Raw genomic sequence first — 72,089 nt, forward strand, 5'->3', positions numbered from 1 at the left:
TATACATCTTCATTTAGGGGGAGGACAGGAAGTCTTGACTCGCGCATTAGGTGGCACACCAAGACTTTGTTAATGATGACGGTGCACAATGAACCATACATTAAACACATGTATGGAAAGCAGCATTAGCACACCATATCAATCTCATTAATCAAATTCAGAGAAGGATACAAGCCTCACGTGGCACTCCGCATTAGTGTCTCCTTCCATACGTGCAGGAAAAGTTGGCTAAATCCCTGTCTTAGTTCTGCATTCTCAGCTTCTTGGATTTATGCAACTCATTTTGTGGATGATTTACATTAATTCTTTACTCCTCTAAAAGCTGTGTGTGTGTAATGGACTGCGAGAGGCAGAAGGGAGGAAACAATAATGCTAGAGAGGATCTGCTGCATGCCTCAGACTGCAGAAGGCTGCATTAAGTTGCTCTCAGGGCAAGGACTCTGCAGTGATGTAGCTGGACCAGGCTGTAGCAGGCAAACTGACAAACGACTCCCCGAATGTTCAGTCCAGATCTCTTAGCTCTGACAGCCTGAAGTTCTCCTATCGCGGCTCTGGTACCACTGGAAGCTTTCCCAGGCTACGCTGCCACACTGATGTCCTGGATCGGGGCATTTTGCAGCGAGCGTGGCTCCAGAGTGCAAGCCCTTTCTTGTCACATTGTTAAGGCTGATATATTTTCTAGCAAACGGGAAGGTTCACAGAGGGCACAGGCTGACAGCACTAATTGGTGGATAGTCCATTTGTTTGTTCTGGAAGCGTCTGTGATAATAGAAGTGAATTCAAAAGGGGAGGTTATGGAAAGAGAGGCAGAGTGGTAGGAGTGGTGGACGTGGGTTGAGACAAAAGCATGTGTCACAGTCTTTTCTGTCTGTTGACGGCGATAAGCATGTTTAGGTGGAAGACCTCAGAGCCAGCTGAAAAGAGGCCAGACATAAAGGATGCAGCGGATCTGCTCCCTGTGTTTCCTTCACCACCATAGGCTAATGTTGTCATGTCAAGTCTTGTTTCTTATAGTTGTGGAGAAAAAGAAAAGATAATGTGTGTGTTTGTAGGCTATGCACATGGTGTAGTTTTCTATGTGTGCACCTCTTTTTACACTGTGTACCATGTACCACGTATCCATAATGAGCCATAAACTCAAAAGCTTGCAACTCAATTGAAGTAGCTGTGTGGTTATTCTTGATGAAAGGCGTAATTTGGGGAATTCACTTTTTGGCTTTTTTTTGCAGAGAGTTGGACTCTGCTTATACTTTGTCCCTTCATGTGTCTTGGATGGATCTGCTAGCTTTCCAGTCTCAAAGAGGTAAAACAAAATATGCTTACCACAAAATGATGCAACATGTTAACTAGTGAGCTTTATCTTTGGTCAAAACCAGGCGAGGCTTTTCCCCCGTTTCCAGTCTGTATGCTAAGCCAAGCTAACTGTCTGGCTCTCATCTTACAATTAAAGTACAAACATTTGAGTGTTACTGATCACTCTCTGCAAAAAACAGAAGAGGCAAACTATTCCTTTAACTGCCAGTTATCTGTAAAGTGACAACATACTGTATGTAGTTGGATTTCCATCCAGAATTTTGAGTAAATGGGCAAAAGAAAATGCAAATGAATACTTGTTTCCATCCACTACCATTGCAATTGCTAGGACTTGTTTCATCAAGTATCTACATTGATGGAAACACAGCTTATGACAGCCTTTAACTGTTGGTATATAAGCAGAGAGAATTGCCTATAATTATAAAGAATTAGACATTAAAGACGTCCACAATGGTCTCAAGGTAAGGAAAATGTGCTTTAACCTGTTTGTGTATTCATCTTTGTCCATGCCTGCAGTGCTATGCCATCTCAGTCACATCTAGTTTTAGACTTTCTATTTGCTTTAGTGCTGGCCAGTGCCCCGGGGTTGAGGGAGAGGAAATAACTCAGCGTGCTCAGGCAGAGTTCAGCAGAACAAAAAACATTTGGGTTAAAGAGACACAGTGAAATTCTGTTGGCTCTGCAGCATTATACCACCACCGAACTACCAAGCTTGCAGCTCGTAGGTTGAGGCCAGCTCTTTTTCTCTGAAAAGAAGCGAAAAGAGGAAGAGAAAGGGAGAGAGGAATTTCCTTAAAAGCTCTGAATCCATTTGTTTATCCTTTGGCCATGTTCATAGATGGTTCATTTCCAGAAAATCTGAATAATGGTTTTGGACTGCATCTATTGAGAGTGCACTGGAGGCCATGAGTCCACCAAACTCAATTACCAACTGTTCAGAAAATGTTCTATGTCAGTAATAGTGATAGTAGGGAACAGGATGGAGATGGTGACAAATCTTTTTTGCTGGCTTTCTTTCCAGTGATTATATGTGTGGAACATATGGGACTGGCACTGTGTTACTGTATGTGTGCTGTTAAAAATACACAAGATCCTGCCAGAGACTGGACGCGAAATCAAATTCTCATCACTCACTGTAATAAATAGAATATTCCATTTGCATGGGCGCTATAGAGAGATGTTTTGCTACAATGCTGTTCTCCTGCCAGCTGTTTGATTTATTTTCCAAGTGCAAGTCATCATCATGGACCACACAACTGGCTCCTCTACTGAGGGGAACTCATCTGATGAGATATTGGATCCAGACACATAACATATTTTGCTGATGTGTGTGTTTTTGTGTGTTTGTGCATGTGTCGGTGTCTTTATGTCCATGTAGTTTGTGTATTATCAACCTGTGTGTCTTGCTGTTGCAAACATTTATTCCCCATTGTGCTTCGGTGTCATTAGCGAACAGCGGTGGCAGATTGTTCTGATGAGCCTGAGGAAACTGTGTTGCAGCTTCAAATGCAAATGAGGTTCCCGTGCAAGAAGCTGTATGTCCATTTTGAGAAATTCTCTATTAAGGTTCATCATTAGATGCTTCTGCGATGTGAAGGACCCCCTTTGACGGGGCTTTAAAATTCAATCCACTGGGGGTTCAGGATAAAGATAATGATGAAAATCCACTGTATGACCTTGTGTCACACTTTGGCTGTGACACTCATAAAAGTACAGTCCAGCTATGTTCCGCTGTAAAGTATAAAGATGCATGACAAACAGGTGCTGGGAAGCTGACAAATATTTAAGAGATCTCCACATAAATCCAGTTTAACAATAATTACTCTCAAGAAACTGTAAATATATTTGTTGACCTTTTCAGGTAATGTATTTGGATCACTATAGGGAGGCTAGATTCACTTTCCAGTTTTGTGTTCCTACCTTGGAAAGAAGAGGCTTAGATAATCTGTAAAGATATATACAAAAGATATATTGTACTACACTGAAATTTGCATAGCTACATAAATCATAGCTGGAATCTCGCCATCTTCCCATAAATTTGCTCTTGTGAATGAAAAATAATGCACCCGCTTAATTCCTGTGAACTGAAGAGTTTTTCGGTTCTGCACACCTGCACCTAATGCAGGACAATGTTTGTGATGCACTTTATTTCCCAGCAGAAAGGTCTACATTTTGTTTCAAGGTGAAAGTAGCCAAATTTAGGTAAACCTATTCTATGATACGCTAACTGAAGGCCGACTGTGACTTGCTAACACTACCTCAGCTGCTGGGTCAACCTGTTCTCACCCCCAACTCATCACATATGCGCACGTTTGTGACCCCTTGCCGTCACTTTTAAGGCACGGGGTACCCATGCAGCGTCATTTTTCAATGTGCAAAGTAATCCGATCATTTCATCTGCTTATCTGGCTAATTTCTTATTCTAGATTTGTCGTAATTTAACACTGGCTGCTGTGGGGATATCGCTTTGTACTTTGAGCTGTTTCATAAAACAAGATGTCACTTCTTTCAGATAATGGTTATGTGGGAAATCCAATGATGCGCACTTCAGTGACTGTTTTATAAAGTTAACCATGACGTATTTTAAAGCTGGAACACTGCAGTAAAGACTGTTCCAAAAAGCTTAGATAAGCTACATCTCTAAGCTAAAAAAAAAAAAAGAAAATAAAAAATTTAATGGTCAAATAAATCCCATATTGAATCATTTCATGCTTTCACTATTCACAATATTTACCTCTCCTGGTTTGGGGAATTCTGTTGGAAGAAAAGAGCAATATGTTTTCAAAAAACAAACTTTTGCCTTAAGGTATTCTGAAGAATCTTTGAGGTTATTAAGTTGAACATTTGAAGTTACTTCTGACCCACTTTGAAGTTTCTTTACCTAGATGTCGGTGTGGCTGTTTGTGGATTTTACCTCGATCTCACGGTGAATCACAGCGGTTGCAGTAATTGAGACTGACGCTGCTCAGAACCGTTGTTCTGAATATAATTATGTTGATGGTTTGTGTCTCAGCAAAACCCACACACGTGAACACGCGTGCAAACACACATACGTACACATGATACAATACCTGAGGGAGATGTGGGAAGGCACAAAGAATCACTTTGTGACAATTTATCCATGAATCAAGTTACAGTCTGGCTCCACCTGTCACAGCACAGAAACAGCGCGGCATTACCTCCCACTGGGCTCTGGGGAGAAGGACTTACAGCAGATGGATGGGCTGATACAGGAGGGATCTGGTTCATAGGATGGGTTTCTATATGCGGGCTGAGAATATAGGTCAGTAACACATTTACGCTCTTTTATAATATTGAGCTTTTATGCCAAGCGCTCCAAATTACGACTCCCACTCTCCCATCACGATCACTTTGTTGCTGAGGTGATGAATCAGAGAAAGATTTAAAAAAAAAAAAAAAAAAAAAAAGCAGGGAAAACAAGAACAGCTAAATATTTTCAGCTCTGCAGAAAAAAAAACTTTTGATTGCCTTTGTGTTGAAGTTTTCCAAGAAACAAGCAAGTATGGAATAGATGCGTCATGTATCTTATTGATTAGAAAACAAACCAAAAAAACCAATTGTTTCATTTCTGCATCTCCCTTATCTGTAACTGCTTTAGGAAAGGAGAAAAGACAGTTTTGAATTTTTAATTTTCTTGTCAACATCTCCAAACAGTGTTACAATAAATCCCCCCCCCCCCCGGTGCACTGCAGGAGGAGGTTGTTCTGCCGGGTGCTCGCTGTGGCACTGGACTTGTTTATGCTGTTCTGTGCTCACACCAGAGAGGAGGAGGATAAGAGGGAAAAGGGATGGAGAGAAAGGCACAGAAACGAGAGGGGGGGTTGAGAGAGGGAGCAGAGTGGGGAGATGGAAAGAGGAGAAGAGAGGGACAGCAAGAGGGATGGAGGCAGAGGAGGCCATGCTGCAGTGTTCTGGCTGCTTTCCAAGGGCAGTGTTGCTTCTAGTGAACAAACAAAATACTGGTCTCAGCTAAATATAACATTTCCCTTTGTACGCAAGCCTTCAGAGAGGTGCTGGAGGCAAGGGAGGTGAGGAGAGGAGAGTGTGTGGAGGTGATGTTCTGTCGCTGCGCCCCCTGACCTGCAAGAGGCCACCTGAAGCAGAGTGTGGCGTTAATAACGCGGAGGTCAGGGTCTGCTCCCCTGTTTGGGTACCGCTCTCTTCTCCCTTTGTCTGCCACTCTGTCACCTCTCCTGCTGCTGTCTCTGTATTACGCTGAAGTGAGCAGAAGTTCCCCTCCTGTCCCCCGTGTTAGTTTATCATGCATGACAAACAGCACAGATGACTCCCGTTTTCCCTTCATCTCAAACCCCTCATTTTCTCTCAAGACTCCCTTCGCATTGCCTCGCCCCCCTCTCGCTGTCTCTTTATGCTTTCTTATCTCAGTTTGTTTCTTTTTTCAATCGACACAAATACAGAGCTTCAAAAATGAACTACCGCTGCCGCCAATGGACATTAATAATTAATTTGCAGGGCAGCCAGTGCTGCAGGAGAGTGGAAATTAAACATAGGTAGCCCATGCATGAGAAGCCAACCGTGCATGGCCTGAATGGTGTGTGTTAGTGTGTGCAGAGGGTTGGTGGTAAAATTAATAGCCATGCACGCACGCACGCACGCAGTCTATAATGTTTTATCATTACAGCAAAAGATATTGCAATTTAAGTCCCCGCAGGCATTTGTTAGGGACCAGGAGCAACGCTCGCAGTACCTTCTTTCTCAATTGGTGATTACCTTCAGTGAGGTTACTGTGATCTGTCGGAAAATGCACACAGAAAATGTTCATTTCAGCTTTGCCTGGAAAGCAAACCGCTGCCAATTTACTCAGCTTGGGCACATCTATGTGTGTATGCACATGTTGTGAAGTGTATGAGCGCATCTGTACAGTCTTGCCCACGCATGTTTGTATGTTCCTCAGAGCGTTTTTTTTTTTTTTTTTTTCTGTGAAGCAAAGACTCCTCTTTCTTCAAAGAACACGACATGAGAAGGGAGGAAGGCTGAACTTGGTGGCTAGAAGGCTTGAAGGCTGGTGCTGCTTGACAAAGGCAGAGGCCGACGTAACAGCACACTAGAGGCTGCGCCTGGCTAAAACTCAGCACCACTGCTCGTCGCAAAACTCCAATCCAGCCTGACTTGCGCGGTGGGGAAACCTTCAGGTGAGGAGCCACAAAGCCGACGAAGTTTCAGCACCATCGGCAACACAAATCAAGCACAAATCCCTCCAGAAGAGGGGAACTGGGAGCGACAAACTTGTTTAGCGTTGCTGCTGATCCGGTTTCACTTCACCATCAGCTCAGCGGCAAGTCGCGTCAATATTTTCCCCCCACTTACACAATGAAAAACCGCCAAAGGAAAACAAACACGCTGCTTTCGAGGCGTCATCAAGCACAACACGGGGGTAATTTGTCAGAATCGAATCACCAGATGGCATTCACTGTGAACGTGTTGATCAGAGTTAAATTGAGCCCAGGAAACGTTCATGGCAGGCTGCCGCCACAGGAAGGGCTGGATTAATCACGGGTAGGAAATTCACACCTCCTGAGTATGTCAACCACTTTCTGTCTTTAGACAAATACACAGGGAGACAGACGCTCCGCCGCCCTCCGGCTGGCCATGACACTCTATGCAAATTGACATTTCTGTGTATATAATAGACTTAATGATGAAATGCTAATGGTATTTTGAGCTGCCGTCTCTCCTTTTGATGTGCTCTGAGTAGACAGTGCGGAGCCTATGACCTCCAGGTGTGAACGATGGTATTTAGAGGGACAGTGCTTAGAGCCTGACATCCTTGTACCATCGACGGAACAAATTACTCTGTAAAACAAAATTCTCCTGAAAACTTGGGACATACCTCAGGCGCTATCAGACATGTCTGTCATAAAGTGACAAAGCATGTAGACAGTGCATTTTAAAGATAAAATCCCACGATGTATTTCAGTTTCACTAAGGCAGCTGTCATGTGTTGATCGTTTATGACTCCTGACACGTACACCCAGTCACTGGATCATCATTCATTCCACTCAAGATTATCTGCTCTAACTTGACCCCAAGGTTACTCAGTAAGAGCTTTACATGTGGAACTGTGTGGAACCACACACTGCATCCATAGGCATCCACCCACAGACACTCTCCTGATGGTCCAGCTAAACATCCTCGCCGTGTAGCCCTTTCTACACAGCAGTCGGCACGATTGCAAAGAGAAATCACTTCATACTCACATCCTCAGGGATCCATTTGTGATTGTATCCACTTGGACTGCTTGAAGCACATTTTGATGACAAGCCACACAGCAAAAATATACATCTTAAATTGTGTAATGTTTTTGTTGTATTCAAGAAAATTAACAGTTCGTTAAATGCCTCCCCTGATCTATGATTGACCAATCTTATCTTAGCAAATGTAACTCGGCATGGGTCTAAGGGGCAATACTGGGTATCTCAAGAGTTTGAGTTGTGGTCTCTCTTCTTTTAGCCTTTCTAAACCCAAAAGCACAAGAGAAAATTCGTAAGGAATGGATTTCACTGTGTTTCTCTGCTCTACTGTTAGATACAAACATGAGCATGCCATGTTAATTAGCTTACGACCCATAGGAGTAATCCACTGATACCTCCAAAGCCAAGGAGTAAGCTCAGCAGTGCTGAGCAGTAGCAGGGCCAAAAGTAGCAGTGTAACATTTCTCAGTAGCATGGTGGCGAATCAAATAGCTTTTCAGTAGCTTAGCTCTTTTATTGATCAAGCAGTGCTGTAGTGTCCACACAAGCTACATTTTCCCGAGCATTTCTGAAGCTCAAATGCGGCAAAGCTTGCTGCTGCAGTCTGAAATAAAGCTGCTGAGGATCAGCGAGTGACGCTGCAGGCAGACATGGACATATATGTGTAAGTGACAGAAGCACTTCCATATGATAGTGACATCATGTACCAATCCGTGGGCTCATGGCTACAACGCCTCTACTGCAGGCGGATACAGATACCTGAGCCGGAGTTTGCTTGATGGGAATATTGCAGAGGGTGAGGACGAAGAGGAATCGATCCTGAGGGAGTTAGATTTTTTATTCCTTTTCTACAGTGGTTTGAGCTGGGTTATTAAATTTTGAGTTAACAGTTTGTGCTGCAGTTGAGTCTAAGCAAGCACAGTTGCACACAAACACACCCACAGATGAACATACACACACTTTCAGCGCCTGCTTTTTGTAATTCTGTGAAGCACATTTGTTTGTTTGTTTGTTTGTTTTTGTTGCCATATTGGTTTGGAGCAGTGAGTGCAGAGAGCACAGCTTATTGTTCAATTAGCAACTGAACTTTTTCGCCTGCCTTTCTGTTTGACTGACAGTTTTATTGATCACTGAGATACCACTGGCTTAGAATGAAGTTGGTTCAGTGTAAAACAAAACAAACAAACAAAAAGCTTTGATGTGGTAAACTACTTGCCACGTTGCTGTAGCTTTGCTTGCTTAATTTCCCTGGTGGTAGCTTCAATGTAGTCAAGCTTCATTTAATGTACAGTGACTAGTAGATTAGCTCGCTGTCCAACACTGACGCTAATTACTTTATTTTTTCCGGTTACAGGAGGAAAACCCAAATTGGAAATTGTAGGAGAGCTGCAATGTTACTAGATTACTACCAGAAGCAGAGCTAGATTTGCCAAAAGTAGCAGTAGTAGCAGCAGTAATTAAAGGGGGCGGTGCTTAGAGAAGGGTCTGTTGTCTCTCCGGAGGATTTATATGTGATGTCTATATGGGCTGTGTGTGCTGATACCTGCTCAACTCCAGGTATCTGACAGAGTTTTAACATGTGGGGAGCATGCAATCATGTAAAACAGCTCAGAGTCATCACTTGGTCATAAGTGGAACTGTCTCTGCACATTTCCAGAGCATTTTACAGATGCTAAGGAAACCATAATGACCAAAAATCAGAGTAAGCGACTGAATGCCCTGTGCAACACAGAAGGCCTGCCATTTGCTAGCTTATCAAAGTGGCATCTTGGAGACTGACACAACGTTTGGGTGGTGTGTGCGACATAGACGGGCACAGGTTTGTGCACGGGTGCAGTCGACAGCTGCCCACACACTGCAGTAAAAGCCAAATGTTCTCTCTCTCTCTCTCTCTCTCTCTCTCTCTCTCTCTCTCTCTCTCTCCTGTTCATTTCAGGAGCTGTGGCTCAATTTTGCATAAGTCATTGCAGCCTGACAAGGTGAGGCAACTGTACAAATACAGTTAGGAAATCAGACCGCAACAGGAAGATGAACAGCAGGGTGCAGGTACGAAAAGATAATGCCAAATAAATGTATTTGCTTCTTGCATGAACAAAGAAAAAGATGAGTTGTCAGTCTCACAGAGCCAATTTGCAGTTGTTGTGATGCTATTTTTCCACCAGACGCAAATTTGTTTGGAAAATCCTCTGATGCTGATTCATTGATTGTGTTGTGCTGGAGGTGCGTGTGTATTCATGTTGAGGGTGGTTGTTGTGGAAAGGTTAGGGGGGTTAAAACAGCAAGCGTGGAACAAAGCATATATGACTCATGATATATTACAACACCAGCTCCGTCATCAATATAATGTTTGCTTTGTGAGTTGTCTGAACAGAACTGCCTATAAACAATGAATATTTCATAAGATTTAAATGGCTCTCCAGCAATTTTAATTGAGTTGCATCAGCCAGAAAGCAAAGTACGCAATGCAAGAGTCTATTAGAATTCCATTCGCCATTATAAGAGAGTCTATTAAAGTAAACAAGGACTCATAACCTTCGTGCCTTCTTACTCTGGATGTCTTATTGTTCAGCACTCTCTGTAATGCCAGCCTCATTCTGTCTCTCTGCAGGTCTTTGGCCTTGGCCTCTGTTGTCAGTTGTGTGGAGAATAACACGCGCTTGGCTTCGTTCCATAATTCATTTTGGGAAAAACAGGTGTCTGGCCTCGTGTTCACCCCCCACAATGGGGTGGCTGCTGCCTCTAGGCGAAGCCACCGCGCTTCCATCATCTCTCTCTTTCTCTCTCTCTCTCTCTCTCACACACACCCACATACACACACACACACACACACACACACACACACACACACACACACATGCATGCACGCACGCACACACACACACACACACACACACACACACACACACACACACACACACACTCACGCTCCAACACATGCACACTTACACAAATTAGGAACAATGCCAGTATGCACACCCATATGCAAATATGTAAACATGCATGCATGCACACACCTCTACACAAGTACTCATAAACATATTTCTCCATCTGGCATGAGGCCATATTTTACTGGCAACAAAGGTTATTCCAACAGATAAACACATTTTAATTACCTGGGCTCCTGTTGCAGAGGAAATAAACATATGCGATTATATCAGAAGAAAAAGATATATTAGGCCATAATCAAGTTTTATAAATGTTAGGATGTGACTAGAAATATTCCTCTGGAACATATCAACTCAGTTTATGTATTTTATGGCTTCAGAAGAATCCATAACTGTATATCAAAGCGCACAATACCACATGTCATGTAGCAAATTCCACAAGCTATGATGGGAAGCATATTTCTATGAGACTGTAAATAACATCCCCTGTAGAGAGCCTGGACGAGTACATGCATTTCATCTCCATCCATAATTCATTACCAGATGTTGGTTTATATTGGTTTCCAGGTATCTGCAAGGACTCTGTGGAGATTGCAACATCCCTGTGGTTTTTGGAGTCATTTACTCTGCTCCTCAGTGACGGCACACAACCGCTTGCAGCACAATATGTATGAGCTGCCAGAATCACCACTGAGAGCATTCTTGTTTGGACAATTTCTGATTTTCAGCATTAGTAGCGTGACACTGGCGTCAGTTCTGCAATCCTCTTCATCTGTTTCTTTGTCCCTTTGTTAAAAAACAGAGATCAGAGTGAGAAGTACAGCAGTGTGCTTGTGCAACATTGCTGGGATTAAGGAGACACATCCTGACAATATCAAAATGTTCCTTAACCAGCCAGACAGAGAGACGTTGGCACAACGCTGTCTTGTTTTAAAGAGTTTTTGTCTTTGAAGGGGGGGATTGGGTCGGGTGGACTGAGGTGGGGGTGGGGGGCGCCGCTGACAGTGAACACGGAAGATCTGTGAAGACAAAGCTTGCGGTGACAAAGTGTGTTATTCCAGGCGAGCTTCTCCGAATCCATTTGAACGCCCACTCAGACACCTACGGGATGGCTCATCCATAGCCAGATCAGGTCCCGTGTTCAATCCATTACCTGCTGCTTGGAATGGATGGCGGCGGATTCCTGCGCCGAGGCCGCCATTATCAAAGAGAAATGGAGGGAGAAGAGAGACAGGGAGAGATGGAGGGATAAACAAAAGAGCGGCTCGGGTATAAAGGATGACAGCAAGAGAGACCAAAGGATGAAGGGCAGGAGGATTGAGGGTGCGAGGGAGAGAAAAATGGATTATTAGATGCAGGAACACAGGAGAAACTGTAATGAAAGGAGAAAATATCAAAAGAAACAGATCGAGATAAAACCCAAGTCCGTTTAGTTTATTATTGCAATCTTCTGATTTGTCAAAAAATTCTTAGTTTTTGATCAAAGTGAATTCTCTTGGCTGAAAAGCAAGGAGTTGGGGTAATTATGAATGATTATAAATGCAACAAATTCAGCTCTTTCCAAAGAGTTACTGTATGACAGCTGGGCTATATGGAAATTTAGGAGAAGATCTGAAATGATACTGTATGTGCTTATCCTGACCTCAAGATACCACAGCTCCATCATCACACTTTGCTGTCTGCACACACTTTCCCCAGACGTGATAAACCAAACTCCCACACAGCCACTCTAACAGAGAGAAGCTCCAGTATTAGCTGTGTTCCCTTGCGGTGCTCTGCCTTAATCTGTGTTTGTCCAACTGTCTCTGCAAGTTCAGGTAGTAGCTTGCCACATGAGCAGAGTGGATCAAATGGAAAGCAGAATAAATTAAACAAATTTTGGCCGAGACTCCCCCCCCACCCCGTCTTGGTGCATCTTTTCGGGGGCCTTTTAAAGGGAGATATAAATGGGAGCACTCGCTCGAATCCGACACAAGTGACTTTCTGCGAGGAAAAAGGACAGGGGAAGTCTCTCTTTCTTTTTCTGTCTGTCTCTCTCCCCCTCTCTTGCTCAGAGTTGCCATCCTCTGTCTTTTTCTCCAAGCCCTCCAATCCTCTTCCCCTTGACTGGCCATGTCACATGGGATTATGGCCACATACACCACTGGATGTTTTTGTCGCAGAAAGACGCTCACAGTTGCTGAAGAAAAATACTCAGCTCATACTTTCCCCTGGTTTGCATGTTGAGACAGCAGATTTTGTTGTTCCCGTTTTAGAGCTGCGTGATGGGACACTCCTGAAGCAATTATGTTGCATGATGGAAATTTCCACTATGTGATTATATAACAGGAAGAAGTAGGCCACCTGATCCTTGTTTTCTGGGTTTAAACAACTCTAGTGCTTTGATACACTGATTTGTATCTTAAGGGATGATGATGAGTAAATAGCTAGAAAGATAAATGCTGTAGGAACACACAAGTAAGAACATATAGACGGGGACTTTTAGGAATCCTTCTTTAGAAATTAAAGACGACTTCTAAATAACAGCAGGTAACTCTTTGTGTGCATTCTGACAAGCCCAAGATGTAAATGGATGGATGGAAATATGAAGTTGTGATGCAGCTTGCGTGCTAGACCACGAAAAGCCCACTCACAACGCTTCACTCACAGATTCAGTCCACAGAACAAAGGCCTAAATACTTCATCATGCTTTCTCCTAACGAAACATTCGCTTGTTTTCCATCTGAGCTTGCATCAACCCCACCTCAGTGCAACTACAAGTACACAAGCCTTGCGTACAAGTGGAAAAAAAATGACAAGTGGAACAAAAAAGATAAACAATGCATGTCCTCCTGACTGAAAGGTTGGCAGTTTGAAACATTTGTGAGGGGAAAGATGATGTGAAATGTTCTTCAAACACTTCTGTTTGCTTCTGCTCGCCAACGCTCTCATGAAGTTGGTCATCGAAACACTGTAGAGGACTGTATTTATAAGGTGTGGAGGGGATATCTGCTTAAATGTGTTGCAAGCACTGAAAAACAGCATTATTGCATGCAAGGGCTGAAATGAAACCATTCGATGCAATACTGTAACAATACAGGTTGTAGTGTAGTGCTTGATTACAGGACAATATGAGGTTTCAGAGGTAGAGTTTTCAAGCCTGTGCTTATCCTGTATTTCAGAAATTATGCAAATCTAAGTACTTCAGTAGAGTAACCAGCATGTAATGGATAAAAAAATTGGATAAATGGCATTTTTGGCCTGCAAGCAACAGATACATAAGTTATGGAATAATGAGGCTGGGGGGGGGGGGGGGGGGGGTGGCAGACAGGGGTATATTAATGGTGTCCTAATTAGCCTCTATGCTTTGAATGCTTAATATTAGTGTATAACGATGTGAACCGAGAGGCCTCAAAACTCTTCATCAGCAGTCCTTTTAAAAAATTCTTCATGTGCATATTTCCTATATGAGGGAGGGCTTCTTTCCCTCTCTCTCCCTCTCTCTTTCTCAAACTGAAATGCTCTCTCTGTAATGACACTAGGCTTTGTCATTGATTGGCTTGGAGCAGATAATCTGCTTGCATCTTATCCTTGCCACAATGACTTATTTAACAAGAGAAGATAGACATAATTTATTACATTTGGCAGCCCTAAGAGCTCAAGGTCTGTCATTTGTTTGTCAAATCGTTTAACACAAAAGTGACACGTGTTATGAAGACATGGGTTTTGGAGGTGTTTAGTTTAAGGTTGTGTAAAGCTTTTCTTCACTTGCAACATCACATTCAGGCCCCTTTCCACATTCTTTTGTCTTAAGGACAACGTTCAAGCTTCTGAAGGGTAGCCAGGGCACTTGTGGTTCAAATTGTAAGGGTCTTAACCACTACACTATCTCTAGACACATAAAAATACTTCTACATCGGCACTTGGCTGGGGTATAAAGTTATCGGACCTGAATATATGCTGTCAAAGGCGAAAAAGCGAAGGCCAAGCCCTGAGATTGTACAGGCCAATTCAATTACTCCAGGCCGTTGTCTAATGGAGAATGAACTAACCAGGCAAGGGGTTACTTTGGGATGGCTCTGCTGACTGCTGCCTCTTGTCTACATGATCTAATTTACTAAGACACACAGCTATTGATTGGCCTCTGCATGCCAACGGAGGAAAACCTTTTTAGATGCACTTTTGCAGCTTGCCATCGGGCAGAGGCTGAATAATAAGCAATAGGCGAGCATTAAAAGATGTACACATACGAGCACGAGCATATGCACGCACGGATAGGTGCGCACACGGTGCAAGGTAATTTTCTTATCGCTGTAAGCCATGATGACCAAATTGGCTTGGGCTTCAACTACATGGGTCAATAAGCACAATCAATGGCCTCGACTGTGAGAAAAGAAAGGGGGGAAACAGATTTGTGCATTTCTATAACCATGACTTCTCTTATCTGTGGCTGAATAAGAGGGTCAAAGGGCGAGCACTGGCAACAAAACCCTGCATTCATCACAACACGATTTTGCTTACGGTGTCTCTCCTGCACACCATCTCTTTCCTCCCCTCCCTCCCCATTTCTAGCTCAAAGCTGTGGACACAACAGTCTTATCTAGCGGTGCCTTGCTGTCAGCGAGAGTGGTCTATTTTGGGCTTTATCTTGAGCAGGGGCCGGGCCGGAGCCGTGGGTCTGAAGCCGAGCCGGTGCACCAGGAGATAAGGCAGACAGGGACACTGTAACCTGCATGTCTGTGGTCAGGGTGGGAATGGATGGAGCCTGCTCCACAATCAAACAGCTTCCTCTTTGCGCTCGATGGATCGGATCAGGATCACACAGCTGCGGAGGCAGTTTTACAGGCCTCTTTAAAGGCGCAGTTTGTTTGAAAGGCCAAGGGAAGGTTTTTTGGAGCCTGCAGGTATAGTTTACCAGAATAGTGTTACACTGTGTGGAATACCAGCACAGATGTGGATGCAGAAAATTAACTCAAGTGCTCCATTCAAAGCTGTGCCTATATTTCTCTAAATTACATTTATTTAACAAGCTCCATTTTAATGTCGTCAAAATCAGCAATATTTTAGTTTTCATTGACTAACTCCCTTCTCAGAATTGACCATTCACTGAAACTGTTCCCTGCACAGTAATTGTCCAGTAGCATAGCAACCTTAATGAGGCACAGCAGGCTTGTTAGGCTTGGGATTTCTCAATATGCCAAATCATGTTGCACGGGGCTCCAGTGGGAGTGATTCAGGGTCATACTTTGTATACAAAGTGTTCAGTGGGTGGAGGGTATTTCCTTAGCCTTTTCAAAGTCAAGCGTATAAGAGTGACAGTGTTATTTGTGTTCAGCTGTCCTGACATGAGCTGCAAACGTTAGAACGCCCAGCTAATTAGCTTAGTAGCTCTCTCTCAGTGTGTGAGAGGTGGTCCTTGATGATACCATTTCAGAGTGTGGGGTTATGTTAGCTGTTCTGTCAGCCAAACTCAAGTGTTATATTGCCACACTCATCAGTTAGTCCTCACTGTAAAAGCCCCTTCTCTTGTAAAAGTGAAATATAGCCTGCTGTTTGAAAAAATGAACAATGAAGCATAAAATGTGTCTACAATGCTGTGTGCGAGGGCAATGCCGCTCCTTTATTTCTATGTCTTCTACATGGGCCATCACCAGATGAAGATGCTGACCTTTTGTCAGGGACACGTAGTCTTTCGGGCGTGTCCCTGTGATGTCGTGTACACAATGCATCTTTGTTCCGTCCTCCACGCACCAGACTCTAAGGTGATCACAAGAAGCCAGACTTGCATGTATCACACAACATTGACAGAGGAGGTCTATGGATTGCTTTGTGCTAATGAAGTAAAGGCCGGCTTCTGGAGATGGCCTGACACTGGAGAGGCAGCCTAGCAAGAAAAGAGAAAGTGAGGCCAAGTCAAACGAGAAAAGTCCATGGAGACACTGAGGCAGCCTCAGCTTATAGCTTGCACAACACAATGCAGTAAGACTGCAGATGAGAATATGTCTGTCTGAGGAGGGGGTGGGGTGGGGTGGGGAGAGGGAGAGAAACCAGATGAGACTAGTCAGAAATACTCAAGCTCTCTCCCACTGATCGACACACTACCTCAGTCTGACAGTTTCATTTTCAAAGCCATTGTGTGCCAATGTGCCAATGTGCATTATCAGCCACTGCCTGCTTGAGTATCAACCCCACTCTCCTAATGAAAACCCCAGTAGCAAATAAATAGAAAACCATCCCTGAGGCCTTTGAGATTCACATATTTACTTCAACACTTTTCTCCTTGCTTTGATTACCCTGCCCTGTGACTGAATTGTCACAAACATAATTCAGTTTTGCTCCACACCATGTTTTGAAAGCCAGAGTTATCACTTCGTAAGCCAACATGACATCTCCCTTTGTCCATGCTGTGTGATCGCATTCACAGTTCCTCTGAGGATTTTTTTTTTTCCATTGAATTGGTAGTTGTTATTTCAGTCCAGATGACTCAATTATGCATGGGCTTTATTTTCAGTGTTTGCTCAGTGGGTTCGAGTAAGGGCAGATGGCTTACAATCAGAAAGCATAGAATGAACTGACAGGACTGATGCCTCATTCAGCCACTTCAGTGTTCCCAGACAAGTACCAAACACAAGCAAGCAAGTGTAATCGCCTTGGGAGGAATCCCCCCTATTTAGTCCAGGGTTCATTATCTGTGCTATCAGTGTACAGTACAATAAACCACAAAGCTGTGCAGCTCTAGTTCTATGTCAAGGTTCTTTGAGCTCAGTTTATTAGACCGGCTGGGGGAAAACTAATGTGACTCGCAGGCAACACTCTACTGGGACCTAACTTTCCAATGCCACTGAGCCAGATAGGCCCAGTTTAAGTGCTAGAGCTGTTAATGAAAACAAATTTTCAAGTTTAAAGTTGTTACCCCAAATCACCGTTATAATGACCCATTACTGTGCATTGTTTTTTTGATTAAACTAGAATGACAGTTTTTTCTTGTCCATCTTGATGAAACAAATACAACTACTGATCTGCTGCCTGACACACCTGTCTCTGGCTGCCCCAGTTACCATCTATGACAGTTAGGTTTATATATTTCATTTGGGTGTTTCTTTGTAGAATATGAAGGCCACAGCTATTCAGGTTGATCGAATTTAGGTCAGGGTTCATCATTTTCCTTAAAGATTTTCACTTGTCTTACAGAATAAAGTGGGAATGTTTGCAAATTTGGCCTGAAGTGACACCAGCTTTGTATGCGTTCCTTTGCCTTCAGTTCAGGCTGATTGACCAAGGCCATGCTATATTCCAGCAACAACAGGCCATGTAATGCATCTTTATATCTGGAAGCATCCCAATTGAGCTGCAGTTGTCTCTTACTCGCCACTGTGCAACACCACTGGGAAAATTAAGATACACATCACTGAGGAATCTGTCTCTACAACGCTGACCCCTTTATCTCATGTGCGCAATTGAAAGGATGTGCTGTTGTGCATTTCCGACAGTGCGTGGTGCTTTGAAGATAAAAATATTTCAAATTTCAGCAAAGAGATGGCACGCTTCAAACTGGTTTTCAATTGTTGCTAAGCAACAACAAGAGCCAAGACCAGCACTTCCCCTGTTTGGTGCTGTTAGCTTAAAAACAGGTCCCTTATGGACAAAAGAATCTTGGTGTGTTGCTCAGGAGAATATTACTTATTAAGGGTTTAAACACACCTGCTTATTCACTTCACAATCACAATCAGACAGTTGTCATCAGGGATTCAAACTACCAACTTCTCTGTCATAAGCTGATTAGAAATCCTTGTCTTTTTAGGTCAAGTGACAGCTATGCGAAATGAAATGAATTAATGCACCAGATCAGACGTTTCTGATCCTTTAGAACTGATCTCAGATGTTTCCACTGCAGCCACAGAGGCTTTATCTGCAGGACACTCCCACATTATCATGCATGTATTATCCAGTCACCTCCATGTCAGGGAACAATGAGATCAGAGCTCTGGATGAGTAGGTAATCATATCAGTGACACACCACAGCCCTCAGCTGCCGAGCAAAGCTGCTGATGGAACTGATTATATTAACACTACAACCCCTCAGTATTTTATGTCATGTTTCCCAACTAATCTCATACATACAAGTCCGCTGACTTCACTTTGCAAAACTTCATCATCACATGTTTCTGCTATCCATAGCTGGAATACTGCAGTTTTGTACAGGACTAATAGTCTAACAGCTGCTATGTTCAGTACTCCCCATGACACAATTAGAGGGAACGAGCAAATTGCTAATGCTTAAAGCTAATTTGTGCAAGTTCAGCAACATGTGCACCATAGCTATAGCGAATAAAAGTCAAGCCAACGTCTTGCTCTTGACCACAGTGTTGCATGGACAGACATGACTGGCTGACATTGCCATCGTTAGCCTCTGCCACGTAACAGCACACTAGACTACATCTTACAAAAGGCCAATTCTTAGATGTACATAAGATGTTCGTGGTTTGGAAAAAAAAAATAACAATCCACACAAAGGTCAGTCTTCAGCTGCTCACCCTGCTCTCTCTTTTAGTTTCACCAAAATGAATCTCACATTGGCTTTTTGCTGGCTGCTAACGCCGATGTGACCCAGTGTTCGCAGAAATAATTGGAGTGAGTGATCAGAATTTCTGATCTAATTTATCCAGGGAGAGCTCTTGACCCTGGAGATGCAGTGAGGCTGCAGCACTGCTTTGCACCCATGGAGACGGCTCAGTTAACTGGCGAGGAAAGAGCTAATAAAAGGGCCTCTTGGAAGAAATATTACTGCAGTCTGTCTGAAAAAGTCCAGCAGTTCTGATCATTGTGGGATTCTTCATCGTGCTTTAGACTCACAAAGACAAATTTCAGTTAATTTAATTTTAAACATATAAGGACAGGAAGCAAGACAGTTATTCTTGTTCATTTCTTCCATGTTTCAGGTGATACAAGCAGAAATAAAGAGAAAACACACCAAGAACAGGCTTCATAGATTGTGTGTTAAGCTGCATAAATGCGTGCTTGAACAATTACCCCAGATATTGCAGATGTTATAGTTTTGCTTTGATCCCAGTCCAGTGATGGGCAAAATTTCCTGTGGTCCATAATTCATAATAATGTTTGTACTGAAGTTGTTAATCCACCATTTTAAAGTAAGGATGGATCTAGGGAGGTTGTCCAGACTCCATCCTCCCTGACACTCTGACTCCATTAGGCTGGCATTTGCTTGTTTTCACTTGCAAAATGGCAAATTTGGAACCAAAGCTTTACTTGCACTGATATATTTCAAATTTAGCACCATTTTAAATACCGACAAATATCCAATATAAGCATGAAACTGTGAGACAATCCAGTAAATGTGTTAAACTCATATGAAAAGTTATTTCATCTGGATTCTTTTCACAACAAGAGTTTCTGGCAGGTCATTTTTATTCCAGTCCTCATGCTGTCAGGCCAACCAGCCAATCACTTAGCTTGATTGACAGAAGGCTTAGTCATGAAAAGTGGCATTATGAAATAAAGCAGCCATTGTGAAGATGGCGTTGGACACAGAAGGACACAGAATGTAAGCTGCTGAAGAAAATACTGATATATGTTGTGTATGATTATTCAATTCATACTGTCTTAGTTATTTATTTAATCCTGAACACTCCAGGTCTCCATGGAGGCTAAGTCTGATTTAAGTTGAAATAACCAGGAAAGCTGAATAAACATAAGATGACTGTACTGTGATTAATAACAGCAATGAGATAAAAGGGATTAAAACACATAGATGAAAGTCACTGCTGACATAATGACTGTGCTTATTTAGTCTGTAATTTCTTTTTAATGAACACTGAATGATTTTCCTTAAATGATAGCCACAGTGTTTTGTAACACCAACCATTAGTGCAACCCCTGTGAAGAGATTGAAGCACTCGAGGAGATAAATTCTGATGAAATAATAGGCCCTACATATTAAGAAGCCAGCAAAAGTCATTACCAAATGGAACACATAATATCAGACACAAAGAAGCCTGACCTGGTCTGTCAGAAAGAGATGCATGTGTTTACTTCCTGCTATGAAAAGACTCTAAAGCACATTAATCAATCAGTTTGCTATAGATGTTTCTTATTTGAGGTCAGGAGGCTGCAGTCTATCCCAACATGCGGTTTCAAGTGCTGTCCATGTATATCCAGTGCAATCATGTGCTTTTATTTATGCCAAACCCGACCATGCATGCATGGTTCTGTAACACGGGTTATATAATGCGTAATTACAGAGAAGCGATCTTATTGCTTAAAGATGCGTTCCCACTGCTTTAAGTGGCTGCTGTGCTAACTTGTGTGCTAACCAGGAAGCTTTGATCGGTGAGCTGTTTATGCAGGGGAAGAAAATCCTGGCAAGAAAACCCTTTTAGGAGTTGTTTCTAAAACATCACGCAAAGTTCAGAAATGTCACACACGCACACACAAGACTGTGGAGAGAGGCAGCCAGGCTGGAGAGGATTTAGCTGGAGTTGAGCATTTGCTGTTTTCAGCTGCTTCTCTCCTGAGCTTGGGGCAAAGTTGTAAAGTAGCATCTTCTTAGAACTAATCTTAGACTGAAGAAGTAATGAGGGAGACATGAAGAGCTGGTCTGCCAGAATGATCATATAGTTCACAGCTCTGTGTCTTCATGCATAATTAAAATTTGGGAAAAGCCATGTAAGGTTTATCTTCTTACATCAAGAGACCAAATATGACCCCTTTCTGGTGTTTCTAGGGGTGATGCGGATTGGGAAAGGCTCAGCAGGGAAACAGAACAAAATTTACACTCAAGCGGATGATACATTTGGTATAAAAACAGATCACAAGGGAGGTGACTTGCAGTTCACCGTACTTAAACCTTAAAAATCATGTTGATAAATGGATGTTCATCCTGGGGCAGCACAGGTCAAAACAGATGACAGCTCATATCTGCCTGCATCGCGTGGCTGGGATTTTAAAAGGATGCAGAGACTGCACTTAACATTTTTATGGGCCACATTTACAATATAATCCAATTATAGAATTACATAATTAAAAAAAAAAAACAGTAGCATGCAAGCAGAATAACCTGTATCACATACAAACAAGAGAGCTGTTTATAGTATATTCAATTTCAGGTGTGCACAGCAAGCAGCTAATACAAGCAGAGTGTGACTCAATCGATATCAGCTGAATATCATTCCAACCCTGAATTCCTGTTCGCACACACATCATGTAAACAACCAAAGCAGATCCAGTGGTGCAGTGATTTATCTGGGCTGCAGGTTTTCTGTTGCACTACAAGAAGTGTCTGAAAGCATTTTGCCCCGCAGAGGCCTGGGACCGAGCGGCTGGAGGAATGGCTGCAGTGACTCAGAAGGAAACTTTCACAGCACTGCACTTTGAGGGGCCATGCGCTGTTGTTGATGACTAATGACGATGGCTCCGCGCTGCTTTTGCTCAGGGGCTTTTTTCTGCTTCAAGACTATTTCACCGCTCTCCTAACACCATACAGAGATGCAAAATGCATCAGGGGCTATTCAATGCACAGGGAGTTGGTGCACCTCATCACAGTTAACGTGTGGTAGATTTTGCCATCCACGATACATGCATCAGGGTAAATAGATGTTTGTGTATCATGCAAATTAAGCACACATCAAAGGTAAATACACAATAAAGCAGGCTATGAAGCACTGACTTATACAGCATGCACTGCATGTGAACTGGAGTATGGTAAGCCTATAAATTGTACAAATACCAACCGTGTAATCAGTGTCTGAGAAGAAAGCTATTATATCTATGTAGCAAATACAATTCTTCAAGAGGAAAATTGGAAACAGAAGGTAGAAAATTACTTTTTCACCGTGGTGACCATGTTTACAGTAGAAAGAAACATTTTCTAGGCAAGCTGCTGGGCCACTTTGTTCCAAAACATGACTTTCGAGATTTGTGATTACAATGGAGAGGCACAAAAAAGCCTCGACACTAATGCAACTTATTTCCCCTTCCTGCGCCGCCTTAAGGGTGTAGCACAGACTCAGAGACGACGCCTGCAGATATGAATCCATAGAAAGTTCCTATAAACAGTCTCAAGGGGAATGGATGCTCACCTATGGAGGCTCATTCTCTTGATCAAAACGTTACTTGCAGAGGCAACAACAGTGCAGCAACTGCGGGAAAATCAACCCATTCAAACAACGATTTAACATTCTGCTCTTGCCTGTGGCCAAATTAAATCCTTATCCAGCACAACAAAAGTCCTTGTTATTATTATTTTGTGCGGTGCAGAAAATGTTTGATTTGTTACAGCAGGTTATCTCTATAATTAGCAGCAAAAAGATGAATCATCCCTTTCCCACACGCAATAAAAGATAACAGAAACATTGTCTGAGTCAAATATACTCTTCTGCACATGATGGGAAGCATAAAACAAGCAAAAAATGTCCATCTGAAAGGAGCAGTTTAATCCTGTTTTCAGAGCCCAAACTCAGCCAGTAGGATGATGTAAGTGTTGTACAATTTGGTGTTTCCAAGGCAACTTCATTTAGCAGATTTCCCTGGAAGTGATCTGCCTTATTTGCGAGAAAACTCTTCAAAGCAGTGACACTGCATCGCAAACATGGTAATTAGCCTGTCCCTTCGGAGCCACTGCTGTTAAAAAAAAGTAAATATACATATATGTATGCGGATAAAACAACAAATGGACAACAGAAGTGCAGGTGACACAACTATCAGTCAAGTCAGGTATCATCAATCAACACGGGCATCAGCACTGCACGGCAAATTAAGATGGATGCCCAAAAGGTGGTTGCATCATCACATTGATTTTCCCCCTCAAATGGAGCATAAATGAAGTGGGTTTTAAATGTGCAGTCTCAGGTTAGACATTGCCGCACATCACCTTCTCAAGGCCCATTTTCAGCCTGTTATTGCACCTGCGTTCCCAAACGCATCCATCGCTACCTGTCGACTATGTAAATACGCTGAATTAAAAATTCGCAAAGCATGAACTCTCCACTCTCCCTCCTGGTCTGAGAGGGAGGGACGAAGAGTTCTGTTTTCCCCCTGCTCTCCTGCCCTCTTCTCGTCTAATATCATAAACAGCAGAGACACGGGCAGAGAGGAGGAGGAGGCAAGAGCTCGCTAGACCGAGCCTTTGTGAGCATGACGGGCCTGACTCACGAGAATGAGATGTTTCCAAAAATAAAGGAGGGAGGGAGTCAGAGAGAGAGAGAGAGGAGAGAATGTGCTGAACAGGCTGGAACACAAGAAAACGAGTGGATTAACTCCCTCTCCCACCCCCCCCCCTCCAAACCTCCTCCCTTTTCCAAAAGCCCTTGGATTCATCACAAAACATGCCGAATTAGTGGGAACAAATCGCCTGTTTAAACACCCCTAAACACTTTCCCCAATTGCCGTGACGCAAAAACTAGATAAATAAATAAATAAATAAATAATGATGTCGTCCTCACAACAACATTATTAAGAGCTGGGAACTGCAAAAGCATCCAAGCTGTAAAAGGATACGTTCGACATCAAAATTGGCTCCTGTCTCTTTAATGTTCATTTTCTTTGCTCCTCTGGGGGCAGATGTGCCCCGCTGAGAGCAGATGTAAGCAGTCAGTTGCATGTTGTAAATAGACACCATAATGTACATGTTTGCCTTTTCATCATGACAGATTGCCCTCTGCAAACGCAGTGCTATAAGAATATGGTCGTCTCAGCCTCCTTGCTGCGAATCATAATGCTCTGAAAGCCCCCATAAGCCAGATAGCAGCTTCTGAATATTTTAGTCTGTTAGGAAAATGTTTGCAGTGCCTGCTAGTTTTGTCAGTTTTATCCTACAAGCTTGCTCTAATTTGAGTACAGTAAAAGTGGAATAAAAGGAGTAGCTCATTGGTGGAGAGGCATTTTACCACCACCAGCAACCCAAATCATCACAACACTCTATTCAATTTTCATGTGACCCAAATATTTCTCTTCCTTTCTGCTGACTACTGTAGGTACGTCATCCAGATCTCCTCATTTCAGACTCTGGGTGCATGTGTGTGCAGTGGATAAGATGATTATCTCAACACACTTGCACAGAGACACAGACAGCGAGAGACCACTTGGCTCGCGATTGGTCAGCCTCCCCAAATCCGGAGTACTGAAGAATTCCCGCACAGAAGCGAATCAAATCACACTCATTATCAAGCAGACAACGATAACAAAAGATGACAAAGATGATGACGCTGATAATTTGTCATCCAGTGCAGTGATTCCCCATCAGGACTTGGACGGCACAGCAGGGTATCATGGGACCCTTTAATCTAGCATGAAAGACACGGGTAATCCTTGTTGGGGGATTACTCCCGACCAGTACTCTCTTCGCATATTCCAACTTTGGTGTACATGTGCTTAAGTACTAACCCACCAATCGTGATCTATCCGTGGCTCCGTCACTCATCCAGAGTCTTAGCAGCAAAGGGGACGTGTTTACTCTTGACTCCCACCGCAACCAAGAGGATTTAAGAGTAAAAAAACAGAACCTACGCAAGCTTACATCCTGACCTGTACTCAAAACACACTGCAGCGGCAGTTTCTGCTACTCAAGCCGTCCATTCACAGCGTAATGACATTATGCATTTACATTCCTGTGAACAGCTCAGTTCTGCAAGGTTTGTTCTGCACAACACAGTGTACCCACAGATATCAAAGCTGTCTTTCCCATTGCTATGCAGCCATGATAACCACATTTGCAGGAATAACCACACACATGCAAGCCACTGGTAACCCTGCAGCATTTTCACAACAGAGCAGTAACACTGTAGCAGCCATTACCAAGATTTTTGTTCAGCTTTAAGGAATGGTTCGACATTTTGGGAAAAATGCCAGTTTCTTTTCTTGCTGAGAGTTAGATGAGAAGATTGATGCCACTTTTGTGCATGTACAGAAAACACGTAGCTGGTGTCAGCTAGTTTAGCTTAGCATAAAGACCGAAAACAGGGGGAAACAGCTAGCCTGGCTCTTTCCAGAGGAAACAACACACACTCACCACAGCCTCTAAAGTTCAATAATTAACACGTTATGTTCTGGACCGTCTCTTGGCTGGGACCAGTTGCTAGGCAACCATGAGACTCCAGGAAGAACTCATCCAAGCCAAGATAAAGTCCCCCACATCACCCATCATCCAACAATGCTTCATGTTTTTCTGCAAATAAAACAAATACGATGCTTAATGAGCTTCAGAGGTGTCTGTGGGTGGATTTTGTTACCTTCTAGCTATTTCCCCCTATTTCCCGTCTTTGTGTTAAGCTAATGTAGCCTGCCATATTTAGCGTACAGACATGAGACTGATATCAATCTTCTCAGCTAACTCTTGGAAGAAAGTGAGTAAGAGGAGTTCCAGAACAAAACAGTGCAATATCAAAATTCTACAGCAGCACAAACACTCAACCATGCCTAAAAATGACAACTTGCATGCTGCATTTCACAGAGAAATCTGTCAGCGAGTAATTCTACAAAGACAGCATCATCCAAATAATCATACGAACTGCCACCTGTTACATTTAATGCACAGAACATGTGAAGAAACCTCAGCATAGCCCAGAGGTTCCTTCCAGTGTGCACAGGTGTGACGCCAAAGATAGAACTAAGTCCTCCTTCCAAAAACTTGCTCCTAGCAAATTTCCACAGAAATGATCCAACCACTGAATCTCACATTACAGGAGCGAGAAAAAAAAATACTGTTTAAATATGCAGGACGGAACCTTTGAAGCTCCATCCGCAATTTAATCAGTTAATATTTAAAGCAGGGATATTCTTTATATAAGGCATTTGCATGATGGGGCTGAAGGAGAGTGAGGGGGTGGTTTTTGGAAATGAAGACATGAAGGCTGGGACATTATGTGGAAGAATCTTTATCCACTTGCAAATTTTTATCAGGCTTCCCGTTGATCATTGGTATTCAGAGGCCTGCACTGCCTATAATAGCTTGTCAGACAATAAATGCAGCAACATTTTTTTTTCTCCCCAGGTCCGCCCACCCCCCTCCCTCCAGGGAATAGAAATCATCATTACGTTGCGTTTTATGACCTTCTCTCCTCCTGCATCTTTACCTAACGTCTTATTCTTCATTATCTTGTGTAGATATTATCAGGTACGATGCAGCAGGGGGTTTACACATGTTGGGATTTTGTTTACATGAGCTGGGACGTCGCTTAATGTATGTCGTTTCAAATTCTACACGTGCGTTTGCCCAAATGAAAGACCTCTGGTTTGTAAAAGGATTTGCTTACATTGTCCCACATGTTTTAGTGACAGACACAGGCCTCTTGTTGTTCTGTCTAATAGCTTTGGAAAATGACAGGCATTTATTCATAAAAGAAACAATGGGATGTGAATGGGCAGTGAGCAGGGCTGAATTAAACCTTAACGGCTGCAAAAAAAAAAACAAGCAAAAATAGTGAAATTTAAGGCAACACCTACACACAGGGACACACAGCCACACATTCGTGATCCTCGCATTATCGCTCATTTGACCATTACCAATTTGCTGTGGCACATTAGCCATGAAGCTGCAAAGCCATTAGAGAGACTAGAGAGATTAGAGAGAAACTACTGCAGCTCTGCACTTTGATGACTATTAACCATGTGGTCTGCAGCCGAAAAAGAGGAACTGTCTGGCCTCACAGCCTGCTCTGGCACACTGATCACGGGACTGACCTGTGAGTGAGGACAAACATGTTGCAATGCATGAAAACCCGCAGCCACAAAGTCCACGCACGCTGTCATGGGGCCACTAAATCACACGACATGCACATTTACACACAAAGAGCGTGGAAGGAAAAAAATAAAATAAATCATTTGACCAAACATCCCAAGGAAAACTCCACCACATACCTGGTAAGTAAATGTCATTTCACAAAACAACATGAATGCCCTGGAGAAATTACGCAACACATATTGAACCATTATACTTCCAGCTCCGTTCTCAAACGGTCACACAATCAAACAAATATGCAGAGTAGGGTGACGCAGGGGCGGAAAGCAATTCTTCCTTTTTTTCCTGAGTAGCTTGTCAGAAGATTGAGTCGTCCACTCCATTCCATTCAAGGCAGCTTTTCATATCTGAGTGCTTCTCGGCACAGACCCTTACTGCACTTTAATTAAGGTTTGGTGTGCATTATACAAATAGAAAATGTTTAAGAGTGCAGAAAGCCCCCACCCCCCCTTGAGAAAAAAAACAATGTTTCTCAGTCAACAGATGGTATTTACTCAAATTATAGGCAGCAAATGAGGGCTAGGGTGAGATGCCTTTTTTCAGAGCCCATTGGCAGTCCATTAGAAAGCAGAAATTGTGTGTGCAAATCCACCGAGATACAAGGAGAGTGACACGGAATTAGGGATGGTTGTGTGATTCATCGCCAGCCAAAATCCAATAGAAAAGTCTTCTGATGGTTAAATGAAAAATATCTCCAGCAAAGCAGGATAATTGCCTCACAAAAATGAGCCGTTTTTTTTTTGTTTTTTTTTTTTCCCCCTTTCTTCCGTGATCTAAACACGAGTGCAAAGAACAGATCCCAGTCAGATGGTACAGTAGACTACAGCACCCTAATTGCTTTGATTATGAACAATATGTTTCTCGATGTTTCTCAGGAGTTCAGCGCGAGAGCTTGTCTGCCAGAATGAACCGCTTTCAAGCCGACCACCTCTGCCTGTCATCTCTCCTCAGACGTGGAGAGAAACAGAATTACTGGGGCGCTCAAATGAACATGCGGGAAAATGGGCCAGTGCTCACAAGTGACACCGCTTGTGATTTTTTTGCATATGCTGAATGAGGCTAAAATATACATAAGCGAGATATTCATTCCCGCTCTGGTCTCGAGTAGCACAGTTTCAGCCCCAGTTTCAAGATTAAACCCCACAAAATATCTTTTTTTTTTGTTCCATCTGAACAGCTGGCATCTATTTCCCAAGCATTAAGAAGCATTGTACAGATTTCATGACAGCATAATGGGCAAAAAAGCAAGAAAAGGATTAAAAAAACAAAACTAAACCAGAGCATTTTCTGATATCTAACCATTCCTTTAAATTTCAACAGATGCTTTCACAACTTCTAACTGGGGACCTTCTGGGTGCAAATTGGAATGATCAATGTCCAAAATAAAACAGTAATTGCCAACCTGGTAATGAAAATGGATCCCTAATAGGTATTTCTCATCAGCAGAACCTGCAGCCTGGCATGCATTTACCTGGAGTGTTTACAAGCCATTTCAGCATCATTTCTGTTTTCAGGCACATGGGCTGAGGTCATTACTGCATTCAATGATTTTTTGGGGGTAAAATAGGACAGCGGAACACATTTTTTTGGTTAAAAAGCTACAATGAATCATACAAAAATTGGCAGTTACAAAATGTATTGTTCAGTTCACACTCTATTCTACCAGATGCACATAGTCATTGAGGCAATCACAGTCTTTTACAGAGAAATACCACTCAATTTAAGAGTAAGCATGCCCTGATCTCGTGGCCTTTATTAACCTGAGTGTTAAACTCTAATGTTCTGCAAGAGTAGCTCTACTGGATTTGATGGCTTTTTTCACTTTCCGCTATTTATATCAGCAAATTTGTCCATTCTTTATCCTTGAATCCTTTCATGCAAGGTATGAAGAATTTAGAAAGACTTTGGTTATATTAGCTTTGATGGAAGCATTTGGAGAGGCAAATTTCCTCCTAAATGGATACGCGTTTGAGAATGTTTATTCATTTGTTCACATTTCCGTGGTTCTCATTTCCATTTTTTTCCCTAATTCATTTCCAGTGCAGCTGCACATCAACGTGACCTTAAAAAGTGAAGGAAAGGGACAAACCACTATGTCATTTGTCGCCACAGGGTATTCATTAATCCAGAGTGGTTTGCCGTGATTCCACACAGGAGTTGCATATATTACATCTGAAATTCAGTGGTATTCCCCTTTAACACGGAATGAAAAACTGCAAGGGTGAGTGCGCCCATGGATATATTCATGGAGATTATGCCCATTAAATGTCAAACACACTTCACATTCACTGACAAGGTTTAGCATACATTCTGTTCTGACGAGCTGTCCCAAGGACTCAAATGACAGAAAAAGATTGTGTTCCAGAGAAGACACATTTGATTGCCTCACTTCCTCGCATAAAGAGCCAGTTAGCATGAACATAAATGACACATAGAAAACCCTTGTAGAAATACCAACCACCATTAGTCATTTGAGCACAAAGTACGGACATTAAAGCTTTAAGATATTTATCACAAAGCAATGATTTTACCCCAGTGTCAATTGTTCTGGGTGTTTTCTAATAAAGCTTTATGAGAGAAAGACATTTTAGAGATAAAAATGTACATCTTTGACCTGCAGGGGTGAAGATGTTGGCAAATCACTCGACCAAGCAAAACACTACCATGACTGCACCCATTCTGAGGGGTTCTGCAGATGTTATCCAGCTGTTTGGCATGGCCATACATGGTCCAATGTCCACCCAATGAGAGGGATAAAAAACAAATGTTGTAAAATGGAAACTTTTTATTTTCAAAAAGCAACAGATTACACAGTTAACTTTCAGCAAATGCAATCCTAACTGAAACTGTACTCACATTCGGGACTTCAAAATGAAAGACTCACATACTTACACACAATCTATCTATAATATACAAAAAAGAATACATAATAAATATTAAAATGGCCACAAGAGAAAAAAGTAAGTCATTGAAAACAATCAGTAGAGAGCAAATGTAGGGAAAGTAGAAACAAGACGGTGTGCCTTAAATGTCTTTTTTTTTTTTTTTTTTTTTTTTTTCCTTTTACATTTTTTACAAATTGTGCAAGATTTCATACTAAGGCTCTGGTCTTGAAGTGACTGTTGTCTGATCCACACAACACACACACACACACACGCACACGCTCTGAAATGTGCACACATGCACCCACCCACCCACACACACACACACGCACACACGCACACACGCACGCACACACACACACACACACACACACACTCCCTGTGCTCTGAGCACTCTGTGGGGTGTAGCAAACCATTGCAGAATAAAAATGGGCTGCTCAGTGTATGGCCTGTGATGCTCATGGGAGTGGACCAGCTTTTAAAAATGGACATGCACTTCACATTGATGTGATAAAGAAAAAAAAAAAAAAAAAACTCCCCTCGCATCTGAAAAAAATGACTTTTTAGGAGTGAATGAAACAAAAAAAAGAAATTGAACCCAACAACCAAGAAACATGACAATATCATAACCATTAAGGCAAGAACACCTGGAGTGGCATCAGCAATACTGTAACAATATGATAGTGTTTAGGTACATGGATATGATGAAACATTTAACTACTTCTTCAATGTCTTTTTTAAGCACAAGGTTGTTCTTAAAAGCAACTTCTTTTTAAAATCCAAACATCATTTCGTCTTTTTTTTTTTCCTCTTTTTTTTTTTGTAAAAGGTGATAAGAAAATAACAATGCCAGACACTAGGGACATATGGATCGTAAAACTACAAGAAATAATTTCTAGTCTTAAGTTGCAACTTCAAAACCACACATTGTAAATCCCCATCGTTAAAGCCCCCGCCCGGGAAATGAAAAAGATATCACTTACATTAAAACCATTTTATCCTCTTGTGATGGTGTATTCCAACAGTCACCAAGTTTTGCTTTACTTACAGCGATTGTGTAGTCTGTTGCAAATTAAAGCATTCATTGTTTAGTTTGGAAAAAAGGGGAGGGGGAAAAAAGTTGTCCTTGCAATGCAACCGGCAACTGTTGACCAAAAAAAGCATCTTTACATCTTCTTTTTAGTGCAACTCTTAAAATGTAAAACATTTCCAGTGATTCCTTGAGAGGTATCATTTCTTTGTTTTTTGTTCTTTTTTCTTTTTCTTTTCATATGTATGTATTTCACACCTCACAGAGTAACGCGTCTTCAAAATATCCAAAGCAAGAGGTTTCGTTTTTATTGTTTTGTCAACTCTTTTTTCGTTTTTTTTTTTTCTTTTCAGCTTTTTGCTTCTCTGCATTGGCATGGCCTTCCACAACGTCTGTTTACTAGAACATAAACACAGGAGGGGATCCAGACCTCCTGCGTATTCCCATTCCCTTCAGCCTCCATGTTTGACACGTTTCACATTCAATCACCCCGGCGGAGCCTCGTGATTGGCAGTCCACCTTCTACCTCTGAAAAGAAGGGTTGGGAGAAGGAGGAACAGGAGAAAAACTGGAGGATGAAGAGAAGAGAGATAGAAGAGAGAGAGTGCGCTGTACAATGGGACCGAGCCCAGATCAAGATCAATCAGGGAAACAGAGACATAGTTGAGAAAAAAACCCACAGGAAAAACCTTCATATAACGCAGTAGGGTTCCCTTGGTAACCTGGATTTTCTGCAGTAGAGGAGCGTGGTGCTGAAGCAGCGCCGAAGCTCCCTGTTGGAGAAGATGCAGATGAAAGGATTGACCCCAGCCTGGGCAAAGCTCATCCACACGGCTGCCGTCAGGTAGCCCCCGGGGACCACAGGGCCCCTTGCAAACACCCGCCAGTAGCAGGCGACCAGATACGGCCCCCACAATGCCAGGAAGAAAAACGTCATGATGTAGAACATCCTACTAATCCTCTTCTCTGTTTTGAATTCATCCAATACCAGCAGACGCCTGCGGCCCGCTGCGTTGCTGTTCTGCCGGATGCCCAGCAAAGTAGGCGGGGTGGGGCCTCGACCAAACCCGGCCAGCCAGTTGGCCGCCGCCTGCCCGCTGGCGCCTGGCCCGTGGAAGGTCCAGTTCTGGCTGACGGCAGGCACGAACTGGACAGGCTTCATCTTTCGACGGTCGTGGACGAAGAAGATGAGCTTGAGGTAAACCAGCTGTGTGGCCAGGAGGATGAGCGCCAGCAGGAGCATGAAGCCCAGCGAATCGTTCGCCCTGAAGGAACGGTGCTGGAACGTGCACTGGTCCTCCTCCCGGATGAAAGAGTATGTCCCCACGTCTAGCACCGGTGGGAACGCCATAGCCACAGACAACGTCCACACCATGCAGATGACAGCTAGACAGGTCCAGAAGGTCAGCCTCTTGGTGTAGAAACGGTGATGTGCGATGGCCAGGTAGCGTGTGACACTGACACAGAACAGCATAAACGCCGTGTGGAAACAGGAGAGGACACCCAGAAAGGCGATCACCTTGCAGGTCAGCGTGCCGTAGGTCCAGGCAGATCCATTCTTGACCGAGGTGAAGACAAAGGGGAAGCAGATGGCGGAGCGTAGGATATCAGAGGCGCACAGGTCCAGCAGGAAGTAGTAGGGCGCTCTGTGCAGGCTCTTGTCTTTGACCAGCAGGATGGAGATCAGGAGGTTTCCAACCACACCGACTCCAATGATGAAACCCAGAGAGGTCAGTTTGAGGAACGTGGCGAGAGGAGAGACATTCTGCAAGATGGTGTGGTCCCCTGCATGGCTATAGTTCGCCATAGATGGAGGAGGGATCATAAAGATAGCGGAATAGCTTCAGCCAAGTATCATGATCTAGAGGTGGCAGGGGGAGGCGTTAGATCCATTTGGCGGTGTGCTTTGAAGAGGTTTCCAGGCATATAGGCAACCTCTCCTCTAAGGCATCCTTTGTTCCTTTGTCTCATCACACCTAAAAAAAAATATTATCCACCCATCAGCATTCAGTCCCATACAACAGCTGCATTGTTTTCAACTGCACTTGCACAAGCCAAAGTGTGAAAAGCAATAATTTTCGTCTGCCTGCCTTCTATTTATTTATTTATTTATTTGCTTTACATTTTAACATTTAGAGTGGCTCAGTGCGGAGCTCAGCCTCAGCTGGAATACCTTGTCTACAGACAGACAGACACACAGACAGTGATGGAGCTTGATTAGACTAACGCATTCATCTGTTACAGTATTTGAGAATTCCCTGAACAAAAGCACTGACGGCAAAAAGCACAGCCTTCATTAAGAAACGACGCATTTTTTTTTTTTAGCCGTGTCTCTCGGAAAGACCCGGGTTAGACCCAACCCCCCCTAAAAAAAAAAAAAAAAAAGGCTTGGTTTGGGATTAATGTGGACATTTTCAGCGCACTGTGCAACATTAAGAGAATTGCAGTCCAAAATAAGCTCTTCTTGATCACACCCTACACCCTGCAGAACAGAGGACGGCTCTCTGGAGCGGCGGATGCCTCGAATAAACTCGCCCAGCCTTTATGCATTGTGGAAAATCGACGGCGGGCGCATACATAATAAAGCATCTGTGTTTTTGTCTGATTAAAGGTTAACTGGATTACGGGTTAATAAGCAGTGTTCTCATTAGGGCGTTTATTGAGCCAGCATCCATTTTCCAGATCATCTTTTCTATTAGTCATTAGGAAGAGTTAAGAGAATAGACTGTGTAAGACTGACAATGAAGCCGCATTTTGACATCATTTTGCTTGTTAATGCGCGGGTGTGATTATCAGTCAAGATGGATTGAAAAGGATGGCTGGAAGTGACAATAACAAGCGTGCTGGTGGTAATATTATGGGATGTTCTGCTGGATAGCTATTTCTTTTGTAATTTGTTGGGAAAATTACATGCAGACTGTGGTGATATCTGCTTTCATTAATACTGGCGTATGTGTCTACTTACGTGTTTTAAATGCGTCCTCCCGATTCTCAGCCGAGTATTTTACGCGCGTTTGCGAATCCGAGAGATTTCAGTCAAAAAAACACACAGCACGTTAAAATCACCGTCCTTGCATCCCGATCGCTTGGATGGATCCGTACGTCCATTAGACTAGAATAATTTCCAAGTCCCCGCTATGAATTGCTCAGAATCGCAGCCACCACACAAGACAAGGCCAAAAAAAAAAAAAAAAAAAAAAAAAAAAAAGGGGGGGGGAGAGAGAGAGAGCGAGAGAGGGGGAGAGAGAGAGAGAGAGGGAGAGAGAGCCGATCACAAGATCAATCAAAATCCTACCTGTTGATAATCCGATTTCGCTTCCCTCCCGGACGTTATTTACATTGCACGAGTCGGGTTTTTGCTGTTTTAAAAAGCCTGATTTGTTGCCTGCCCCCTTTTTCCTCCACGGTGAATATCCTACAGTAAACGGAGCCCAGTGCGCATGCGCCCTGCATCCCTATTTGTGATCCAAGACGCGTCTTGTCTCTTGTTGCAGCAGCGGCAGCAGCAGCAGCAGCAGCAGCAGCGGCTCCCTCTCTCTCACGGTAACATCTGCTCAGCGGGGCCGCTGCTGGCCGGTAACGCGTTACAGCAGTACTCGTTACTTCCCCTGGTAATGTAACTGATCACTTAAAAAAAAAAAAAAAAAAAACAGCTTTACATAGACCAGATAAAAACAGACATCTTTAGAATTCTCTTGCCATTTATTAAGACCTACTTTTTTTTTTATCTTAGACTATAAATCAAATAATACAAAAGCTGAATGGGGTTCAGTGCAGGCTGATCATATCTCTTATGTGTTATCCTTTGTTGTACCTCCTGCTCGCTAATGGTGCCCTCATCCCATTTATTCAGCCATAGCTTTTTTTTTTTTTTAAAACCATGTACCATGTGTGCCTTTCACTGAGCTCATACATGTTTCACTCTGCAGAAATGTCGACCATTATGTACAAAGCGAAGGGTTAAATCAGGCAGCCTAGTTCACCTCAGGGTAGAATGACTTCCCCTGTACTGTATATGCATAATTGACAAGCACTTTGCACACTGTTGTTCCTTCTGCCCGAGCAGCATGAGAAATTCATAGGACTTGATTTCTCAAACATGCATGGAGAGCCGTGATGTCACGAGCAGTGTAACAAGTGAACAGCGGCTCATCCACATGCGTGTACGCACAAACACATGGAAAGCTTGCTTTGTGTCCACCTGTGCTATGAGGCATAAATGAATTATGATCATACATGTAGGAGATGTGTTAGTAGAAGTTCAACAGCAGGGAACAATGTGTACTGTGGAGATTCCTGTGTTTTAGGATTAAAAAAACAAATGCCGCTTCGAGCTAACATGTGCAGTCAGACCAAATATCCCAGACATGCTGACCTAGAGACTGAGTGATTACTCCAACAGAAACTGTTACTGCCCTCCAGCTAAATTAAAGTGAAGGCCTTCATGATTTTGTAGATGTCCCAATATTCTCTAATGAACAATCAGTCATTTTGGCCCAGACCTTGTAAACATTTTGATGGATGATCATCCCAAGGTTAAATAGCGATTTTTAATCAGAAGTTCTACGAGCTAATTATTTTTTTTTTTCTTTCCAAGTTGAGAGTTTCATTTAAAAAAAAAGAATATTGGTTAAATTTTATGTTAGCTCCAGTGAAAGTAGCTGAGATTTATGCAAGTAGCGGAATGATGTGCGTTTTTTTGTGAGGTATTATGTTTAATTGCTAATTTAAGGGGGAAATATTGTACTTTTTACTCCACGACATTCATCTCACAGCTGGTTCCTTTGCAGATTCTGATTTTACATAAAGAACATACATAAAAAATAGAGATTAAACCAGTGGATCTCAGTGTTTCTGTCTTGTGACCCCTCACAAAAAGCAGAGTCATCTTGGGGGAAATTGTCATGCTTCAGGTGTCTGTGCATCACTAGCAGTTCCTCTCCTGCTTCTAATACTTTTAATAAGTCTAGCTTCAATTTGTGATGTATCTGTTACGGTCGAGGATGGACTTCTTCCTCCACTGTTTTGTGTGTATCGTTTTCAAGTGTGGCTATTCCCACTTCACTCTTAGATCATCCACCTCCAACTCGTTCAAGGGTCAGTCGGTCAACTTTCTGAACACTTCATATGAGAGAGGAGGCCCTGATGCACGGATGGTGGCTTGAATTCTTCAAAACCTTAACAAAACAGTTCTGTCAGAAGGTGATCTGTTCCACGTCTGGGCAGGAAAGCACCCAGAATGAAAGAAGAGTGGGGGACTGTGAGTATGCAGCAGGTCACTCAAATATCATGCAAACCACGAGCTGTGAAGAGCATCAGATGAATCAATTTATTCTTCTCAAAGCCACCATAACACAGTTTTAACTGCAGAAATCGCAACAGCATCATTCATTTCATGTACCCACACTTGAGATATTGTGCTTCCAGCAATGGCAATGTTGTGTTGCACATTGCAGACACAAACACATCAGGAAATCACAGTGATCAGCACCCCAAGCATGGAAAATATGCGCAATATGCAATGCAAGCATCCATAGGAGAAGATACGATAAGTGCAGCAGTCTTTTCATGTAGAAGGCAACAGGGTTTGGTCTTTAATCTCAGCAGTGCAACAAATAACAGTTCCTGGTTTTGGACTTCCTGGATGTTTCCCTCCACGTGGTTTCCGTCGCGCTGGACGCGTTAATCCCGATAAGGCACGTTTCTTATCAGTCGCTTCGACACAAACCTTGTGCCAGAAGGTCCGTGTGAGCTCATCGAGGAGGTAATAATGCGGTGGATGATAACAAAACGGGACAGGCGCACGATCACGATCGTCTCTCTCACAGCTGTCCGTTCCGCCTCCGTGCGTACCAGCCGAGACAGGCGCAGAAACCCACCACGGTCAGGACGGTGCCCAGGAGCAGGGCTAACGCGTCCCCCGCATCGTAAGCCTCCGCCGCGGGGATCAGAGACAGAAATATGAGCCAGAAGCTCGCCGCGGCGTTTGGAAGTTCAAGTTTGGGAGCCATGTTGAGCTTTTCCGCCGTTGCTGTTGACTTTCGGGAAACCGAGAGGCGCCTGCGTCAGAGTCAGATGACAGCAGCGGCAGCTGCACTTCCTGGTGCGCTCAGCCAATGGCTGAGCTGCTTTATTCTAACCTGCGCCTTCTGGATGTTTTTTATTTCTCTTAAAGAAGATTCGCGTTATATTTGAGCAGGAATCGGTCCTGTGGCACGGAAATGACTGCACATTTCAGTTGTTTTATTTTTCACAAACCACATAAAGATGGAAAGTGTTTCTCATTGAAACTGTCTACAGTGAGTGAATGTGTGACATCACTCCTCTTATTCGTGACGATCAGCCTGACAGGTCGTCAGTGCTTCATGTCTCTGTCCCTCGGGCCCTGCTATAAACAAAGGAGATTATTTTACAACAGTCAGGCTCATCAACAGCTCTGGTCTGAAGCTTGATATCCCGTCCGACAAACACGTGTTGACATGGACGGGCTATTGCTGTTTGTCAAGTGAAACACTTGTTGGTCAAGGTCAGACCAGAAAAAAAAAATGCCCCACACTGCCACAAGACAAGTTTCCACATTAAGCTCATGGTTTGTGAACAGCCCTGGTCCATTTTACTATTTCAATTTGGACAGGGAGAGAATTTCACTTGAAAAGAGCTCTTATCTCCAGTTCCAACCCAGCTGCTCCGCTGTGCCTCGGTACACCCCTGATCTCCTGAAACGTGCTGAAATTGCTTCAAATCAGCCGTGTGGCGATGACTAAACACGCCAACATCTCTGCTCGTGCTACAAATTGTTTGGCTTGCAGAGTTGTGTGTCTGTGTGTGTGTGTGTCAGGGGGGGTCGCAGGGTCTATATCTCTGTGTGCTCTCCTGGGGCGCTTTGCCTGTAATTTAATTAGAGCGCACAAGCCAAAGTAAAATATTGACCTTGTAAGTCTGCCATACCTCTGTACCTGCCTGCTCCGAGCGAGGAGATGAATGGGCACACGTTCCCTCCGCTCACTCCTCTCACTTTCTCATCATACACTCTCTCTCTTGCTCCTGCTGCCTGTTTGGCAATTTGTCTCTCATAGACACAAGTTTTCTGGAGCCCTGTCTGATCTCTGTGGACGCACTTGGCGGACCACATGGCCATTACAAGCCCCTCAAAGAGCTTCTTGTTCAGAGCATAAATCATGAAGCAGCTGAACCTAATGCAAATTTTACCTCCTGACAGCAACATAAAAATCCAACTTAAGGGATGTTTTTAATGTGTTGAGCCATCAGAAATGTCCTCCAGATTCACACCCTGGTAGCTGCACTGGCAGATAAACACAGCAGCAGCGGCGGCACTTAGCCTGGATCTCAGCGGTGTTGGTAATTGATCAGTGGGAGGATGAGAGAATATCCAGAAATGAGAGTGTTTGTCTAACAGGCCAGGACAGTGACATTAATCTTCCCTACTTATGTGTTCTGCATCGTAATGTGCTGCTCAGCACCTGCAGGCCCCCGTCAGTAAATTTTTACAGGCTGAAAAGGACTCATTCTGTACAGTATGTGCACCGGTGAGAGTATTTTCAAGGCTAATCATTTAGAAGTCACAGTCAAAGCTGTATTGTCCTCACTGTTCGTGTCATGAAGTATAACTAGAATGATACTGCAGCTATTTTTTTTTTCTTTCCAAAAGGGATGAAACCTCTTTTGCACACAATCTGCATTACAAGGAGGCATGCCGTCAACTGTCAATAGATAGATGAATAAATCTTTTTTCTTTCTTTCTGATAATTACATTTTTGATAGAAAAAGTCAAAGCAAACACCAAAGATATACGTTTGAATTTCTCACCAAATATTTTAACTTCAAATTTCTGTGTGTGCAATTCCAGCAGCTCCACTTATTACTTATCCCCTCCATTTTGACTTTAAGAGACGTTTCCTTCTTCCCCTTCAGTCTAGTTAAAGTGCCACCGGCTGCCAGGAATCGGTGGCATACCTGGCAAGGAAGGCGCTCTATAAAAATGTCCATCTCAACTTGTGCTTTAATTCAGTAGCAGGGTGTTAAATCTTATGTATGTGTGTGGAGGGGCGTAATGTATTTGTGGCAACCTCTGGAGCTGAAAAATGCAAAAAACTTTACATCAGAAATAAACATGTTTACTGCCTGGTACAAAAAATGAATATATAGGGGTGTATTTTTAGATAACTCACTCATTTAAATTATATTAAGGCTTAAATTTTTGCGTGATTATGGGCTTTGCTGCTTTGAGTGGCAGTTATTTGCTAGGTTTCAGCAACCAGGCGTTCAGCTCCACCCGCTCTCCACCTCTTTAACCATTTCCAGCAATTTTACAGATTACAGCACTCCAGCTGAAATATTTCCATGTCGCCTGAGTTTTGTTTTGTATCTTATTTGTTTAAGGCCAAGGACACTGTGCTGCCGTTATCTGTCCTCAAATGTTTCGGAGGTACGATGAACTGAAAAGGCCAGTTTTTGAGTTCTTTGTTTTGTAAGCTTCATCCATTCTCAATTACTTTCCACAACAGCGAGGACAGAGTTTCACCTTTACCAACCAGCACAAAACATCTCTCCCTGAAGATTAATTATGTTCTGAAATTGGTTTCTCAGAAAACACTGAGAAGCGGACCCTTTAAAGCAATTGCTGCTTTTGTAGTGCTTCAGTGCACCATCCATAATGAATTGTAGTGTGAGGGACATGACAAATGGATTTTCCCGTGTCTTTTGTGTCAGTGTTCGAGATGTTGAAATACTTAAGAGGGCCTGAATCAACACCAGAAAAAGAAAGGGCAGCTTGTTTCTGTGTAACATAGCGCTGGGCCACACTGACTCACACTCCGTCAAGGGACGTGGGATGAGCTTTAAAACATTGCAAACCTGCAAAAAGATGAATGACGCAGTATAATTATCTATTCATATTGGAAGCTGAGAGGGAGTCTGAGGGTGGATGCTTGACAATCACGTATCTGAGTGTTACACTGACAGTTGTATAATGCTTTAAAGGGTAATCAATTCATCCTTGCATTCGTTGCTTTGTTTTCGCAGAGACTCAAAATTTGCTTGAGATAATTAGTCACAGTGAATATTTAGTCATCTTTATTGTCGATGTAACGTTGTCGTCACGTGGTACGCAGCATTAACCTTCCTTCTCGGTGTATTCGAGTGACATTTGAGAGCTGCCAAACGGCATCGCATTCAGAGGCTAGTTGTCAGAATATCAAACCCAGAATAAACCACTGATGTTATAAGAAAGGATTATGTAAATAGGAGTTTTTTTTTTCTTTCTTTCTTTTTGGCTGAATAAGGTCACTGTTCAGCTGCTCAGAGCCAAGTCTTCGGTATCAGTTCCCCAGAAGCAGGAAGAAAGCTAAAACACTACCTGCCAAAAATTTTTTTATTTTTTTTGCTCTGATTGATTTCCAACCTCAAGAAAGTTCCAGTTTCTACAAGGTCATTTACTGAAATGAATGGAAATGAATGCCTGCATGGAAGGTGGGAAATAAATCTACAGTGCTGAATGAAGATCACTGCTCACCAAAAACAGGATTCTTGGGGAATAATTTTACAATCTGTGTAATATTTATTGAGGCAAGCTTTTGATCAGGAAAATCCTTTCAAGCATCCTCTTCAAGCGGGAAATCAGTCTAAAGCATTATTGGCATTCTTTTGAAACTAGTTGGCATTAATGTTTCTGTAGATCTGCAGTGAATGGGCCAAAATATCTGTCTCTCCAGCAGAAACCAGCTGCAGCTGTGAGTTAATTAAAACAGTAAAGTAAAACCTGAGCAACTAGCTGAAAATATGTTAAAATGCTCCATAATGCTGAGAAACTGCAGATAATTCTGTGGGAAAGTCACTATGAGCAACTTCTTTTCCAGCAGAGATAGATGTTTCTCATTGTTTCTTTAAAGCTCACTGTCTAGTTTTAGTTCATTTAGTGTGTTTATCAGTACAATGCAATCAAATAAAGCCTCATCCGTCACACTACTGCCGAGCTTCAAGACAGTTACTAAGTGGTTGGATGTAGCAGTGGTTGTCGCTCCCTCAGGTTTCCCTCATGGATTTTCTAACAGAAATGAATAGAAGCAGCATCAGTGTTTGCAGCATGTGGCAGAGTACAGGATGTGTGCCTCAGGCTTAACAGAACAACATGACAAATATATTTCAAAAATAAAATATCGGTAAACAATGACCACCACTGTATAAAAGTGATTTATTATCCAATCTTTAAAAACTAATCATAAAAAAACAAATTACCTTGGGAGGAAACCTCTGAGTTTTAGTTTACAAAATGAAAACTATTTAAATGGCTCGCTCCTTTACATTTTTCATATATCAGGTGATGAATCTGCAGTGATGTATTTCCTGTTTTTTCTATAATGGATTTATAGTGTTTTGGAGAACTGTTCAAATGGTTTCATTTCTTTAGCATCTGTTTTACTGATTGATGAGCTTCTCCAAAACAAAATAGATGGACCCCTTTGGAACAGATGGAAAGCAGTACAGTACCGGTTTCCTCAAGGTGATCAAATCTTCCTCAGTTGCACACTAATGTGTAGTCTGTGTCAAATATGGCCAACAGCTGACACCATCACAGTCACTCATAGCATGTGTGCGTCTATGCACATGTATATGCATGGGAGATTGATAGCTCATCACATTTCCTGTCATGGAGTAAATGTCACCTCTGTCGCTCGCAATGATGAACGCAATCATGTGGTTGGTCGGTCATCGGCGGCGTTCATTTCCGTGGAAATGCTTGTCCAAACACACATACACACACACACACACATAAAAAAGTCACAGGTGTCACGTGTTCAAAGACAGAGTGCGTTCATGATGCCTGATGCTTCAGTGTGTGTGCGTCTGATGTTAAAGGAGCAGTTCAATACCACTCTCAAATAAATATAAAGCATTGGTTAGAAGATAGCTAGCTTAGCTTAGCATTAAGACTGCAAGGAAAGGAGCTATGGTAGTGGCTGTGTTCCAGGGCAGGAACATGTTATGCAAAAGCAATGTGAATTTTGCAGCTGTTTGCAATGTTGACGACATCAAGTACTTAACTTACATAACATAATAAGCACCGTGTACTGTTCAGTGGAGTCTGGATGCCCAACAAGTAGTTATTAAAACCACGTTCTGACAGAGAAAGTGTCATGTAGGCAAGTTTTGTGGTGAGTGAGCTCATTCAGAAGGATAATTTGTGAAGGAGCGCCTTGTTGTTAATGCAGACCTGGTAGTGCTGGACAAAGTGAAATTGTTCCAAAGTGTCAGTTTGTCTGGAATAATTCACAGAGACGAAGGGAGCGTTGGAAACTACGCGCCAGCAAGTGTCTGTGTGATTTGACCTTAATGGTGGACAAAACAAATACCTCTCAGAGCCGAACCTCAGCTTCTCAGCTCTCTGTTTTTAAATGTGGAATCATTTCGAGTGAAATTAATGCGAGTGCAACTGGAAAGAAGTAACACTGTGAATTTTCCTACACTGCAAGAACAAAAGCCTGCTATGACATCTGACTATGGTGTGGAGTGTGAAAGCTCCTTCAGGCAGTTGGCGAGAGGTTTCAGGACATGAAAAGTAAACAAAAGCTTAATCATCATCGTTACCATCTGACATCAGACGCCTCCCCAAAGAGAAGGAGCGCCAGCCACTGCAGAGGTTAGCGTGGGTACCACCCCTAGGAAAGATTTCTGGGGGCGCCACTGAGTGAAAAATTGAAGCAGCCCTTGATAGAAAAAGGTTCTCCACCTGTTTTAATTTGTGGGCTTTATAGAGGTACTGGTGGTAGATTTTTTTTTAACTTTTGGACCTCAGGCTAGCTGTTTCAAGGCTTTATGCTAAGCTAGGAAATCGCCTGCTGGCACAAGTTTCATATTTTCCACACAGATATCAGAGTGGTGTCAATCGTTTTGTCTAATCCTGGGCAAGAAAGTGAGTAAGTGTGTTTCCAGTGTGTCAGACTCCTTTATTGCTGCCATAGTAACGGCCACAGTGGTGCTATAAAACATGATTGTAGACTGTGAGGCAGAAAAGGATTTGCTGTTGGAAAAAGACACCGCACACACACACACACACACACATAGACACACTGACAAAAAACCCCAAAGATGGACAAAACACGATTAGTTTACACATGATTATTATAAACACGATTAGTACAATTTGCATGTTGCAGTTGAGCCTCACACACACACACGCACACACACACGCCTCATGTTCTGAGGTGGGCAATAGGAGTCTAAGCCTGGTAATCATGAGGCAGGGGTCTACCACAGCAGACAAGACCCAAGGTGCAGGCTGTGCAAAGATGCCCCTGAGACAGTTCAGCACATAGTAACAGGGTGTAAGATACAAGCTGGGGCCGTGTACACTGAGAGGTATAACCAAGTGACTGGGACAGTGTACAAGAACATCGGTGCCAAGTACGGATTAAAACCAAGTTCCCAAGTCCCAATAGGACACAAGTAGCTGAAAGTTGCTGACAACAACAGAGCTAAGATCCTGTGAGACTTTAAGTTCCAGACTAACGAGCAGCTGCTGGCTAACCAACCAAACATCGTCGGGGTTGACGAGGACAGGAACAGAAAGGAGGAACACAAGACTGAGAGGTCTCTGTCCAGAAGAGTGAAGTCCTAGTGGGGGTCAGAGGGAGATTTTTATAAAGGAATATATATATATATATATATATATATTCATGCGTGTGTGTGTGTGTGTGTGTTAGGATCAGTTGCTCTCCCTTTTAATTTCTTAGTGTGTTGGGTTTCCTTTTCCCTTTTGTGTCTCAAAAAGCAACTCTGCTCCACACACTCACTCCACCTGCTCACCTCCTGAGCTCACCTGACTTCAATCATCAATCAAGACTCACCTGTTGTCCACAGTATATAAGCACCACCTCTCCTACCAGCATTCATTGAATTGCCTGTTATGCAACGTGTAACCTAGTCTGTCAGTGTGAGCGTTTGTCCTGCTCGCTTGCTTGCTTGATAGATACCTGCCTGCCTGTTTACCTGTTTTTTGTGCATTTGCCCAGGTTTATCTGCCACACATTCCCAAGGATCAGTGTTGTTGTTGTGTGGATTTCCTGCCCGCCTGCCCGCTCTGCTACCAAGCTCTCAGTTGGATTATCTGGAATCATCTAATGCACATTCTTTAATTGATCATTAAAAGACCATTGTTGGTTTTCCACCCCCATTGCCTCTGTGTCTGAGCGCTGCCTTTGAGTCCCAGTTCTGGCAAGACATGAGATATATAATGTGTGTGTTTTTCTACACCAAATAAAAATGGCATGAATGAGTGCAGCAAAGCGATGAAAGGAAAAATACTTCTGCTGCGTCCTTAGCGGATGCGCTTCGCTCACCCATTTAAAGTTCATGGCTGTTGATAAGTGCATTATCAAGCAGGCTCATGCACATTGCCCTTGGCTGTTGCCCTTCGACAGCAGAGGGAAGAACAAAGAAAAAAAACAAACCTTTCTCAGCACAATATTTTGTTGCCATTACTATACAGCCATAAATATTTCTCTTGTATCTTTACCAAACAAAGAGAAAAAGCATATCCAAATATTGGACCTATCATTACATTTTTAGTCATGCTTGTGGCATTCATTTCAGGATGAATTGTAAATAACTTTGGCGACCCTTTAACTTTAAGTCTCGCTCTATCATCAGGGCAAAGTTTCCATTTGTCCAGCACCCATGAGCCTCATCTGTACTTTGTGTTTAGTGCTCATTAGCGAATGTTAGCATGCTAACACGCTAGACTAAAACAGCTAACATGGAGAAGATTATTGTCACTTTGAGTTTGTTAGCATACCGATGTTAGCGAACACTCAATAGAGTACAAAATTTACATTACCGAGAACATTCTTCTCAAGAGGGATGCGGTACAGCTGCAGTGAAAGGCCTCAGAGGAGCATGCCGGCACCAGGTGAAAGCGAAGGAGAAAAGAGATGAATAACCTGGATGGCTCAGCAATACGAGGGAGTTATTACAGCGGAGTGAAAGAGAGAAATAACCTCAGTGTGAACAGATACTGTGGCATTCATTTTGATTCTGAAACATTTCTAAAGGTGTGCCCACGTCAGATATAGCCTTGCTCTGCTCAAAAATATGTGCCTTATATATTTAGAAATAAATTATTCCTCTTGAGCGTTGCCTCTTGTTCTCTATTTTAGCTGTTGCACGACTTGAGCTGGACCCCCGCGCTGCCTGTTCTCCCATGCATCATGTCAAATCACCACCATAAACAACCTATTACGTGACCTATTTGTCTGGGACAATTCTGCTGGTTCATTCACCCCAATTACTTTGCCCATGGAATGTCTATTCTGGACCGCTTCACATTGGTTTACACTTAAATCAATACTTCTGCAGAACCAGAAAGTGCTTCCATTCTCAGCATCCGCTCTCATGACGCTCTAAACATGTTACATAAGATACCGTATGTCTTCATGTGCTCATAATAGTATGCACTTGTCTGAGTGCAGCCTCCCTGGCTGAAGAATGCTTCAGGACGTCAGTTCCATTTACTTATGAAGTTGTACCAGTGCATTTTCTGCAATTGAGCCGTCAGCGGCTGTCAGTCAGGGGAAATTAACGAGTCTGCTGATTACACTGCTGGTAATTACAGAGTGCAGCTGGAGCAGTGCTGTGTCAAGCCTGGGAGATATTTTAAGCTTACGTCTGTCCTTTCTCCCAACAGCTAGGTCAAGTAATGCTCTACAGAGAATCAGCTCAAGGCTGCTGACTGACCGCAGGCGATATCTGTAACCAACAGGAGTGCCTAGTGGTTACGAGACACGGTGCCATAACCAGAAAGTCATAGGTTCATTTCCTGCAGTGAGTCTGCCAGTGTCCTTCAGCAGGATGCTGCACTCTTACCTGCCACGACAAGTCACCCTTGGTAATTCTTAGTTAAATGCTTATAATGATGCATCCCTAATAATAGTGTGATAAAGTAGCTGTGCAGTTTATTGATCCCTGAAGGAGAGGCTCTTTTTCGCTAGCTGCTCTGCACAGGAAGCTCACAACACAGGATCAGTGCAGAATAGCATCCTTATAATGTTCATGTCACGCTGAAGAATACCGTATCAGGTTGGATGCTAAGTGGCACAGGGAGCTTGCATGTAAGGCAGCAAATGAAAGAACCTTTAAGAGAGATAGAGCACATACATCGAGTGCTGCATACTGTGGATCAGACAATTAACACTTACTGGCTTTACAGAGCAAAATATCGGATCACACGGTGGATCGGTTAGCATTCACAGAGAAAATTTGGACACAGATTGTGTTATTACACCATATAGTCATGAATCTTTGATGCATCTTCTCTTTGTGACTGTATCAGAATTTCTAAAATGCAGCTTAGTAGCCTGCTAAACCTTTAAGTTCAATGTGCCTTTCTTTAATTCAGGACTCACTTAAGAGCTGCATGTGCAATATTCCCAGTTAGTCAGGGAACATTATTTAAAAACTGGGCTACATCATGGACTGAATAAAGTTTAAGTGTTCTCACAGCAGTCTATAAAGCTGTGTGTAGCAAATGACCCTGCTACTTAGCCTCCACAGTGCCTTTTAACAGGGCTATCTCGCAGAGAGAGGCAACAAGGGGACTGTGTAACTGTCCTCAGTAGATCCATTTATTAGTCCACACACGTGGATTTTACACAGTGTACACACACATTCTGCACATCCACTGTTGTCCTAAGACAGGGAACATTGAAAGTTGTTGCATGTGCACATTAACATGCAGGTTCCTCTCCTGCTCAAGCCTGATACTATCATTACGATACCATATTTCCTAGACGCATTGGCCATGTGACAATGTCAGTCCTGTGAAAAACATACATACATACAAATAGTTTGAATTAACCAGTAACAAGTGGGCAAAGATGCAACATAGAATCAGCAAACTAGGAGCAACTGGCCTGAGTAGAGCAGGTATGAGGTGGAGGGATAGAGGGATGAATGCATTGGGCTGGATTTTGATTCATTAGGAAGACCTTTATGTCCTTGATGTTGCACTAGCATTGGAAAATAAGAAGGTTAAACATCGTGTGTGTTTGTGTGTGTGTGCATGGTCTGTGCTCACTTGCAAGTAATGCAATATACCCTTTGAACAAGAGAGTGCTAAAATCTGTCAAGCATTATTTGTGGATCCAAATGTGTGAGCACATGGCACATATTTCACAATCGTACTTTCTCCTTGAACGTCATTATATAGAATACCACAAATTACTGTAATGAGCTCTTTGGGGATAGCGAGGCGTAAAAACAGACAAGGAATAAATAATCAATAATGCATAAATTGGCAGCATTAGAGTCATGCATGATCTCATTTATCTTAAAAAACATGTTAATAAAGTATGGATAATGTTTTCATTCAAGCCACCATTTAATCTAAAGTGGGTCACGTTAAAGTGTTTGAACAGTGACGACCAGCTCCAGATGTGGTCAACTGCAGGTCCTAAAATGAGTAAAAAAGAAGGAAAGAAAGAAAGAAAAAATATTTAATCTGATCCAATGTGTCATTTGAACAAGTGGAAAAAATATCCAAATATTTCCAAGAGCAGAATTTCCAAGACTAATTTCACACTAGAGTTATTAACCAAACATTAGTGCCTTTCTTGGATAAAGAGCCAATGGCTAAGGGTCACTGCTTCAGTCCAGCTTAAACCTTTCATCCGGGGGCAAAGCGTTACATAATTCTTCCTCCATCCTCTGCCTCACATTGGACAGGCCGGGGTCGCCCAGCCGTCTGTGTCTCATGTGCTGGCATTCTTGTTTGGGTGTGTGTGTGTGTGCGTGTTTGTGTGTCTGCTGAGGCTACATAAGGTTCCCTAAGATGGTGCCAGGAACACACAGAGAGAGAGAGGTGATGTCAGGGATTTCATAACATAATCTCTGCAACCTCATCATAGCAGCAGGGGAGGTGTCTTTGGAGTCTAATTTAAAAACAACGTAAAATGAAGCCACTCTATTTTTCCCCCACTTTTGCCTGTTAATTAATTTTCCCCTGATGTTACCACGCCTTCATTTGTATGTCATCGCCATCTCTGCCTGCGAGAAATATTTACAATGCAAAGAAATAATGGCTTTTGCTTTGCTTTGTCTGGTTTGTTTGTAAGCGTTCTTGCTCCAATCTATAAAAACATGATTTTGCACACAAGACTTGCAAAGATTTTTTGCAAAGTCCTGGCATTGATTGGAGATGCAATTTGCCAACCTCTGAAATTCTTCAGGCCAATTTCCATATACTTCTTGTTCAAATAACAAACAGTGCAAACAGCGAGTGGGGAATGGAATGATGTATTTCAACAATGCCATACAGGAGAGTTTGTGGACAGAAATGACGATTGCATTAACCTCCTTTTAAATTAAGGGCCATAACAAAGCCACTGTAGTGTTTCTTATTATAGAGTTTTATGTCTGCACTGAAACATTATCATTTGTCTGCAATTACGTTTCAATCAAATAATACAGGGCTGCTTTAAAACTGGAATGCAATGATTAAAATTGAAAGTAAACCTTATTGAACATTGTCGAGCTCTGCTGCATTATGCGGACGAACGCAGCCTTATCACATAAGTCATTATACAGCCTGAATGCCTGCAACCTTTTGATGGCAAGTGTTGAATGCAGGGCCTGCATTCACAGAGTGGCATTTTCCTTCCAAGAGTCATCCATTTTGCGCGGAACAATAACACTGTCATGCGTTTCAGTCTTCTCACAACGTCTGGACCTCGCTCACATGCCAGGCAAAATGAACACAGAGAACGTTCTTAGCCAACAGCTGTTGACCCTCCATCTGACCTGGGAGACTTGTGTGAACCTCTGGCACTTGGCCGAGTCAGCACACACACACACAGACACACACACAGACACATACATCCATGGTTTGCGCTTTTTTTATTCTGTGTGTGGAGAGAGATCAGCCTGACTGAATATTGAGACCCAGAGGACTACATGCACTCAGGCATGCACACAAACACACACGCAGAGGTAGCTAGCGGAGTAGGACGCAACCTTGAAAAAGCTCTGTTCCCCGGGGAAGTTCCCTGAATGGCCTGTTTGCAAGAGCAGAACAATTGCTTGTTCGCTCCATCCTTTCATCTCTACCTCCAACCGTCCATCTATCCAGGGAAAAGAAAGAGTTAAACCTTGATTCATCAGCCATGAGTGGGACTTCAATGGGACTCTGGAACATGCGACATTAACCTTCTGTAATATTAGCTGTTCCTTAACACAGTGTTGCTTTTGTTGTTCATGCAATTTCCTGATTAAAAACAGAACATTAAAGGATCAAACTGCAGTGTTGCTCGTCACACTGTGTTTTGTTAAAGCTTTTAAACCGTCCAAAGCTTTTGTGAGAACACAGATATTAATTACATTTTTACTGACTGTACTGTAATTCTAGGGTTGGTTCTACCTCGCAGTACATTAACAATGCATGTCCTTAATTCCATGTCTTTCGAATGGATCATCAGCTGATTTTTGACTGCTATATGTAGCCTTAGCCTCAGTCTTTTGGCATTATATCATGTTTGTAGCCATGATGTGACATTTCTGGTGGCTTCTTGGTTTAAAACCAATCGTCACATTAAAATGTCAGCTGCAAACAGAGTTTTCAATCACTTGGAGAGTTAGCAAGCTAGCTACAGCTGACAAAATCTGCAAGAAATTGCAAAATCCACAAAAACGAGAAGGCTGCGTTTCAAAAATTGTTGTGTATTTTTAATCCAAACCCTAATCTGCCACTATTTTCATTGTAAAGTGCACGTGTTGAACAGCTGACAGGTGTATTGATTAAGTGGGGCTGGCATTAGCAAATGGTCATTGGGCTTTGGTTGGTTAAAAATCACAAGTATTTTACAAGCCTTACAGCATGATGGCAAAATGCAGAAATACCCTCAAGCACCTAAACCTTCTGTTTTATAAGCCGAAATGACGACAAAACCTGGCAGGGAGGAAAACTGTGAGGATTAAAGGTGCCTCTGTTACTTTAGATGATGCTGACGCCCACCAGCATCGATATCTTCACTCCATTCACTTTCCTAAGCTCCGTTGTAAAAGGTTCATCTCAAAAAGTCAAGTAAGGTTATCTCCACCAAGGTACAATCCCAGTCATAATGAGGCTCAAGCACTGAGCAGAATAATAAAGAGTGGAATGCTAAGCTGTGCCCTCCGTTGACAGTAAATCAGCTCTTACTCCTACATTTGCCACGCTCAGTGATGTCTTGCTTAAGAAGCTTGTTTGACAATCCTCATATATGTGTTAAGACAGAGGAGGGAGATGATATAGCCGCTGATGTTGGATGTGACCAGTCAAATGTTACTGTGATTGCATATCACAACATAATGTATCATATCTACTGTCAGCCTTTAAAGCAGCGAATGGTCCCGTTCTGGATTTGCCTCTGCTAGCTTTTGTATTACCTGCATGATTTTTCTGTTTTACCTTTTCTCCACTGTCATGTTGATATAGAGCACATTCAGCATCAGCTGTATTGACCACAGCAGAATGAATAGGCGCACACTGACACTGTGATATGCTGTTCTCTCTCTCCGCACTCTTTCTCCCTCTCTGTTACTGGCTAGGTTCTGTCCTTGGCTCAACCTGCCCCCAAAACGAGTATACATTTGCATGCATTAGGGCTCTCCCGTGGCTTGCCTTCTACCCGCTGCGCCGTCGAGTCTGATTAATGATCCGAGTGTGCCACTTCTCACAGCAGCCGAGCAGACCGCCTGCCTGCTCTCACATCAAACATCCAAATGCAGACAAAAATTTCGAGTTTCATTTACTACAACAACAACAAAAACACATGCTTGCTTACATGCGTGCAAGCACACAAGAATACAGTATCTAAAGGTATGTATGCGCTTTTATACGCTCACACGCATGAACATGTGTACACACACTCATGCATAAGCATTAATGCACACATATATCTGTAAGCCATGCAGGTGCATGCTGTACATCTCACAGCATGCATATTTCATCCCTGTGCTTTCTCCGTTGGTAATAAGAGAAACTAATGAATAAACATTATATGTGACACACACCCAAGGTTCAAGAATCAGCTTTACCGTCATAATGTAACACATTATTGCACAATGAAATGCACTTGTAGCCCCCTGCACGCCACATACACAGAAAACGTGTCCACAAATATTCAAATATTTTAAATTGGATTAGAAGAAAACAATAAAATAGTAGCAAAGGTTGAAATGAAAAGAAAAACTAAATTATATTTACAAGGCACGAGGAAGATATACATAGGTCAATGTAAATTTCACAGATGCTGTGTGACGATGGTGTTCTATCAACATATGATCACTTCTTCAAGGATATCTTGGCTCAGTAATTGTGATGCCATGCTTTTCAGCAACTCACCTTACAGTGCATAGAAAATGCACCGTTGAAGACATGGACAACTTGAAGATTACGTGTAAAACCAGACTTTGGAGAGGATAAAACATTTTCTGAATGAGGAGCCGAGGCACTTTATTCACCATGTACAATAACTGAATGTGGCTTGTTCCTGTTGACACTGCTTAAGCAGCATCATACCTCATAGTCAGGGGCAGCACAAGCTCAAATGCACGGCAGGAGAACAGCGCAGGACATACTGCACACTGCACAGATACGTGTAATTTTTCTAAAAACACATCGAGCATTAAATCTCTTTGATTCAGGATGCTTGGCATAGAGAGTGGAAGCAGCTGGAGAGTGAGGGGGTGGCGACTGTCCAACAGTGCATTGGACCAGTGTGCCATGACACAGCGTAACTGAGTAGAGTGACATTTAAAGGACCTTTTTAGCTGTATTTACTCCACTATGTACATTGACAGCTTATTTTATTAAACAATACACACTGTAGATGAAGATTATCATTTGATATTAATATACAATATATAGGGTTAATCTGTATTAGATCCAGATTGTGCATTTGACATTTTAACACCATGTGCAATATCGCAAAACCAGTTAATACAGTGTTTTACGTACCATAGGATGCTGACGCAAGCAAACACAAAAATGAATATCTTCCAAAGACATGCAATCATGAGTGTGTGATCTACCTTATTGTGCATGTCTGTGTGTGTTCGTGCATGCGTGTTTGCCTTCCATCTGCAGCTGCGTGGGTGAATCCTGACCAATTGACCAACCGCATGCGCTGCTGTGTTTATTAGCCGTTTGACATTTATTCCAAGGCAGAGGAGAGGAGGATAGAAGAGAAGAGAAAAGAGAGAGAGGGGAGGAGGAGGGGGGGGTGATGGGATGGACTGATGGTAAGGAAGGTTGGGGGTAGCCGTGGAAACCCTCCATGCGTCGGCCCATGCGTGAGCTGTCATTGGCGGAGCGCTCGCCGTGTTCCTGCTGAGGATTGCATCGTCTGGTGCATGGAAGACACCTCTCACGTTCTCTCCTTCGCTCTCTCGTTTTTTTTCTCTGAGTCAAGCTGTCTCTCACGAGCGATGCAGAGGCTTGCTTGTTCAAATGGATTCCCCCCCCCACCCCCCCCCCAACACACATCCAAAAAAATTAGGGCAGAAAGAACAAGAGAGGGAGGAAGAAAGACAGATTTGAGAACAGATGATGGATAAATACATATATTTATTTGTTTATTTTCTTGACCTTCTCTCCTGCCAGTCTGCAGCCACCTCTGGGGGCTCATTGTGGAGGTAAATGTGTTGTGTTGGTGTCACTACCACGGTGGTCACATCTCATTTCCCCTGTGTTTACATACAGTACAGTCAGCCTGCCAGGCTTGCCATTACTCTCCCCCATCTCCGGTGTCACAGATAGTGCCTGGTAAGCTTGGACTGAATTGAACCTGCTATAGTGGCGATAAACGTATCGTCTGAGTTGGACCAGCTATATGCTGCAGATATGACAGTGCCTTCTGTGTATGTGTGTGAATGTTTGTATAAATAAATATGTGTTTCTGACATTCGGATTCCAAGACAAAAGCAGCCAACCGTTTCACCCTCACCTCCTCCATTTGCAAAAATATGAACATGCAGTATTTCAGTCGCTGTGCTACAAAAACAGAGCTGATAATAGAGTTTGAAAAAAACGATTTCAGTCGACTGAAATGGTCACTTAGCTGGCACTCTTTAGGTGATGACTGTCGCATGTTACACAACGCTGTCATGGAAATAAGGATACAGTGCATGAGACTCTAAAACTGATCCGTTACCATGGTGAAGGCTTCATTTAGCCAGCCCTCGTTTTGTTAATCATGAAGCGCTCTGAAGTGTTTGCCTCATAGCGCTGCTCACACATAAAACACACTCATTCCCAGTGATGAAGCATCTGCTGCAGAAAAAAAGCGTCATGATCCTTTCTGTCCATTCTAATTCTATGATACCAACCTGCTAATCTCCCGTCTTGCTTCTGCATCAAAGGCACATTTGATCAAAGGATAATTGGAATGACACATCATACAAGACCTTACACTTTTATCATTATCTACTCATCAGAAAAAGAATGGAAAAAAAAGGAGGTTTTTGTAGTGCGGCGAATGAAAGGGAACCTGAGGTCTTTGTTGATTCTGATGCAAGGCTTTGAGACTCGACCTGCCAATCCTCAAAGGCGACCTGAGGAGAAGTCAGAAGTTGTTGCCACCTTCACATTCCTCCATCGCCGTTCTGCATTATCAACTGCGTTTAACTATGCAAGAAATGCTCTACAGTTTAAGGGACGTGAACCCTGATTTATCTCCATGCATCTTTCCTTCCATGCCATTGATGGACAACTGGATGGCATTAGGGAGCTGGAATCAGGAAAAGACCCCTGTCCATTACACCCACAATGTGTTTATGCCTGCGTGTGTGAGCATTGTTTTTCAAATGCTGCACTGATTGTGTACACATCACGGGCACAGAGACAGAGAGCGACAAAGGCAGCAGGAAGAAAGAAATAAAGTAGGGCTGGAAGAAAGAAAAGCAGGGGAAGCGTGCGAAATCCAAGCATCTCTTTCCTATCGATTCAATGCAAAGACAGTCACCATGGCAACACAGCAGTCCCGCTGTAAGCGGCTTTCACTCTCCGCCCCCTCTTGCTCTGCTCGCCGGCAAGGTATACAGGCACCCGCCGACGCCGAGCGATTATGATATGTTTTCTCTGATGGAGCGTTGACAAGTGGGCCCCACAGCTTTCCATTCGTTTCCCCAAGTTGGTCTGCATTAATACACCGCTCCTCCACTTCCACCTCAGCACAGGTGTCTGCTCTCTTATTAAACTGCCCTCCAACCCACACCGGCTGCCTGATGGGACAGGAGGAAAAGTTCAGAAAAGGTTAGGAGGAACTTAAGTATGATTCTGGGCTCGGATGTGTGTGTTTTTGTTGTTTGTGTGTCAGTGAGGAAGATGGAGTGTGTGTGTGTGTGTGTGTGTGTGTGTGTGTGTGTGTGAGAGAGAGAGAGAGAGAGAGAGAGAGAGAGTGGACAGGCAGTTATTCACATAAGCTGACAGCAGCAGGCTGAGGTGCTGTTTCCTCTCGCCTGCCACTCAAAGTAAAATCAATTGGTGTAAAAAGCAATGAGGGAAACTGGACTCTCTCTCTCTCTCTCACACACACACTGCATTCATTCCAGCTCTCTCTTTTTCTCTGACTGTACAGTCACACACGTTCCCCCACTTACAGTGCAGCACACACACACACACATCCTCTCACATTTCACTAGCCTCGTAGCTAGTGAACCATAACAGGCCTGTCTCCCCTTCCTCTCTGCTTGTTAGCAGAGAGAGAGAGCGGGGGGGGGGGGGTTAGAAAGAGGAGCGAGAAAGAGAATTGCTGTAGATTTTTGAGAGAGGAAGACACGGAGAGAGAGAGTCTGTACACTCCTGCAAGCATGTGAGTTCATGCTCCTCAAGGAGAAGGATAATAGATGCTTCCATGAGACATAATTTCAGCTCAGTGAAGAGAGACTTGATATGCTTTAAGTGATATCCCTGATAAAAAAAAAAAAATCTGTATTCTCTCCTCCTTCTTTTCACTGAATCTTGAAGCAATGTATGCACTTTGTGTGTGTGTGTGTGTGTGTGTGTGTATATATATATATATATATATATATATATATATATATATATATATATATATATATATATACACAGATATTGGCAAAGTTTGCTCACTGCAGTTGCAGATGCCAGATCATGATTGTGAACCTGAATATTTCATGAAGTGACAAAACAGATAAAGGAAATGCTATCAGGGTCATCCACACCATGTAAATCCCCAGTGTTACTACAACAAGTGAAAGGCAACACGGTGGTATTTATGCCACCTGTGATAGTGTGTATAAGAGTGCGTACAATATCTCTTTGGGTTTTTCTCTCCTCATCTCTTTTTGCCATGCTAACAGTGGTGCCAAATGATAATGAAGTTAGCCCATCCAAGGCTTTTGAGATCAAGCTATCTTGACAATGACAGGCCTTTAATATTGTCTTAAATATTTATATCCAGAGAATGATTCCTTGTGATTTTGCCAACCTCTTTTAATCTACTTCTACAGTGGAATAATATTTCCCACTGAACCCACTCTGATTAAGTGTTTCAACAAGACTATGAGCCACTCTAACACCTCAGCTCCAGCTCACAATGAGAATATTAGCATGCTGATGTTTAGCAGGTACTGTGTTCACCATCGTAGCTCAGTATGTTAACATGTTAACATTTGCATGCCATTAGGATTGTTTTTTTTTTCCCTCCCCTGCCATTTTTCTCCAGCAACACCTAAATCTAAACTAACATTTGCCATGAAATTTGTGGACAGCATTTATGCCTCCCAGATGATTTGCCGTTTCTGCTTTGGACACTGCATCAGTTTTTCCTCAGCACCATGCAGCATTGCCTCGAGCACATTGCTCCCAAGTGGTTAGAATATTTAGATTTTAATGACCGCAAGGGCTTCCCAGCAGCATCGCAAGCTCAAATCTTTGCCAGTTCCCATTATTCCTATCTATTTATCTTAATTCTAAGTACAGGAAAATTAGCAGCATGCTCCCTATTGTGTGCAATACTTTCAAATGAGGTGTAATAAATATTTTGTCTCTCTGCTCTCACAACTTTCAACCTGCTCTAAAGCTGATGGCAATCTGAGATATTTTAAAATGCCAGAGATGCAAAAAAAAAAAAAAAAAGAGAGAGAGGAAAAAAAAACCTAGTGTTGAACTCCTTTCATTACCCAGACACAAAGAGAATTTGATTTTGAGTGTGATTGTTCCTGGGCGAGATAATTATACATCACTTTGTGAGATGAACTATTCTCAGATGAGCTTAAAAAATGAACAGGATGATGAGGCTCCAAGAGTTTGGCTTCGCACGGTGCACTGGAGCATTCGGAAAGCACGACTTGTATCTCGAGTGGCTGTGTGCAGTTGTACAATCATTTTTACAAAACTGAAACGCAGACTTCCATAACATCCAACGAACTGTGATGAACTCTGGTAAAGGCAGCAGCAGAGAAATTGCTTTTTTGCGAAGAATATAAGTTCGAGAAACACAGTAACTTTATTATCTACTGGTCTGTTATAGGACACCATATTATTTTCACAAGCTTTGAAAGTATGGTGCAATCTCTCTCACACACACACACTCACTGATGAGGTAACATATGACTATGACTAGAAAATGCCCTTTCCCATCGCCTTGTTAGCTTTGGAGCAAATACATTATTAGCCGCTCTCATGCTGTACTCTCAGTATGTGGCAGCATGTGTGTGCACACACCAAAGCAGAGCATACATGAATGTGTGCTGTGTGAGTGATCTCCCATTGGGAGTCCTGTAGAGAGAGCATTAATCAGACTCAGGGGACCCGGGGTTCAGACAGGGCTTTCTACAAGGCTTCTGTGTGTGTGCCTGGGTGTGAGTGCGATGCAGGATAGGGCGCAGTGTTACAACTGCTTTGGCAATGCTTTCACAGAGCGAGAAAAGCAAGATCACGATGAACGTGTCAACTGGACACACTCAACCCACAAGGGCATTGTCACAAAATGTGTAAGCTAATCACGGTATAGGCCAACAGCTCCTTTAAGTGAGCGGCTCTTTCCTTTCCTCTATTCCATTGATCAACAAAATTAATGGTGTGTTCAGGCGACAGGTGACAAAGCAACAGGCTACAAGTCATTTTCGACAGAGGCTGCTGACATGACGGTACAAAGAGGCGGCTGAGACTCGTCCCTGCATGACGGATGTGACGCTCCATAAATCAAAGTTGAGATGGCCTCAACTTTTTTTCATTTTGTAGCGTTGCCGCTCACAGTGTGAACAAACAGTGAGAGTTCACAACCACGCTCGCGGCTCTTTGCGGTGGCGCTTTGAGCTAAATGCTAAAATGGCATGCTAACATGCTCGCTGTAACAATGCTAGCATGCTGATATTCAGGAGGCATAATCTTTAACACATTAACCATCTTAGTTGAGTGTGTTAGCATGCTGACATTAGCTAATTAGCATTAAACACAAATTATAGCTGTGTGTGTGTGTGTGCGTATTGATAAAGAATATAGTCCATGTAGCGTGAACACAAGGTCATAGACAACAACTTGCAGGACTTTAACACAGGGCAGCATTAACCGGGTGATTTAAGCCACACACACATGCACCAAACATATTGTCATGTAAATACACTCCCATACACACCCAAAGACACACGGTGACTGATTTACGGTAGCAGAGCTGTAAAAATCGATCGGATTCAGGGTCACCTTAAACGCAGCGGCAATGTACATATCTCATCCCTCTATCTGTCTTATCCTCCTTTCTTTACATCCTTTAGAATCCCACGTCCTGCCATCCATCTGTTCAACACCCCACATTTCCCTCATTTTTTCCCCTGATTTGTCCATTCAGTTTTGTTGTTCAGTCAGCATTTTCATTGTCCTCTCTTTCCTATCGTTCCCAGTACCTGCCTATTCTTTACCACATGTTTCCACATGGTTTGCAGCACCTCATAAATTATATCTTTCTTCGCATCCTTCTGTCACAGTCCTCTATCCCCCCCAGCCTGCCCTCTTAATTCATCTCCTTAACCCTTTATAATCTGATTGCATCTGTGTCTTACTCTCATCAATTGTACGCTGTTAACCTCACATTCCAAGTGTGTGTGTGTGTGTTTACAGGAGGTATAGTTGTCTTGTGTGGCAAGTCAAGAGGATTACTGCTGGGCATATCAGTGGGAGAAAAGGAAAGTTGGAGGGAGAAACAGTGGAGCTGAAGATAGACGGAGGCGAGGGGGAGGTGAAATAGGAACACAGACCGGAAAATGAGAGGAAGTGGCTGGCAGCAAGAGCATCAAAGACATGATTGGAGTTATGAGAGTAAATTGAAGTGGACAAAATATTACCTTTCAAGAGGAGGAAATTGAACGCGTTAAAGGGAAACTTTGCTATTTTCAACCAGCTTTGTCTCATTACAGTGTGGGCAGTGTATGCAATATAGTGTATGATCAAATATAAATCAAGATTCTCTTACTATATTGCCTATTTCTTGCCTCAGATGTTTTCAGAAATGTATTCTAGTGTACTGTTCAGCTGTAATAGGACAAAATTTGTGACCAGCCCGCCATGGCTTGAAACTGGATGAGCCAAAAGTAAGCATCACCCAACTCACAGTATGTCACTTACCAGTGGGAGCATTTAGTGGTCTGGTGGTCTCTGGTCACATAGCACCAATTAAAAAAATATGTATGTTTTCTACTGCATAGACAGCCCAGTTCTATGAAAATAACATCTCTCCAGCAGTGTTCAAGTTTCAGAAACGTAATATCAGTTGCCCAGCTGAAGATTCCTGCAACAGCTTAAATGTCAAAACTGTTGCTTAATTTCTTAGTCAAATGCCTGAAAAGGAGTACAACGCAGATCATCATCAGGTGAAATGCAAGAGTAAAAAAAAAATGGAACAGAGGGGGAAAAAAAACCCAAGTTGAAATGAGGAAAAAGACTGAGCCAAATCAACAGAGAAAGACAGATCCTGCTCAGTGTATGACCTTTTCCTCAAAAAGAGAGACAGATCGAGAGAGAGAGAGGGAGAAGGCTCCGTGATGAAACCCATTCGTGTGAGCCTGGCTGCCAACAATATGTTGGTTCTCAGTATGGTGCACTCTTTGTGTAATCCTAACTGCCCACACATGGGCATTCAATACAATACACAAGCACACACAGAACAAACACACGGACTCTACACATTCTGCAGCATTTCACGCACCCATACCCCCACATGCCCACACATGCAAAGGCTTAATTTATGGACCCAAACACATATGTGAAGTGAGGCTTCACACACACACACACACACACACACACACACAGAGGGGGATGCACAAAAACATGTGTGGCACGCAGACACGAAGCATGACACAGTTTACCTTGGCTCCGGACTCACTGAATGAATCACCCAGAAATCTGTCCCTCCTGTCCAAAACTCTTAGCCTCAAAATCCTATTCTGCTGTAAAGAGCAGGAAACAAAGTCAGTGGATAATGTTGCTTCATGTCTCTATGACTTGTCATACAGAGGACAAGGGTATTACACAACAAACGCTGTGAAAAACTCTTCTTTTTCCAAAAATGATACATCCTTTGTGCCATTTTCGCCATCAGATTTTCATTTTTGCCGAAAAATATGAGCCAGAATTAAAGTTGTTAGTGTTTTTTTCCCCAACAACAACAATGTTTAGGCTTGCTAAGAGGTTCAGCAACATGTAAGAATATGTCAATAGCTTTGCTGGCCTTTCCCCATTCCATTCCCATTTTACTAGTCTTTTGGGAGCCCGAGAGCCTCCGAAATGAACAGACATCGTGAGCTGTATCTGAGTGATTTAACCCCCCCTTTTTTTTGAAGACCAACATCACAGAGCAATTGAGAAATGAGAAGGAGAGAGAGGGAGAGTGAAAGAGAGTTATGTGGTTCTGTCAAATGTTGCTCTGACATTTAGGTCAGGCCAACGCTCTAAATGGCATGCAGACAGATTTACTGAGGGCTTTCAGAGGGGCCGGCTGCTTGTCTTCTGACTGTCACACACTCAGGGCCGGCCTGGTCATCGCTAAAGCTTTTCTTAACCCTTTGCTATGTTTGCCAACATGTCAGTGTAATCCTTAAACGAGTCTTTTTGACCTTGGCTTATATGAATGCATTTGTCATAATTTAAACTTTATTTCAGTGTTGTACACATTTACCTTGCAGCTTTTTAAGACCCTCTCCAATGAAAGGGAGTTTTTAACCTTGTTAACATGCCCGTGTGTTGTTTTCAAATGCTACAACACATACAGCATTAGGAGTGAAATAAGCAGTCATGGCTGAACAGTGTATCAATGATTCAAAAACAATGATTCAGACATGCATGGTTTCATATGTCACATATCTAAGGAACCAGTCTCATTAACTTGCATAATGGGCCAAGTAATAACTTTAACAACGATGCTATTACCTATGATGTTTCTTCCTAATGACACATCTTTATGTTTATCTTGGTAGCGTGGTAGCTAACTTGTCAGAGCTGTCAGCGGAGAGCCAGATTTATCTGACATTAGCAACACATTGTTAGCTGCTTGATAAACTTGTCAAGCTAAAGGCTCATGTTATCTGTTTCTAACCTTGTATGGAAGGATACTTGAAGGTGACCCTGTATGATTTGCTGTTCATCTTTGGAATCAGTTTCCGGTTGGAACATATATGGCTGAACTACTCCTTATATATGTCCTATATTACCACCGCAACTGTGTGGTGTACAGTAGCTGACAAAAGAAAAAAGAAGCAGAGATTTGTGTGTTTGGTGAGCGGAGTCAAAGGTGAGTGGGTATGCACAATATCACAGAGCTGCAGGCAGCAGCGGAGGGCTGAAGGAGATTTGAATAGAGGCAGGGACTGTATGCACATTCATAGCTCTGCATTTATGAAATGAAGGCAAAGGTGTAGAGTTACATCCCAGCCGTTTTAACGCATGAAGGGATTTTTAATCATGGTTTCGTCTCATGCTAGTCTGGAGATACAATAGCTCTTATTGTCAGTGTAGCTGTGGGGACTTATTTTAGCTTACAAGTTGTTTTTGCAGGTATGCCAGTTAGAAGTTTCACGTTAAAGTTAGAGGTGAACATTTCAAAGAGAGATATCTGCCCTGGAGTTTCTGTTGTTTATTGGAGTGAGCTTCCACCCCAGGTCATCCAACACTTCATTAGCATTAAGTTATCAGTCAAGATGCTGTGACAAAGACCTTTTTTATTGAAGAATCATTGCTATGGAAACAGCTTTGGTATAATTTACTTGCTGCTAGCTGTAAAACATTGTAACTGCGAACAATTTATACAATTTCAGTTTGAAACTGTGACCTGTGGACGCTGGGACCGGACTAGAGCTTGAAGCAGATCAGAGGGTGCTTTATGTGTTTTTGTATCTGAACATTTCTACTGACTCAAGATGTCTGAGCAATGTTGACATACAAATATTGAAATACTGAAATATTAAGAGCTTGACAGCACAGCCGCATTGATTAAAGGTAAAATCTCTATTTATTGGATGTATTTTCAAATCATATGTTCAACTTTTATAAGCCAGAAGACTTCCAGAGGACTGCCTGATTGGTTCCAGTCCCTAAGAGGGCTAGAATAATAACAGGCCTCCACCACGTGATTCCACTGATTAATGGTGGTTATCTGCTTATTTAAATGGTACAATACAAAAATGATTACTGTTGTTCCAAATCACATGCTAAAACTCTTCCTGCTGGCCCCGCCGTCACCTTCAGAAACCATCAATTATAGGTTGAGGTAAACAGAGCGAGCAACGCGCTGTTGTCAGGAGGGTGTTTGAGGTAAAGAGGCCTTTTTGACAGAAGACATTTTCAGACATCACAGTGTGAAAAGCACACATGTAAATGATGTAATTAGTAACAGCTGAATTCCATTTAGCTGCTTCAGTTTCAGGGTCCAGGTATTGTTTGGAAGCATCTGTACCCGAAGTAGCTGAAAAAGCACCTGTATTGTTAGCTTTTAAGGAAAAGTGGGTTTTTGGTCTTGAAATTATTGCTGAACCATGTAAGTGGCTGCATGCTTGCTTGCAGAGAACAAAGAACTGCCTGGCGCATTGTTTTTCTAGGTTCAGAAAGGGCCACTGAGGGGACATTTTCTCAGGAATGGCATGTCTCCTTGCATTAGTTGGCTGAGTTGCAGGACGGCATTGGAAAAAAACAGCTCAACATGATTCACTCTGCACTGCAAAAACGTCCATCCTGATCAGCCACTTCCTCTAGCCCTTGTGCTATTTTTCAAGTAAAATGAGGTGAGATTATTTTGGCCACAATAGAAAGAACAGTTTGTCATCCGCTGCCGCCATCCAGAACCACATGGAGGACAAACAGAGTACTCACTCAACCCATCATCACCTTTTTCTCTCTTTTAATATGCACCTTGTAGCTTTGTGTTAAGTAAATAGGGTTCAAAATATTGTTCCTTGTCTTCTTGATTCATTTTGGAGCTGGCTACCCAAAGGTTCTCGCCCATGCACTCTTCAGCTTCCATCTCCTTGTCACTCTCCTAAACTAAACCGTGACTGCATCTGACTAAAGCTCATGTTCCAGTTACAGTTATACAGCATTCCTTAGGAGTGAAATATCTGCCCATCTTCCTACTCCTCCTCCTCTGCTGCTCATCTTCCTCCTCTTTCTTTTCTCACACCTCCTCGTTGCGATGAAACTAACCCAGCCGACAGCACTAAAGATGACAAACAGCTCTGTCATCGCATGGTAATTCTGCAAATGAAGGCAAAGGAAACAGGAGCGCCGTAATGAGTGCTATAAAAGCACAAGATATATTGTGATATATTGTGTTCTCTAAAAGTGGAATATATATATATATAAAAATCGCAGACTGGTCCCAAACATTTGATGATCATCATCATGAAAAGTGAAAAAAATGGTTTTATTTAAAGAGGTAACTTATTTCACAAGTAAACAAATCAACTGAATATTAAAATGAATGGGAAAATGGACTGAAACACAGGTGTACATCAGTACTGATTGATAGATTGATTGATGTGGTTACCTACACCCCCCATCCCCATCAATCACATGTATTTCTTTCTTTCTTTAATGTGACAACAAACACATGAAAATGTTAAGAAATAGCCTTGAGCCTTGTGGTACTACTCCACTGCTTCATTCTCAGATGAATCCTCCAGCAGTCAGTATACTGCAATTAGTGTTGAATGGGAGGTGACAGTGTCCCACGCACGCACAGCTTTCAAATGCCAAGTGACAACAGCAGAAAGCCTGGCTGTCTCAGTGATGCAAGAGCCAGCAGACATCTGGGAATGTCGAGTTGCTAAGGGTAGTCGGAGACAGAGGCAAAGGGGGGGGAAGGGAGGGCATGCAGCTTTGGTGGGAAAGAGAGAGGCCGAGATGACAAGGAGAAGAGGGGGGGTGAAGCTGGCAAGGTTGAAGGTTGATGGAGAGGAGCACGGGATGTCGAAAGGGAGGCTGCGAAGGCGGGATGGAGAGATGGTTGAATAAAAAGTGGTTCCCCAAACGGAGAGAGTGTGGACGACGCAGTCTGTCAGGTCTCCAATCTGTCAGCAGAGTGCCTCTGTTCCCCTCAGGCCGCACAACACAGCCCTGCCTCAGTTTGCGCTCTCATCCACTCGCATACCATGTCCTCACGCACCCTTTTGTCCAACCTACCCGCCCCCCCCCAGTGCACTTCACTGCACAGTGATTTTTTGCCATGGGCATGAAAAATAGATTGTTATGCGTTCGTCGGTTTCATGCAAAATTGCATCTGAAGTTTAGGATTATGCAGATGATGCCGAATGTTTGCTTGAGGTGATCACAGAATTCCTATATTATTTTAGCATCAACCAAAAGCAATAGCCATGATTTTGATTTCAGACCAAGTGAGCATGGAGCGGATTCTTTGAAATGTGGAGCTGCACTGTCATCTGCTGGAAGAAATGTTGCATTGCATGCAGGATTTTAGAAAAAAAATGGGTATTTTCTCACTGAAAGCTGTTGGTGAGTGCTCAAAAGTGTGCAACAATGTCATGGGTTACCTTCCCAGTAGTATTCTCTTAACATGAAGCATGAACAAGCTCCCTTAAAGGCAGCATGTACCCTTTCTTCCTCATTTTATCTTTCTATCATCCCATTATCACAAGATAAGGGCAGGAAGAAACAGTCAGTGCTTTAACCTTTGAGCTTTGATGAGTTATATTGGCCGGCAGGAAGCTTGTGTGGAGTGCTAATGCAGGAATGCACCCCTGAGAATATCTCTCACATGATAGCGCCGTCCTTATTATAGTTTGCCTCTCTCTGTCCTGGCATGCTCACGTACACAGAAACGCATACCAACACACACAATCTTGTACACACACTGTAATGTGACACAGCGCATGAGGAGAGCATCACCGTACAGTATGTATGATGATAGGCTCTCAATTTAGTTGAGACTTGAATCACAAGGTTCTGGGTGCGATCCACAGAGTCAATTAACTTGTTCTTCTTCTGCAACCCTGGTGAACCTCGGCAACCTGATGTGAACCAGGGCACAAGCCATCTCAGGCTTTATTTCTGCTAAACTTAGAAACCTGTTACAGATTCTTCTATCGAGATTAGCCTTGTGACTCTTAGCATCCATGTTTCGTCAAACGTATCTGAGAAACTGTGCATGAGGTGACATAATTCATATATTTTAATGCGTAAGAACAGCTTTCACTGTATGATATGAGTCATACCCAGTTTTTAAGGCATTGCTTTACCATTAGTATTAACACTATTTCATATAAACTACTTTTATATTGATATTTTTCTATATTTTCGTATGGCTAAACAGGTTAACAGACAGATAGATTAGACATAGCAGTTTACTGTAGTTGCATTATTTATGTTTATTAAAGTCTCCTTATAGCTACTGTACCTCTCACTGCCATCTGGATTTGTACTCGTGCATCCTATGCCTCTGCCAAGCACCGATTTATTAATGTTACATGTAGGTATGTGATGTTTGTCAGTAATATAACAAGCAGCCTTGCACCTCAGGGTAACCTCAATTCATCAAGATTCTGCCCTTGCATCTCACTTTCTTCCCGTCACTGCTGCTTTTTGTCTGCATGCACCACAGTCACGTGTGCCAGGTTTGGTGCTGTGCCTCCTTAGAGCAGTGCCCTGTCAAGAGTATCCTTCTGCTGTGCCAACATTGGCTTTTGGCCAGTTTGTTAACGGTGCCAGCGTGGGACTGGAGCCAGCTTACAAAAGGTCAACATACCCCAGACGGGATCAAGTGACTTCTACTGAAGTGCAGTGTCACTCAAACCGCCACTTTATCGCACACTCTGTCACACAGGGAGACTTCTCTGCTTGCGATGGATGTGCAGATAATATGTAGAGTGATACGGCAGCACAGAAGCATCCGTGTAAGTATAGTTACAGAATGAAAGATGACACAATGACTGTTGACATTATTAGCTGTGAAGCGCATTATATTGTAAAAATCCATTTCTGAATGGTCGGAATGTGCTCAAAGCATACTTTCATGTATTTCTCCAGTACCATATAATCATGTTTTGTGTGTTTTTTATGCTTCTTTCAGGGTGGGAATGGCTACATCTGGCACATCCATCAAATGCTTGCTGGACAGTTTTTCTTATCAATACATGGAGGTGTGAAGCACACACAGGTACACACAACTGAAATACACATTATCAGAACACATACAGAACTACATCCACCCACTCCATGTCCTTGCAGCTGCAGGAAAGTCTATTAAAAGATGTATTTTGTCACTGATAAATGATTACCTGAATATAAGTGTGTAATTTGTTTCCCCCATTACTCCTCCTCAGCGGTGAAATATATTAACTTCAATTACCAGCTTCACAGTGAACAACCAGCATCTTAATTATCATCAAGGTTAGCATCAACTATCATAATTGGAAGGCCTTGTGTCCCTTTAAACATATTTGGAGCATTAAAGTAAATGCTTGGTTTCACTCAGTAACTATAAATTACAACCATCCGTTACATCATAAAATACACAGTACACAATACACTATACACAATATAGCGTGTGTCTGTGTGTGTGTGTGTGTGTGTGTGTGTGTGTGTGTAATGCAGTTGTTGCACTTGCTTGTTACAATCATATGGCCATTTGTGGATGAGTTAATATGTTCAACATGCTGTCAAAGCAGGATGTATAAAGGATTTCTTAAATGCATGTAAGAAAGAAGAAGGGAGTTTTATCCTGTTGTATTATTGACCTTGTAATATAGTGCCTTTACTAAGTCACATGAGCAGGAGGGGTGAAATGGACTATTTGCTATGTGAGTTTGATTTCATTCCAGCGCCTGTCCGCAGGCTCTAAAACTGAAACGATAAATGACTCCTTCGAGAGAGGCAAAGATGGGAGCATGGTTTTCACTTTAAAGACCCACTGCGAAGATTCAAAGAGCCGATTTATCTGATAATCAACGTGTAATTCTGCTGAAACGTCCTCAGATTATGCACTTCAAACGTCGCCATAATTCTGACCTTTTTCTCAATGCTACAACTTCCTCAAAATGACTAAATTACCTTTATAGCAATCTTCAAATGCAAGAACAAAGAACTTCTGACTGTTCCGTGGGTCTGTGAAGGGTGTTATCTGAGGGTCAGTGAGTTTTCTTATGAGTAACACTGAAAGAGCCCATCCTGACAGGAAAAATTACCGCATAGGTCGACTGTGCAAGCTGGTTATGAGGACCAATTAATGTTTACATTTCCGTTTATTGTTGTGGTGACCTCTAACGGCTGTAGTCAGAGGTCAGATAAAGCAAACATAGTCCGCATATGAAGGAGGGTGGGGTGGATGGAAGGGCCAAACAAACTCAAGACTTTCACCCAGCTGTTCACGTCCCAAAACTAAAGATCGACGCTGACACATTTTAGGTTACATAACAGTAACATACTTATTTTAACCCATGATCTTCTCCTAAACCTTCATAAGCAGTTTCGTTTCCTCAACCTAATTGAGTAGTTCTGTAGTCTAAACCTAACCAAATGCATGTGGTGGCTGAATCTAAGCAAACTGCAACTGTCTCACATCAACATTCCTGTGTGGGGCCAAAATGTAGTAAAACACATAAAATGGAATGTAAAAATGTCAAAAGACAAAAAAAAAAAGTTTAAAGTAGTTGAATTTTTTTATTGAAGAAACACAAAGAAAGAGAAATGTTTCAAAAGGCTAATGCCCCACTCTCGCACCCTTTATCTACATGAATCAAACACGTATTCACTTTGTTCCATTTGGTACATTGGAAAGTGAGATTGGGTCCATACAACACAGCAAAGCTTTCACACAGGACACACACACAACAGCATTCACCAAGGCATTCAACAACAGATGAATTTTCTCCGAAATTCCATGAAACATGCTACTAGTCTTCTGTGTAGCATTTTGTTTTATTGCACCCGATAACTGTGACCAAAGATGGATGACGTGTCCACAGAAATGAAGCTGAAATTTACAGGATGCGAATGCTGCCGTCTTGCACTGGTGACATCATTTGGAGCAGAATCAGCGCAGTATCGAGGTCCAGCCCAATCATGACGTTCCGCCTCCTTTAATGGCATCAAATAACTAATTAAACCCAAACTTATCAGAGAAGACATCCCATGACCTATACTGCAGCCAGTCACCAGGGGGCGATCGAGGCGGTTCGGCTTCACTTTTGAGGAGCTGTCATGTCATCCATCTTTATACAACCATTCATTGCACCCATTGTCATAGCTTCCAATCATCTTCACAATGGTCTCACCAGTCTGAGTGCACCATATAAAGACACTAAAGACATTACAGTCCATTTGAAGGTGATGTATTGAGGTTTAAAAACATTCCACACTGCAGTTTTTCACACCATTCCTTCCCTCTTCACGCTCGGCCTATCCCACCATCCCCTTGTTTGTCGTCACTCGATGCCTCTTCCACTTATAAAACCACCAGCTCAGCGAAAATACGTAGAGCGCAAAGAATGCTGGGAAATCACACAGGAAAACGATGAAGAAGAACCCAGCAACTAAGAAGACACAGATTAGGAGTCGGGTGACGTGACTGAGGATGTATAACATGCTCCACCATACGAGACTATTGGACTCTTTTAATTTCTCAGAGGAGGGACTCAGATGTTTGGGACATGAGTGATTTGATCGATTAAAACTCTCCTTGTGGGTGACTGCACACTCCTCTATTTGTCTACCTGTCTCCTGACGGGTGACTGATCTTTCTTTGATTTGAGGGCAGTGTTCCTGATACTTTGGTGAGCTTTGGGCTGATTCAGTCGACGGCCGCCTGCTCTGAGCGCCTACAATGGCGGCAAACCCTTGACTGATATGAGCGCTTGAGTTTGCATCTGTCTGCGATTCTGAGAGAAAGTGAGCTTGCTCTGTTGCGGCGAGTGGCTGATTTCTTTCTTTTGGTGAGTGTTCATTGCTCTCAGACGCTGAGGTTTGCTCTAGACCTTGACAGGGACTTGGATTCGGATCGGATGGTAATTCTGTCAAGGAAAATACACCCGAATCAAAAGCATCATCGAAGTCTCTCTCATAAAGAAGATGGCAATCTTGTGTAATATCATGTATATCTGCAAGCTTGCCCCCCATTCCGTCAACAATATTTGCGTCCCTGTTCCAGGCCCGTACTTTCAGATCGAACACCTCTTCCCAAATCCCTCTGACCAAATCTTCTCCAAATCTTTCTATGAGCATCTCCTCCAATCCCGACTCTATCTCTTCAAGTGCTACAGTATTTTCGGCTATAATAGCTTTTGTTCCCTCTGACAATTTCTTATATTCAACACGTGGAGAGCTCTCAACTTCTGCTGACAACTCTTGTTCTTTCAATTGAGCTGGAGCCTTCTGCCTCTCCCCCTGAGGAATCCCCACATTACCCATCAACTCCCCCAGTGCTTCTATTTTCAGCTTTCCAGTACTCACCCTCTCATCTCTGTCTCTTTGACTCATATCCTCCTCTATTCTCTCTGATCTCTCAGGTTGGCATTGAGGTTCTGTTGAAGTGTTTTTCTTTGCAATGCCCTCCTTCACCGTAACTTCTTCTGGGTTTATTTCACGGCCTACATCCTCTTTCTGACCCTTCATATTGTCCTGTGAATGAGTCTGTCTCATTTCTACCACCTCCACAGGGCCTGGGTTGCATTTATCTGTTGGAAAAGGTCTGAATGGGTCTTGGACCTTTTTCATTTCCCTTGATTCCACTGTGTGTCTTGTCTGTGCTGATGGGTTTATTTCCTGTTGCTCCTGAATTTTTCCATCACAACTCCAGCATTTTCCTTCCTCTGACTGATTTGAGACTAAAATATCAACTGTTCCGGGTTTCAGTTTAATATTTTCCTGTATCTGTGTCAGAGTTGAGTCCTCCTCCTCTTTCTGAATGCACTGCTCTTCCCCTGCTTGGATTGTTCTTGATTGTGTATTATGTGCTTCTGAAATGACTGATGTGTTTCCGCTCTGCCGTGATGAATCCAGTTGTGAAGCTTCCTGATTTAACACCTGGATGATTTCCCCTTCTGCACTTATTTGTCTCTTTGTTTCTTCGCTTGTACAATAGGAAAGTTCCACCTCTGTCTTTTTGAATACCTGCAAGTCTTCACTATTTGATGCGACGTCTTTGTTCTCGGAGCCCTCCCATTTCAAGTTGCGTGCCGTTACTTGGCTTTGCTTGAAATCGTCTTCACAAGTTTGGTTTGCATTGAATTCGTCTGCGGGTGACTGTGCAGGTCTTATTTCATTTTCATCGCTCTCATTCTCCTGCCAAGGATTTTCACTGTTCTGGTTCAGCCTGAATTCCTCATCTTGCTTTTCATCTGCATACCTCTGGGAGATTTCACACTCCTCTGTTTTCTGTGGCCTAAATATCTCCTCTCCTGTAGATTCTTTATTTTCCGTACAGCTATTCGCGATCCCTTCCTCCGTTCCCTGTCTGGATGTGGGTACGACAAACCTCTCCCCGTCCTTTGTCCCCTGCCTGATTGTCCCCCTAAATGCCAGCGTGTCATCCATCGTATTGTGTGCGCTGCCTGTAACCTGCCCTTCCCTGCTGGAAGAAAGACCCTCAGCCAGCCTCGCTCCCTGTGAGATCCTATCAACACCACTGGCATTCTGAGACTCTGCCGTTGCTGTCATGTCTGTTGTCTCAGACTCCCCTGAGCTTGTTACCAAGTCAGCTGTGTGTGGCGTGAAGGGCTCATCTTCTCCTTTTCCTTCTGCTCCTCCTATTATCCCCTCTCTTTCTTGCGCCCACGCCGCATGCTTGTGACACTCAGCTGAACCGTCAACAGGGCCCTCGGACACAGGCGTTGCCCCCTCGAGGCTGAATTCCTGCAGAGTGTCTGTTACGGAGTTTGTCTCTGACCTTTGGGAGGCATCTTGTGCTGCTGTGTTGTCATATCTCTGGCTGCTGACACTTGCCGCTGCTGGCTGGTGGTCTGCAGTGTTCAAGGCAACATTAGCCAGCGATGTTTCGCAAGTGCCTGGCAGCAGCTGACATGCGGCTGAGGTGTGCGCTTGTAAGGTGGTGGGTGTATCCGCGCCCACCTGAAATTCATACTCTTGACTGCTTACCGCATACTGGATTTTGGGCTCTTTATCATTTGAGGGAGACACTGACGCCGCTGTCTGCAACCATTCTGACTCTGGAACGCCAGAATGGTCCATACAGCTCGGCCCATTAAGAAACGCCTGCCATGCATCGCATACAGAGCTTTCTCTATCAGTGGTATCATCTGTACCGTTAAGAAAGTTCTCCCACATATCATTAACAGATGGTGTATCTTCTATATTTTCCACTGCTGACAGGGTCATTTCAGCTCTCCCACTCCAGATGTCATCCATGTGATCAGTCCCCCACTGTTGGGATGCGTCATTGTTCCAGTCCAGCGTAAGCAGAGGAATCTGGTGGTAAGTGAGCACCTGTGGGCTCTCGCTGGTTTGTGTCTTTTGGCATTTGTGGAGGAAGGCGGCAGAGTCACCCCACGGAGATGGCAAAGGCGGAGAAACTTTCTGGCAGTCGTCTGAGTCACGTGAAGAAGCCTTCGGTACATTTTGTTTCGTTTGGGAGAGACAGTCCTGCGCGTGTGCCAGATGTGTTGCTCTGTGTCTGCTTTTATTGCTATCCACCTGTCAAAAAGGCCAAAGGTCAAACCAAGTGTTAATGCATGAACTACTTGAACTACAACCAGAGGATACCAGCACAAGGTTTTGTTAGCCTTTCAGGTCATCAGCTGAAAATGCTAATCTGGGCCTGATGACAAAAAATGAATATAATGACCCATTCACTGACTATTCTTTGACATGAAGCATTACTGCGATGATGCAATGTGTTGAAACAGCGCTGCAACCTCCGCACATGAGTTTAGTTTTGTTTACATCATCAACTTTACTGCATGTTTACAAGCGGGTTGCATTTATTATTCATAGTTTGCACATGAGTGATTTCAGACATGAACCCGAGTGTCAGGTGAGCTGACTTTTCATATCCTGGGTCTCTCTGAGCACTGCGCAGTATGACAAGCTTCTCTGGCTCCCGTAACTTTCACACATCATATCTACACTCTATATCTGCAGCTGGACACATGGTGTTTGTGTGACCACATAACATTTGACAGGAACTGATCGTGAGTTGTTGCAAGAATTGTTTACCTCTGGGTTATGTTTATTTTTTTCCCCCAGACTTCAAGAAGAGTCTGTCAAAAAGATAATAAATGAGCCTCACCAGCGGTTTGTGTTCTTTGCGGTATAGTAACGGTTGTATCTCTGCGCTGTCCATCATCTTTCTGTCAGCCTCCTCTGCTTTATCTGTGGCTTCTGCTCCTGCCAAAAACAAAAGACAAGCACAAGGGTCAAAGTGTGTTTGCACACTTACACATTCATGTCCATGTACACGCACATACACATGTAAACATCAAGTATACACACCTGCAACAACTGTACATGTGTTACTGGTGTCCCTGGTCTTTTCCTCTGCACTTCCCCTCCTGTGG

General features: G+C 42.9%; 2 protein-coding genes across 4 annotated transcripts; both read right to left on the reverse strand.

Moving 5' to 3' along the window:
- Window positions 1–29,926: 29,926 nt before the first annotated feature.
- gpr85 (G protein-coupled receptor 85) lies at window positions 29,927–34,602 on the reverse strand. Of its 3 annotated transcripts, XR_013075842.1 has the most exons (3): window positions 34,039–34,343; window positions 31,027–33,049; window positions 29,927–30,589 (listed from the first exon to the last, which is right to left on the reverse strand). XR_013075842.1 is itself a non-coding variant. In XM_076722171.1 (2 exons), exon 2 carries the CDS (start codon window positions 32,896–32,898, stop codon window positions 31,765–31,767), a length of 1,134 nt encoding a protein of 377 aa, XP_076578286.1. In that variant the 5' UTR covers window positions 32,899–33,049; window positions 34,369–34,602; the 3' UTR covers window positions 29,927–31,764. The 3 variants fall into 3 exon arrangements, 2 of the variants coding, with proteins under 2 accessions (XP_076578286.1, XP_076578285.1); XM_076722171.1 differs by lacking the exon at window positions 34,039–34,343 and adding an exon at window positions 34,369–34,602 and having other exon boundaries at window positions 29,927–33,049; XM_076722170.1 differs by having other exon boundaries at window positions 29,927–33,049; window positions 34,039–34,510.
- A 1,186-nt stretch (window positions 34,603–35,788) lies between these two features.
- LOC143315021 (small integral membrane protein 30) lies at window positions 35,789–37,144 on the reverse strand. The gene has a single exon (XM_076722427.1). The coding sequence runs from the start codon at window positions 37,082–37,084 to the stop codon at window positions 36,896–36,898; it is 189 nt and encodes a 62-aa protein (XP_076578542.1). The 5' UTR covers window positions 37,085–37,144; the 3' UTR covers window positions 35,789–36,895.
- Between the last annotated feature and the right edge of the window lie 34,945 nt (window positions 37,145–72,089).

Source organism: Chaetodon auriga, chromosome 22 (assembly GCF_051107435.1).
Source record: "Chaetodon auriga isolate fChaAug3 chromosome 22, fChaAug3.hap1, whole genome shotgun sequence".
Lineage (NCBI taxonomy): Eukaryota > Metazoa > Chordata > Actinopteri > Chaetodontiformes > Chaetodontidae > Chaetodon > Chaetodon auriga.

Bases quoted from the DNA above. Each gene is read 5' to 3' on its own strand.
- LOC143315021 (XM_076722427.1), bottom strand. From the start codon at position 37,084: ATGGCTCCCAAACTTGAACTTCCAAACGCCGCGGCGAGCTTCTGGCTC.
- gpr85 (XM_076722171.1), bottom strand. From the start codon at position 32,898: ATGATCCCTCCTCCATCTATGGCGAACTATAGCCATGCAGGGGACCAC.